The sequence below is a fragment of the Pinus tabuliformis genome, chromosome 6 (genome assembly GCF_031772625.1).
Source record: "Pinus tabuliformis cultivar Carrire ecotype Pingquan chromosome 6, CPIR1, whole genome shotgun sequence".
Taxonomy (NCBI): Eukaryota; Viridiplantae; Streptophyta; class Pinopsida; order Pinales; family Pinaceae; genus Pinus; species Pinus tabuliformis.
In genome coordinates, this window is record NC_142292.1 from 542,602,635 (window position 1) to 542,674,723 (window position 72,089).

At 35.8% G+C, this 72,089-nt stretch overlaps 5 protein-coding genes across 6 annotated transcripts; 1 reads left to right on the plus strand and 4 right to left on the minus strand.

The window, feature by feature from the left end:
• Positions 1-10,830: 10,830 nt before the first annotated feature.
• LOC149259667 (adenosine kinase 1-like) lies at positions 10,831-13,923 on the minus strand. Of its 2 annotated transcripts, XM_089376659.1 has the most exons (6): positions 13,182-13,923; positions 12,731-13,066; positions 12,523-12,645; positions 12,327-12,401; positions 11,244-11,304; positions 10,831-11,143 (listed from the first exon to the last, which is right to left on the minus strand). In XM_089376659.1, exons 2-6 carry the CDS (start codon positions 12,827-12,829, stop codon positions 11,040-11,042), a joined length of 462 nt encoding a protein of 153 aa, XP_089232785.1. In that variant the 5' UTR covers positions 12,830-13,066; positions 13,182-13,923; the 3' UTR covers positions 10,831-11,039. The 2 variants fall into 2 exon arrangements, with proteins under 2 accessions (XP_089232785.1, XP_089232791.1); XM_089376665.1 differs by lacking the exon at positions 12,327-12,401.
• A 337-nt stretch (positions 13,924-14,260) lies between these two features.
• On the minus strand, positions 14,261-15,822 carry LOC149259668 (protein DUF642 L-GALACTONO-1,4-LACTONE-RESPONSIVE GENE 2-like). Its single transcript, XM_089454874.1, has 4 exons — positions 15,776-15,822; positions 15,221-15,606; positions 14,449-14,912; positions 14,261-14,347 (listed from the first exon to the last, which is right to left on the minus strand). The coding sequence occupies exons 1-4, from the start codon at positions 15,820-15,822 to the stop codon at positions 14,261-14,263; spliced, it is 984 nt and encodes a 327-aa protein (XP_089311000.1).
• Positions 15,823-16,139: 317 nt separating this feature from the next.
• LOC149259669 (uncharacterized) lies at positions 16,140-17,003 on the minus strand. Its single transcript, XM_089376675.1, has 2 exons — positions 16,538-17,003; positions 16,140-16,396 (listed from the first exon to the last, which is right to left on the minus strand). The coding sequence occupies exons 1-2, from the start codon at positions 16,662-16,664 to the stop codon at positions 16,149-16,151; spliced, it is 375 nt and encodes a 124-aa protein (XP_089232801.1). The 5' UTR covers positions 16,665-17,003; the 3' UTR covers positions 16,140-16,148.
• A 924-nt stretch (positions 17,004-17,927) lies between these two features.
• LOC149259670 (uncharacterized) lies at positions 17,928-22,373 on the minus strand. Its single transcript, XM_089418905.1, has 5 exons — positions 22,298-22,373; positions 22,128-22,195; positions 21,820-22,043; positions 18,338-18,454; positions 17,928-18,196 (listed from the first exon to the last, which is right to left on the minus strand). Exons 4-5 carry the CDS (start codon positions 18,444-18,446, stop codon positions 17,949-17,951), a joined length of 357 nt encoding a protein of 118 aa, XP_089275031.1. The 5' UTR covers positions 18,447-18,454; positions 21,820-22,043; positions 22,128-22,195; positions 22,298-22,373; the 3' UTR covers positions 17,928-17,948.
• LOC149259671 (type IV inositol polyphosphate 5-phosphatase 7-like) lies at positions 18,735-20,977 on the plus strand. The gene is made up of 4 exons (XM_089418898.1): positions 18,735-18,837; positions 19,020-19,083; positions 19,688-19,795; positions 20,013-20,977. Exons 2-4 carry the CDS (start codon positions 19,040-19,042, stop codon positions 20,791-20,793), a joined length of 933 nt encoding a protein of 310 aa, XP_089275024.1. The 5' UTR covers positions 18,735-18,837; positions 19,020-19,039; the 3' UTR covers positions 20,794-20,977.
• Positions 22,374-72,089: the final 49,716 nt, after the last annotated feature.

Below are 72,089 nucleotides of genomic sequence, written 5' to 3' on the forward strand. Positions count from 1 at the left end.
TGTAATAGTTTATTAGAATAAACTTTGTATCCATGATTATAATAAGCATAAAAATTAATAGGCCTAATTTAATTTGTAGACCAAATAATTTTTTTTTACTGGGATCTCAAGTTAGAATGTGATTTTTGTTGTTGTTTAACACATTTTTAATGCATAAATAGATTCAACACCTTGAAAAATCCTCGAGATACTAAAATTCTACATATTAAATAATTTAAACTCAAATTTTAAAAATATAAAATTCTACAAATTAAACAACTCAAATTTAGTTAAAAAAATCATTTCATTTATAAATTAGACTACACTAAACTAATATATTAATATATATTTCAACGACTTCAATTTTTCTTTTTATAATAATATATAAAACCTAGTATATAAAACATAGTGTATCACACTGTATAACCTAAGAATTTGCAACTAATATATTAATCCATATTTCAACCACGAAAGTTTTTTTGCATAATAATATATAAAACGTAGTATATAACAGTATATAACCTAAGAATTTGCAATTTGTCACAGCATAAAAGTTTGTGATTAAGATCCTCTCCTATACACTGTTGTCTATAGCATAAGAGTTTGCTATTAAAATCCTTTCTTATACACGGTTATCTAACTCCGAAAGTTAGCTCGCACCGGGATTCTCTAACTTGTTTTAGGAGTTTTAATTCTAGTTCAGTCAACTGTTATTTTGGAATGTCTAGGCTTACTATTGTCACATTACGAAGTGAGACTCAAGATTAGGTCGAGAGATTCAACAATGTTAACTCACAGGAACTAGGGGATGGTGAGATGATGTGGTTGAAAGATGAATAATAGTGACTGATAAGCACGGTCAAAAGAGAAAGGTCGGGAGATTGTTAATTTAATCAGGTGATTGATTTCAATTTTTTTATTTAAAAAAATTAATTATTAATAATTATTATGTAAATATTGTATATAATATTGCAGTAATTTTTAATTGTGATTTTAAAAGTTTTTTGGCATATTTTTGGCTGGAATCTAGCCAAAAAATTTGTAGTCAAATATTGATTTGTGTTCTTTAAACTGGTTTTTTTAATTATATATAAGGATCCAACACCCTCAAAAACCCTTGGGGCACTTCAATTGTGAAGAATTTCCCTGTCAAACTTGTGATTTCAATGAATCCCTGCTGGATTCTAGACATATTAGATCAGAAAATAAACAGGAAAACTTTCCAAAACTACTTGTATAATATTTTAATCAATTGAAATATTAATTAAAACACTAATTTATTTATAATTAATTTATTGCATTGGGATACACTCTCCAACCCAATATGGAAGAGATGTTGTTATGTTATGTAAACATTTTTTTTGTTTTTCAAGTTGTCTGTAATCCTCCAGGCTTGACTTATGGCTTGAGGAGCCACGACCTAAGGGCATTAATCCGCTTGGGGATCGCACCCGGTTGGGCCACACCAACTGGATTTTTTAGCATGTCTCCTCCCCCTAGCACAGGGCACAACCACCTTCCATGAGGTTTGATCCTGGGCCGCCTTGCTAACGAGACCCATCCTCAACCGGTTGTGCTAGTGGGACTTTACTATGTAAACATTTTGACCAAGTCAAATTACATTAAAAAACATAAAATTAATCATTTTAATTTTAATCTACCTAGATCCATCTTAACACCAAACATCTCAAGCGCTGAGAGAGACCAAATCTCTTGAGATGCAAACCTTTTTTAGAATGAAAAGAAATTTGATCTCTCTCAACACTTGGTAGATTTGTAGTTAACATGGATCTAGGCTAGGTAATACAATACTTAGTGAATACATAATCAACACATTAATATTTAATTATGACACACACATATACATATATTATTAACACATTGATATAACATTGATAGCATTACTATAACATTTAAATAACACTAATAAGAGTTTAATATAACATTAATGACACATTAATAATATATTAATTTACACATTGATAACATCTTAACTAAGAGTTTAATATAACATTAATGACACATTAATAATATATTAATCTACACATTTATAATGTTTTAACTATATATTAATCTATATGTTAACACATGTTAAATATGGTGACTATTGTTAATATGGTGGATCATAGTCAATAATAGTCAACATGACTACCGTGGTGAGCCACAATTACCATGCGCATCATGTTCTATCTATAGGTGACCTATACTAAACCATAATGAACTATATTGAACCATAGTGGATGGTCATGGTTGACCATGAAGGCCTATAGTGGATGACCAAAGTTAACCGTAGTCAAATCATGGTTAACCATCAACAACCACCATCACAATGGTAACCTTAGTCAAAGCATGGTCAACTATAAGAAAACCATAGTCATAATATCATCAACCATAGTCAAACCATCATCAACTATAGTCAATCATATTCAACTGTGGTTGAACATAGTCAAACTATGGTCACTTATAGTCAAACCATATTCAACCATAGTGAATCATGATCAACCGTAGTTAAACCATAATCAACCAAAGTCATACAATCATTAACCATGGTCATTTATAGTCAAAACATAGTTAGTGATATTTAAACATGGTAGATATGGGCGACTATAGTAAACTATGGTTAACCATAGTCAAACAATCATCAACCATAGTCAAAACACACTCAGCGATGTTTAACAATAGTCTTGCATGGTCAACCATAATCTAACCACAATCAACCATGATCAACTATTGTCACCATGGTTGACCAGGTTAACTATGATTGACCATAGTCAATGATAGTCACCATGGTCAACCATAGTCAAGTATGGTTGACCACTATCAACCATGGCATTCATGTTCAACCATGGGCAACCTAGGTCAACCATGGTCATCTTTGGTCAACCATAGTCGCCATAATCAACCCATGCTCAACATGGCCAACCATGGTTTATATGGTTAAACATAGTCAACCTAGGTCACCATGGTAAAACATGGTCAACAATAGCCATTCATTATCAATATAGATAACCATAATCTATCATAGAAAAATATGGTCACCCATAGTCAAATTAGTCAAACCATGTTCACGAATGGTTTTATTTATAACCATGGTTAAATTAGCCAAACCATGTTCTTCCATGGTGAATTTGGTGAAACCATGTTCACCCATGGTTAAACCATGCTCACCCACAGTGAATGCTTAATAATATTAATATTAATGTAATTTAAAACACATTTACTAAAATTAATAGGGTTTAATGAACTTTTATTAATTAGGGTTAAAATTATTTAATAATGATGATATTAATATTAATAAAGTTTAATATAAAGATTTAGCTTGAGTGGGCCTAAGAGCATGTGTTTCCTCATAAGAGGTCACAGGTTAATGTTGATATTAATCTTAATAAAGTTTAATAATAAGATTTAACTTGAGTGGGCCTCAGAGCATGTGTTTCCTCATAAGAGGTCACAGGTTCAAAACCTTAGGGGGGATAGAGTATGTTTGCTTTCGTAGTCTTAGCACTCAAAGCCCTGCGTGGAGGTGGGTCCCTTGTCCCACAAACAAGGGGGTCTCATACACCAATTTGGTGGAGGTGGTCCCTTGTCCCACAAACAAGAGAGTCTCATACACCAATTTGATCTCTAGGTTGGCTCTGACCTTAAAATTGGATAATAATAATAATAATATCTAGTCACATTAATATTAAATTTTATTAATAAATTTTAACAAAATTTTATTTATAAAATTTAAAATTATTTAATAATATTAATATTAATATTAATAAGAAGTTAAGCAGATAAGAGCAAAAGAGGCAATATATAACTTAGATGAAGAAACAAAATCAAATTTACATAAAATTTAAGATAAGCAACAAACAATCACACAAATACTTTAGCCCTTTGGCAATGATGGAAAATTACCTTAAACAAAAAGAATTCATCATCTAATTGATAATCCAATGATTATAATCCAAAAATTAAAAAAAAAAACCAAAAAAATCTCCCAGAAAAGATAAATTGCCATTAGAAATGAGAATATAAATACAAATCCAAAAGTTTGAATCCATCGTATCATTGCATTTTATCCCATTAAAAGGAAAATAATCCAAACATGGATGCGCAGGCCAACAGAGGAGCAAATTTTGAGCAAAGTAGTTTCATTCAGGACAGAGGTGGTCCATGCATCAATATTCCATGAATTTTGGAATAATAAAAAATGGGGTCTCGGGAACCCAAGTAACACTTTTCAAGAAATTCTGAATAAGTAGAATCCAATGGAGTTGTTTATTTGGAGAGGAATTTTTTGGAAGGTTAAAAGTGGTTAGAATCTTCATAAAAAAATTTCAAAAAATGTTGTAGAAGCAGTGTTTGAATTTTATTTTTGATGGTGAAAATAGATTCAGCACCATCAAAAACATTTAAGACACCTAAAATTTTGAAATTTAACAACTATAATTTGAATTTACAAAAATCCTTGCTGAAATAAATGTCAAATTAAATTAATTAATTTACAGGCTGATCCCATGTTTTTTTAATTAGAGTGGAGGCTTGGATTTTGGGAACGATGATCTATGCCGAATGCTATTCCAGTTGGGAAACCGAGATGTTCATTGTCATGCTTGCTACAAGACAGGTGAAGGTTCGTCCGTTGCGAATTTAATTTGGGAGTTTTGGTTCTGCAAGCTAGTACTCCACTAGCGTCGATCATCGACTGAGGCTAGAAGTTGGGTGACGCCTTTCGTGCAGGGAATTTGTGATATAAAAATGCATAGGTACAGGGATAATCAATGTGAAGCGATGGATGGTGAAGACGGTAGTAAAGACATTCCACATTATAAAGGGAGCCTGTTATTTCTGAAAATTGCTATGGTTACTGCTCGAGTTCCTGTGCATGGTATTATGGTTTCACCTAGTCGAGAAGGTCGTGGAATTGCTGGAAAAGACCAGCTGCTGGTTATTATGGAAGATATTTTGATGATGGTAGCCAAATTTGGAGACCAACTGGACACGGAAGCTCGCTCCCACTTTGCATTAATCAACCATCAATTGGGGAATTAAGCGAAGAAATGGAGCGCCTGCAGTTCATGGTGGAGAATTTAGTGACAAAGGTCAGTAATCTGTGTCTTAAGGAGTCGGCGACCATTGTCGTTCTGAAGGAGGTATATGGTCTCCAGGAACCTTCCTCGAGCGAGAGTGCAATACTTCAAGCCGAAGAGCCTCAGGTCCAGACCGCCCCAACAGCAGATGGAAGCAGATGGAGATGAACAAGGTGACAAAGTCCAAGCTGAAGCGGATGGAGATGAACGGGGTAACAGCAATTTTCTTGAATGTCCTGGGGTCTTTTGGAGAATATATAAACTAAATGTTGTAAGAAACATAGCATGGAATAGGCCAAGTAGAAATACACTATTTTGTGAACAATTTTGGGATATTGTTATAGAAGGACAATCTTTGCTTAAACAATTTTGGGATATTGTTGTAGAAGGACAATCTTTGCTGGTAAGGGTTATGGGTTCTAGCCCGTAGTTCAGTTAAATCAATACAATTTACCAATTTATTAAAATATTAAAATTAAAATTTAAAAAAGATAAAATTAGCAATTGTCCCAAAAGGTACAAAGAGAGGCCGATAGGATTATTTAATTGGAATTTTTGAATTTTTATAGAAGAGTTAATTGGTTTGTGGAAAACCTTGTTTTCTTGGACTGGATCATTACGCATTTACTTTTCTTTAGATGTTTTGTTTATATCTATATTACAAGGAACACATTGAATGTCTTATTTCATTTATGATATCCTTAATAATATCCTTTCCATGCTTTTCTTGATCAATTTGATGAAATATTCCATTATCCTTTGGTCAAGCCTAGAAAAATACCAAAGTACTTTATTCAAATTCATAGCACCAGTATGCCTGATTCTATATATAAACCTAGCCCAAAGGAACAGAGTCGTCCATAGTCTCAAGTAATAGAAGAAACTACAAATTTGTCAAACCTAGAATCTCCCTACAAAACTCTTATTCCTAAACAGAAAACCAGACTTAACCAAAATCTACACAAAAATGTTAACCAAACACATTCAAATGTGTGAGCATGTAAAGTCAACACAACAACTAAGGTGAAAATTTTGCAAAACAGCCAAATCAAAACGTTGATAGTCGTCATACACCCATACGGTAACGAATACAAGTGAATAACAACTCATTCCAGAAATCTTCAATCTAGAGCAACCCAACAAGTAAATTTTTGTTTCCATCATAACCCAATACAGAAATAAGCATAATTTTGTGATTTTTTTCTTTCACGTTTTACTGAAATAAGTTCAAATCAATGTTTGCGATGACCAAGAAAGCTCAAGCCAGACTTGGAGTGCAAGCCAAGGAAGAGGCAAGGGAAGAGGAATGATGTGGCGTGGGACAATGTCAAGGGGTAGCCGGGGAATGGCAGGATCAAAGGCTTTGGGCTTTCATCCAGGTATGGTTTCTGGTGATACTTATGGCTTTGACAGGATTGGAATGGGCCCTGTGGATGGGTTTGCAATGCCAGATATGTTTACTGCTCCAGCGAGTCAAGGCAGAGGATTTCCTCCTTAGGGCCAACCACGTCCCAGATTTGGCCCAGTTTCAGGGATCAATAAGAATTATCAATTCCCTACACCCTTGGAAAGCAAAGTGACATACAGAAGCTCGTTCCATGTATCAAGGACACCTGGTAAACACCAATGGCTACAATCTGCAAACTGCTCAGGATGCTGCTTCTCATCACTAGTAACGGTACTACTGTAAATTGAAGGGTGACCATCTTTGCGAAATTGGGAGTCCTGTGATATCCAGCAGAGTAACAGGAAAAATCATAGTCCCTATAACTTCCTTCACTATGGGCACCTGAGGAATCACTGGAGCCGAGTATCCTTCAAATTGCACTAGTTCAGTCTGATCATAGCTTTTCTGCCCGTTCTTCTGATTCCAATAAATTGGGCTGCACATTTACATCAATTTTATGAGGAAAACCATTTCGTATACCTAAAATAAGAGCCATAGCTACTTGAATAGATTTCATGAATATCTTGGAATTTGATCTTTCATAAGAACAGTTATATTTTTTTAAAGCTTAAACTTCCAATTCCAAAATATTCATGAAAACTGCAATCCACATCAAAATGCCCTGTAATATATACAATGTGTGTTTGTATAACACCTCTTTGCAAATCACTGGCTATTATTTTCTTAGTTAGGAATATCTTGTTGAAATTTGGGGAGTATAAAATTCCACAGTTGATCCTTAGAAACTTACGAAATAGAAACTCAGGAATATTCGCTGAAATTAGAAGATTGGGGTTTGTTTTGAGAGTAAAGCTCAGAGGAATACTGTAATTGTAATTGCTCTGTTTCACACGATGCAACATAAAACAATGGAACGGATCCCCTGAATAATTTGGAGAGGAATATTTGCTCAGAGGAAATAGAACTGTAACTGAAGCAACATAAAACAATGAAACGAATCGAGCGAATAATTTTGATTCAATGAGATTATAACGGTTGAAATAAATTAAGAAGAAACTGTAGAGCCGAGGAAACCAGAAGGAAAATGGAATAATAAAACTGAGATGAATGGACTGGGTTTTGCTTTGAGAGCAGCGCAGAGGAAATATAGTTGTAATGGAGGTTTCTCTAATTCAACTATTTTAATTCAAGAAACATAAAATTAGTATCATTCATGATGAAAGAAACCTACCAGTAGTTGGGCTAAACCTACCAGTGGTTGGGTTAAGGAAAACTACATAGAAAGAACAGAGCAAGGTTAAAGATCGAAAACTACATTGAAATAAGAGAGCCAGAATTAATGGCAACCGAGAACAGAGCCAAACGATCAAAATAATGTCAAATAATTCAAGAAACATATTAAAATTAAACTTAATTTAACCGCACATTCACAAAACCTTAGAAAACAACAACCCACAGTCTAATCATATCTCATTTGTCAAGCAATTCCATCAGTACTAATGTCAAATAATCAAAGAAACATATTAAACTTAAACTTAATTTAACCCCACATTCACAAAATCTTAGAAAACAATAACCCACAGTCTAATCATACTTCAAGAGCAAAAGCATTTGACCATGTAATTTTCGCTATCATATAAGATTAAGCATTTGACATATCATTTAATTTCATGAAAAGAGTAATGGAAAGTGAAGCAGATATGGCTGCAATGGAAAGTACATAAAGCTGCATCAGTTGTAGAATAAGCACCGGAAAAATGCGAGAAAGCAGAGGCAACAATGCCTTATTTGGAATGGAATCCTTGTGCATAAATGCGAAAAGCGAGAAAGCAGAGGTAACAATGCCTTATTTGGAATTGAATCATTGTGCATAAACACAATACAAAGGTTTAAAAAAATGTATGTAATATATATCAACATAAATTTTTGTTACAATGGACAATAAAAATGATTACACTTTCCAACCATGCCATGTGATACGATTTCTACAAGTATTTTAAAATCTAAATTAAGTTAATCGATTTATACAAAATTCGAAAAACTTAAAAATAGCACTCCAACAATTAAATTAACTTTGAAAAAAAAAAAAAAACAGTACTCAAATAATTTCATTAATACATTAAAATTTAGAATTATTTTAGTTGAATACTCACACAACTTTGAAAAATTGAAAACCATCAGTAATCGCCAGTTTAATTGATTTTTCCCCCAAAACCATGATAGCAGTTTAATTAATTCCCCCCCCGCCCCAAAATCATGATAGCGTGTTATGGTAATGGAAAATACCCGAAAGTTTAATTCGCAAACCGTACCACCTATGCACTATCTCCTAAGCTCCCTCCCACAACACGTGTACTACATCACTGCGATATTGCTGGTGAGAAATTTATTTAATGAAAACTAAGACATTACAATTCTTAGCTACAGTGTTGTGTTTGATCCCTAACTCCATCGAAAACATCACACAACTTTGACAATGGACTGTTGTCCAATAGCTAGCTTTAGTTTTCGAAAGAATCGGTGGGTCTTTTAAGAGAACTCACATTGAAGAAAGCATCCATATCAGATATAGGGATGGTTGAATGTGTTTACCCCTGGTTCTTTGTACGTAGTTGAAGCAGAGCAATCGAATTTTCTGGGAAGATATTCCCAAACTTTTGGTGATTATTTTTGTACATTATACCACCAAATATTAATTCTCTCACATATATATTCTCTAAATTAAGAACATAATTCTCTCGCATATACATTCTCTAAATTAAAAACACAATCACTCTAATTGACGTATTAATTTCATCATCTCTCATTCATTTTTCTGCTCAACGTTCATCATATCTCATTCTCAACCTATAAATTCAATATTAAAAGCATTTCACTATGCCTATGTGCTATCATTATCGTTGCCGGCAATCAGTTATGGTCGGTGGAATACATGAACTCAGATAGAGCTGCATAGGCATAGGCAGCTGGAGCTATAGTTGACTTAGTTTTACTGGAGTCCCCTGGAGAAGGCATCAGAGGAAGCAGCAGAGGGGGCAAGGGGCAACCTCCTTTCCATCACATAAATGAATAATTCTTGGATGATACAAATGACAAGACCTCCTTTCTATATATCTCAGTACTGAGAATCAGTATTTCTAAACAACGAACATAAGATTTTTCCACATAAAGTAATTCTGGACTTCAAAAAATGTATACTCTGCAATGACCAATATTCTGAGTAAAATTAGATTGGCCATATTTGGACAGAACAAATCATAGCAACATCTTGCAGAATGTTTAAAATAGACTGTGGACAAATTAAACAAACCTTTTTTCAAAAAGAAGGAAAATTTGTCCAGAAATTACAGAAATGAGACTGATTACCCAAATATTTCTCCAGGCATTCTAGAATTTAGTATCCCACCAAAACCCTTAAATGAACAGTTTCGACCCCATGAATCATGACCCAAAGCACACAGGAAACAGACAGCACCATTAACTTTAATAACACCTTTTGCCATTATCAGGCTACTCATCCTAATGTTTAAAAACATCATAATTCTTCACCAGTTTTATGATATCGTGCCTCTGCCATGCTGCTCTTCCCAGGCAGCATCTGATTGCATGCCAAATTACAACAGTCGATCTCCTTCAAGTTCATGTGAAATCCTGATGCTCAAAAACATCATAATACTTCACCAGTTTTATGATAGCATGCCATGAAATACTTCACCAGTTTTATGATAGCATGCCTCATGGCATGCTGCTCTTCACGAGCAACCTTTGATTTTTTGCCAAATTGTGACAGTCCACCTCCTTCAACTTCATGTGAAATCCTGAAATGCTACCAGAATCCAAACAACCACACAATTGGAACCTGAAACATTCACATTACGAAGACCCACAGCAGCCACAACATACAGACTACAGTCACCTCGAACACAACATCATCAGAATGTGAAGCAGTTAGAGCAGGCACACCACACCATTGATCCTAATGTTCAAATAAAATCTTCATCCTTATAACAATTTAAATTTCTTCGATCATAGGCCAATCCCCTCATTTACCAATTTCTAATCCTTCATCCTTGTAACAATTTAAATTTCTTCGATCATAGGCCAATCCCCTCATTTACCAATTTCTAATCCTCTGCCTCGTTGAGGCTGTCAGTACGATTATAACTATTAAATGGATTGATAATTTGTACATCCAGTGCAATCATCATCTTCTCCCACTACCCTGGTGTGAAAAAATATGATTTCCCTTTTTCCATTAGAAAATTAAAGTTATTAAACTCAACATCAGGAAATAAGTCTCACAAGTAACTGTCAACGGGACCTAATAAATTTTAACAATCCCCAATTGATTTAAATATTTCCATATTAACTGAATTCAAGATTCCCAAAAATATTGTAATGTATAAATGAAAGATGTCTGCTGAAATGCGCTGGAAAAGAGGCCAATTCCGGGATTCATTACCCGCACTTGTTGTAATATTCAAAACTGTTTTTTTGAACATAACAGAAAAAAAAACATAAGCCTACAGAAAGGCTTCGCTTCTCAGGAAATCTGGAACCAGATCGTTGGACGATCATTGTATGATAACATTTGCCGCACAATTTCCACATTCGACACATTCCTTAACAGATTTACCTAGCACCAATTGAGCTAAAAAGCCTCCTACAAATGCATCCCCTGCCAAAACAACAATGAAAGGGAAGAGAATTCAGTATTTTCTTGTCTACACCTATGTTTTGTAAACATTTAAGCATTAGACAAAAGAATATATCCAAACCTGCTCCATTTGGATGAACAATATTTTCCTTCGGAATCAAAATCACTGGAAACAACGTAACCTGAAATGATAACAAATATGATGATCTCAGCATTTTAAAAATAAGAACAAAAAAAAAAAAGAGGACACTAAGATAACGTGAACCATTTGTTTCTTGAAAGAAGAGAAAAGCACTTGATGCAAAATTTGTCTACTCGATAATTCTCATTAAAAGTGCCATGAAACCAAACATTAACAAATTAACAGCTAATACGCTCATTACAGACCAGCGGAGATATGTGGCAATTTAATTTTTAAACACCAGAAAGTCCCTTGGCAAATTACATGTGCATAGCTTCCTCCCTATCACGACTTGTGCCTCTCCTAATAAAAATCAATTATAACAAAATATGATACAAGAAGTGAAACAAGAGATTGGTATAAATTATGGTAAGAAATAAATTCCTTCCAATGATAAGAAAGAGTAGTGAGATATAAGATATACATGAAGCCAAATAGTAAGATATAAATTCCTTACAATGATAAAAAAAGTACACATCATTGGCACAATGGAACAGCAGAGAGAAGAAAGAGCAGAAGACTGTTCTACAAGACCATTTGGCATGGACATTGTTAGTTTGCCAAATAACCAATAACACAATAACCCCTCTGCTTCCACATACTAAAGTGATTACAATACACTTTACCTTCCCTTTCTGAGCTGCATGTTCAGCCACAAGTTGAATCGACTCAGGCGAGACTGCAAGGAAAAAGCCAGCAATATAAAAGAACTTGGCCTTCTCAACTGTACAACAAACAATAATTTCCTTTTAAACTTAGAGCTAAGTAAAGCCTAAGCATTGAGAAAATAACTTAAAAGAGAGCAAAAACTTCAGTACATTACCTAAAGCCCATTTTGCGGGTGATTTCAAGTGTTCTGATTTGTAGATTGAACTCATATTATCCTTAATCATAAGGGAAGGAAATCTAGAACCATAGACCAGAATGTATTTGGTTGAATATAGAAGGAATGTCCAAGAGTCCAAGACCACTGAAACTTTTAGCCTCTTCCAGTACAATAATGAGAAATTGAGAAATAATTACCAGGTGCAGATCCAGTAGTGGTTGCAAAAGCTGGAAAGGTATATATTTTCGATCTTTTGTCTTTTGTTTATATTCCTGAGACCAGTACCATAGACCACTGAAACTTTTAGCCTCTTCCAGTACAATATTCAAGAAAAATCTTCTCTTAATCTCAATGTCAGCTATAAACAAAAGACAAAAGATAAAAAATAATTACCTTTCCAGCTTTTGCAACGACTACTTGATCTGCACCTTGTGTAATAACAGCTATCCTCTTGTGAGTTTCAGTTGCCTTTGGCAGTGCTGACATCTTTAGGGCTATTTCTTCAACATTGTCAGTCTAGAAAATGCAAAAGATTTAGTAAACATCTACTCCATTCAAGTTCAGAAGCATATTGGTCAGAAATTAAGATCACATAATTTACCTCCCACCCTTGCGCCTTTGCAAAAGCTCTTGCTTCAGTCTCATCTCCAAAAACATAATCCATATACCTGAGGTAAAATTGCCAGATATCATGAAACATTTCAAACAGTATAATAAATATAAGTTATAACAGAGGGAATTCGGATATCATAGAAGAAAGAAGCCAAATCAACTTGGTATGAAAATAGAAATGTTTTAAGTTCTATCTGCGTAATCATCTGCTATCTAGATATCAGACTAAAACAATGCAAGGAAGTAGGTCTTACGGAAAAACTTTCTTCCATGCCTCAGTAAAACATTCACAGATATAAGGAGATGCAAGATTCATCATAAATATCTGCACGACATGAAATACAAGACCATTTGGCATGGACATTGTTAGTTTGCCAAATAACCAATAACACAATAACCCCTCTGCTTCCAGATACTAAAGTGATTACAATACACTTTACCTTCCCTTTCTGAGCTGCATGTTCAGCCACAAGTTGAATCGACTCAGGCGAGACTGCAAGGAAAAAGCCAGCAATATAAAAGAACTTGGCCTTCTCAACTGTACAACAAACAATAATTTCCTTTTAAACTTAGAGCTAAGTAAAGCCTAAGCATTGAGAAAATAACTTAAAAGAGAGCAAAAACTTCAGTACATTACCTAAAGCCCAGTTTTCGGGTGATTTCAGGTAGTTTATTTACTTTCTAATGTATTCTGGAGCTGTGCAAAACTAACCCTTCTTTATGCAGAAGGCATTGCTCAGTGTTTTAGTTAAAAATCTATTTCCAAATGTAAAAGATTTGTAATTGAGTGTAGAAAAAAGGCATTGAGCCATTGGATCTGAAGACAGTTACAGCTGGTTAGAGTGGAAAACTAAAAGTTTTTGGAAATACAATAAAATTGCCGCACAACACGACAGTGAGGCCAAGGTTGTGGGTATTGTGTGTTTTGGTGGGGACCAGGGATAACCCATAAAAGAATTTTTCAACTGCAAGAGATCAGATTACTATCAATGTGATTTTTGTGTTTAACCTAAGAGAATATGCAGCTAAGAACATTTTAATATTTTTAAATGGCAAGTTTGACAAGGATTTGACTGGAATGCATCGTTCAATGTATAGCCTTGATGAAGGCATGTCGATGTTCAGAGGTCATTAGATCAGGCCTTGGGAGGTTTAGAAGATGTGGATCATGCTGAACTGCATTTCACATTAAGAGGAGGGCATTATAGAACAAAAAATCACAAATACCGGTGAAATTTAGTTCAATTAAATTTCGATAGAATGGTGAGGAAATAAGAACAAGGAATGGATTATACAGATGTTACAACTTAAAGCGTGTTTTATAAAAATAAACTGCCTTTCACTGCTCAAAGCATGTTGGGTCAGATACCTTAAAGTATGACACCAGTTCAATAAGGTCAAAGTTGACAAAATACATATGCCTGTGCCAAACCACCCTGAATCACCTACACTTACGCTGACCTTATCTTAATTTTCTAGACAGGTCATAAATAGGCATAGAAATTCCAAATTTTGTCTTTTATTCAGGAATCTTAACAAATAACGACACGAAAAAATCAAGATATTGAAATATTGACCAATAATATCGATAATTCAAATTTTCCTTCTGCATTCACCATTAAACACAAATTCTCCCTATTTTCCATAAGAAAGGGAAGAAGACCAAAATATTCGAAATTCAACAGAAAAAAACCACCAATAACTTACATCATCACTTCTCGTGGTATAAAATTCGCTGAAGAACAGAACACGGGTCCTGGGAGAGATTGCCGTGAATGCGAGCGTTGCATCCTTGAAGGTTCCTGCTCCCTTCGATTCGAAGGGAACTTTGACCGTCTCCTTTCCAGCAAAGGCCTCCACAGTCATAATCCCCTTACAGGTGTTCTTGGCATCTCCGACCGCGAAGCTCAGACGGTAGAGTTTGCCCGGAATCGTTCTGACGATCTGAGACATGGCGCTTTCCTTACCACCGACGAGTTCTACGGCTCTCCTGCCCTGCGGGACAGCATAATGCTCGGCATCAATGTATTTGACGGCTTTAAGAGAATCCATGATCCATCCCGGCAGAGGAGAGACGACATCATTAACATTGGGAGGGAGGAGCACGCCAGAGTTCGAACTTGGGAACATGTAAGGTCCCTCTTCGAAATCTCCATTCTTAATCAGATTCCCTGCACAAAATCAAAATAAAATTAAAAAAAAAAAAAAAACGAGAAAACACTAAATCAAGAAACCAGCAAATCAAGAAATCAAGAAGCCGAGCGTGTGTGAACTTCGGGGGAACCATCTCCAAAATAAAAACCAAGAAAGCACTAAATCAAGAAACCAGCAAAGCAAGAAATCAAGAAGCCAGGCTAGATTACATCCTGTGAACTTAGGGGGAAGTTGGAACCATCTCCAAAATAAAAATCAAGAAACCAAGAAAGCACTAAATCAAGAAACCAGCAATGCAAGAAATCAAGAAGCCAAGCTAGATTACATCCTGTGAACTTCGGGGGAACCATCTCCTTGATGGCCACTGCGTCCAGGACAGGTCCACAAGCCGGATCTTCTTCGACGCTAGGGTTGTGAAGAATGACATCGACTAAATCAGAAGGAGCCCTGAATGCCCAAGCATAGGCATCCCAGCTGTTGATACTGTAAACTGTCTGGATGGATATGTTTCCTGAGAATGGAGGAACGGAAACATTCAACCTCTCAGACTGTCCGCAGGTTCGCGCAACACTAAATGTAAGGGAGTAATATGAGCCCCGCGCAACGAACCTCAGAGAAAGCAGGAAGTTCTCGGCGCGAATAAACAGAAACCCGCCAAATAAACGGAAACCCGGAAGTTCTCGGCACAGAGAATGGATGCCAGGTGTCAACCTGAGATTGAAAGGGACGACGAAAGTCTCTTTCAAAGGGAAGGCCTATCGGATAGGATTATTAATTTGGAATTGTAAAATTTAGTAGCAAATATTGCAGAGGGAAATTCCATGATATTACAGAATGAAATCCCATCCTATTACAAGTAAAACTGAGAAATTTCATATACCACAATACAAGTAAAACTGAAACCAATCTTGTAGAGTGAAATCCCATCATTTTACAAAATGAAATCTCATTATATAGGATTTATTAGGGTCATTACAGAGAAAATTAACATAAGCTGATTCAGAAGGTATGACATGGACTCTGTAGAGTGAATCCCCTAATCTTGTAGAGTGAATCCAGAGACATTACAAAGAACGCTATCACAGTCGAGAGCTGCTTCACAAGGCAGGACATGGATTCTGCTTATTCACCACAGAGACTCTTGTTGTTGAAGATGAGAAGCAGCACAAAAGTAAGTCATTCCACAACTACTACAAACTTACAACAATATTAACATCCTGCAAATATTCTCATCTATGAGGAGCTTTGGGGGCCTATAGATTACAAGAGAATAGCAGAAATTCTTCACTAAACATGTTAGTAGCGTACTGATCATCTTGGCGGTTGGAGACAGAACTGGTGTTGAAGCTCTCTTTCCTCACAAACCCAGCAGGGGCTTTCTTGTCATAATTCTGAGTACAAAATTTGATTGTCATTTTCTGCATCTTTCTATTTATATACATTGTTTGAAATTTCTCCTGCACCAGAGGTTCCAATCTCCAAAGCTGTCCAAAAACAGTAGCTGCCACAAGAGATCCCCATGTTAGGAGTTAGTATCTTGAAATTAAGTGAAAATTTATGTCTTAAGATTAAGTAAAAAATTGTGTCTTAAGACTTACATAAAATCCTGTGTGATTCCAGAACAGAATTAAAAATGTTATACCTGAGAGGTTTGTAATAGCATTAGATATTGCCAGGGCTGTACATACTCCTTTACCACCACCTGACATGTCTTCACCCAGCAACAACTTTGAAAATCTTTCTTTCATCATTTCAACTTCTGCAAACATAAAGCAGTAGACACATTAAGGCAAACAAGTTTACTTGCCTGAAATTAGACATACCATCAGGCCAAACAATATCCAGTTACTCATTTGTAACCAAAAATTCAGTGCCTCTGGTTGGTATAGAAAATGGTCAAAATAAAGGGACAGCAGTTCATGGTTAAGCGGTCAAAGCAACCAGACAGCTAAAATTCCACACAAGGCATATCAATACTATCCAAATACACCTCAAAGTGACAAACTTGAAAACCTATTGTCCATCCCAAGGGACTTGATGAGCAAAGGTGAAGAGTTAATATTTACCAACCAAATAAAAATATAAAATGAGCCAATCTTTGATGAAAAACTGACCACACAGCATACGGAGTGAAGACATAATTAAAACTTAGAGCAAATCTCTGAGACACATCATAGGGGAAAAGTATACAGCAGAACCAGAGGCACAGACAAACTGCATAAGATTAGTTTCATTGAAATATATGCATATAGAGCATATGCAAAATACCCTGCAAATAGTTCCAGTGCAAGATAGCCATATGAAATGGTGACAAAATGGATTGAGAGGGATTTCAGGGCAGAGGATGCATATAGATCTCGGATAAATTGCATTACAAACAGTTATAGAAAAAATTATTTGCATTTAAAATGTTTCCATTGCAAGATTTGCAGCAAGTTATTCACTGACTGAACGGAAATCAGTTGGAGAACAAGTTATGCAGAATAAACTTAGAACGGAAAACAGTTGCAGAAGAAGGTATGCAGAAAAATTAGGCAAAACTCATATCTAAGGGGGGTATGCGCACGGGCTCGCAAAATGGATGAGAGAGAGCTTCATCCTATTACAAGTAAAACTGAGAAATTTCATATACCACAATACAAGTAAAACTGAAACCAATCTTGTAGAGTGAAATCCCATCATATTACAAAATGAAATCTCATTATATAGGATTTATTAGGGTCATTACAGAGAAAATTAACATAAGTGGAGAGCTGATTCAGAAGGTATGACATGGACTCTGTAGAGTGAATCCCCTAATCTTGTAGAGTGAATCCCATCATATTATAGAATGAAATAGAAGTCTAAAGGATTTATCAGAGACAGTACAAAGAACGCTATCACAGTCGAGAGCTGCTTCACAAGGCAGGACATGGATTCTGCTTATTCACCACAGAAACTCTTGTTGTTGAAGATGAGAAGCAGCACAAAAGTAAGTCATTCCACAACTACTACAAACTTACAACAATATTAACATCCTGCAAATATTCTCATCTATGAGGAGCTTTGGGGGCCTATAGATTACAAGAGAATAGCAGAAATTCTTCACTAAACATGTTAGTAGCGTACTGATCATCTTGGCGGTTGGAGACAGAACTGGTGTTGAAGCTCTCTTTCCTCACAAACCCAACAGGGGCTTTCTTGTCATAATTCTGAGTACAAAATTTGACTGTCATTTTCTGCATCTTTCTATTTATATACATTGTTTCAAATTTCTCCTGCACCAGAGGTTCCAATCTCCAAAGATGTCCAAAAACAGTAGCTGCCACAAGAGATCCCCATGTTAGGAGTTAGTATCTTGAAATTAAGTGAAAATTTATGTCTTAAGATTAAGTAAAAAATTGTGTCTTAAGACTTGCATAAAATCCTGTGTGATTCCAGAACAGAATTAAAAATGTTATACCTGAGAGGTTTGTAATAGCATTAGATATTGCCAGGGCTGTACATACTCCTTTACCACCACCTGACATGTCTTCACCCAGCAACAACTTTGAAAATCTTTCTTTCATCATTTCAACTTCTGCAAACATAAAGCAGTAGACACATTAAGGCAAACAAGTTTACTTGCCTGAAATTAGACATACCATCAGGCCAAACAATATCCAGTTACTCATTTGTAACCAAAAATTCAGTGCCTCTGGTTGGTATAGAAAATGGTCAAAATAAAGGGACAACAGTTCATGGTTAAGCGGTCAAAGCAACCAGACAGCTAAAATTCCACACAAGGCATATCAATACTATCCAAATACACCTCAAAGTGACAAACTTGAAAACCTATTGTGCATTTAGCTTAATTTTCACTGAGACTAAATATAAAATCTGCAGATAACTGCGAATCCTTCTCTGGGAGACGAAAGAGCTGCCCAGATAACGAATCCTCGTTTTCACGAAAAAGCTTTACTGGTACTGAACAAAATCCTTCAACAAGATAATATGCCCAATTTTATTTTACAGGTGTTTCAGAATACTTGAAAAATGCACGAGTTTTCTCCCAGCCTTTGATTTGATTTACTAGGGATGTGTTACTTTGCTTTTGGTCTCGGTGTTTACAATCATGACAGAAATCTTGTTGAATTGAAATGCAGCTAATTCCAAGCCTGTAACAATGGAATCAGAGTTGTCCCAGATCGCAGATGCTCGTGACTTTAGGTATGGTATTTTGGTTGAATTTAATTGAATTTAACTTTAGCTGAAATTTGATAATGGTGGAACATACGGATTGAGTTTACTATCCATTTGAAACATAATCTGTTCCCCTGCTTGTGCGAAGTTATTCTGGGATAGTTTATAATGAGTTGAACATAATTTAGAACTTATTCTTCATTTGCTCCCAAACATAATACCATGAGCATGTATTCGAGTAATAAAAAAATAGACGCAGTTTTCTTCAGGGCAAAATCTTTCTCTCCCCTATCTTTCTGCTATGTGCTTTTATCAAATAACCATAATACAGATAACCAATGCTGACAGAAATAAGGTTATAAAAAATCGTGTTTTTAAATGATCTGCAATGTAACATTCTCCAATAGTAATTTGTTACCATTTGTCCAGAATTTCGACTATAAGAAAGCCCGTCTCATCTAGATATTCAAATACGAGAACCCACTTCTGTGATGGGTTGCTTCTCTTGGAATTATTGAAGACAGAATAATGTTGTTTGAAAATGTATTGGAATTTTGATTTCAACAATCGTTGTTCATATCAGTAAGCAGCTTTTTTAATGAACTAAGTAGGCAACTGAATGTTTGCGAAGCAGGGTATTTGTGGGAACATGGAATGTGGGAGGTAAAGCACCCTGCAATGGCCTGAATTTGGATGAATGGTTGCATACTTCACCTCCAGCAGACGTCTACATTTTGGGGTATTAACAAACTCCCCTCATTACATCCAATCCAGCAAGATGAACAAAGCCCTGAAAATGTTTTATACATTTGCATTTTGTGTTTCTACGAACAAGAGGATATCAGTTAAAACTCTTTTAGTTTCAGAATGAAATTGTGTGTTGATAGTTTTTATTGAGATTTCCACAGTTGTGTCAAAAGTCTAACAGTATACTGTCTCTATGTGGATTTTCCCAGGTTTCAAGAAATTGTGCCTTTAAATGCAGGAAACATTTTAGTGGCAGAGAACAATGGTCCTGCTGCCAAATGGCTGACCCTTATTCACCAAACACTGAACAATTCAGGCACAAGCAAGAATAGAAATCAATGCAGGTGTTTATCACATTGCAGGGAAAAGTCTGCTGAAATTCCAGAAGCCGTTTATTGTTTGGACTCAGATTGTGAATGTTCCAAAGAGCGTAAAAGTTCATCTTTTTCGAGCAGAAAGTCTTTTCTGGACTTGAACATCTTTTCTAAGCCACACTCTGAAGTTACAAATGACCAAAAAAAACTAGAACAGAAATGTAGCTTTGCTGACTATCTCTTCCCAGGAAGATCATTTCATAGAGTAGATTCTAGTTCCTCTTTTATGTCAGTTTCATCAGAGGACGAGTATGCTTTGAGTGAAGGAGGGTCTCCCTCTAATGTTTTTCACTCTCCAATGTTAAGTAGTCCATTATCAGATAACTCCGACTCAGGTCGGATGAATAACAAGTTTAATTCAAGCAAGGAGAAGTACTATTTGGCAGCTAGCAAGCAGATGGTTGGCATTTTTCTCTGTATTTGGGTACGTAGCGATTTGAAACAACATGTACGAAATTTGAAAGTTTCTTGCGTTGGACGCGGGTTGATGGGTTACCTTGGCAACAAGGTGAGAAAAAATATTCCCTCCACTGTGAGTGGCTGGAAGAGCTCAGAGGGGGATTCTGTGGTGAGACCTTCCAGGCAGGTTAAAAACTACATGCATGCTTACAAGTAAAGCAGGGAAACAGATAAGTAACAATTCTGTGTTTATTAAGTATCAGTAGGAGAAACATTCGCTCCTTTATTTTATGAAATGAATAGGTTGACATGCTAATGAATGAATAGTATTACTCTGTCAATAATAAATTTTAAGCATACTGTCATCCTTTACAATCTCAATACAATCAGTTAGTTACAAATATCATTGCATCAAAGAAAAGAAAATAAGGTAATGGAATTTATTTCCATCTACTGAAATGAAATGCACGAGTTATTCCAAGTCTTAAGCAAAAGAACAATTTCTGTAGAAACACAGTTAATTCAAATTATCTTCTAACTACCATCTATTGCAATGAAGATTTAATAGCCTACTGAAATATTTCTACCTATAACTGTATTCGGTCAATCCATGAACATTAATAGGCATTTCTTCAACCATCATTAATCAAAAAGAAAACATACGAGAATGTCAAGTTGTGGATTTCGCATTCAACAGACAATATTTAACAGTATCCACTTCAGAGTATTTGCAAATTTCTAATCGGAATTGTACAATACGCTAAAAATAACCCATTACAGTAAAGATCGACAACCTTGATTTATCACAATGGAAACAGAGATAAGAACCAATCCTTTTTAAACAAAATTACCCAACAGTACATGTGTTAAATGAATGCTTAGGTCGCCAACCCCATATTGGGAAAACCCTAACGGCAAGCCGTTCAGAAAAGAGAAGAAACAGAGTAATCATATTTGAAATGCACAAATTACTGCGAAGTTATTCAAACCCTCAGATAAAGCTACACGCATAAATCCCATAATGTCAAAATATCAGTATAAGTATCCGGCTCTACATTGGGCGCATCCGTCCCCCATATTTCCGTTCTACAATAACCCTAAGATCTATATATCCACTGAACAGCCGTAACATTTCGGCCGGCGAGCCACCTTAACACATTGATGTAAAGAAAAATCTAACAATCCTCTATCTAAAACGAAGATTCACACCAAGAACTCGCCAGACAACCGAAGAGGAACCAACCTGTAATCGAAGGCGGTAACCATTGTGAGAACGCAGTTTCGCTCCAAGGAACGTCCTCTGAGTATGTATATGCATAAACCCCGCAACAAAGCGTACCTACAAACAGTTTAACGTATTAAAGTAAGCCTGAGAGTAATCGAAAGGGTATTAAGAGAGAAATGTAAATGCTGAAGAGCGAGCTTATCTGAAGTTGGAGTTGTCGAGCAGCAAGCGGCAAGTTGCACCTGAAATTGACATTTTATTATATCAAGTTCTCAAAAAAATCAAAAGGAACCCTGTATGAAACTGCGTGGGCCTGCTTACGTTACCTCTGGTTTGTAGAACGAGCCCTCGACGCATTTCTCCAGATTCAAGAACCCGCTATTAACAGTTCCACCTGTGCAGGAGCCGAATAGAGGGTTTCAGAGAATAAACATAAGTGCGAAATGAAGGAAGAGATAACAGTTAGGCGAGATGGAGGTCGAAGGCATGTCTATACCTGTAGGCCTATTGAAGGCATTTCCGCCATTCCACCATCCGGTCACCTTATGTTGCAGAGCCGTAGCTCACCCACCGCGGAACAACCAAATGAACCTTACTTCGCCGAGAATTGCATTAACTTACCCGTCTACAATCCAAATCGTTGAGACCGTGGATCTTCTCGGATCCAACGGTTGAGTGGTTGCCAGATGCAAGGGTTCGATATCATTTCGAACAGCCGGTCATGAATACCTCCGCCCCTTCTTTGCCAGGTGTCAGCGTCAGAAGGAGTAGGACGACGAAAGGTCCCTTTCAAAGGAAGGCCTATCGGCCTAATAAAAGGTTAAAAAGTTGAATAATAAAGTTTATTAATGATATTTTTTTGTTTGTTTGTTTGTCAAGTTGTTTGTGTTCCTCCAGGCTTGACGTGTAGTGGATTTTAGCATGTCTCTTCCCCTTAGCATGAGCACAACAACCTTTGTGAGGTTTCATCTTGGGTCACTTTGCTAACGAGGTCCATCCTCAACCAGTTGTGCTAGTGAGAATTGACTATATATATATATATATATATATATATATAGATTGTCAAGTTGTTTGTGATCCTACACGCTTGACCTATGGCTTGACGAGACGTGACCCAGGGGCATTTAAGCCGTCAAAGTCACCCGGGGATCGCACCTAGCTTAAGCCACACCAACCCTTAGCTGACTGGATCTTTAAGCATGTCTCCTGCCCCTAGCATAGGGCACAACCACCCCCAATGAGGTTTGATCTTGGGTTGTTTTGCTGACGAGGCCCATCCTCAACAAGTTGCGCTAGTGAGACTTGACCACAATTTTTTAATGATATTAATATTAAAGTTTCTTAATAATTTTTAATAAGATTTTATATTTAATTAGATTTCACAATAACATTTATATCTAATTAAAATTTTAATAAAATTAATTTTCTAATATTTAAGTTTAAATAGAATTTATATCTAATTAAAATTTTAATAAAATTAATTTTCTAATATTTAAGTTTAAATAGAATTAATATTCATAGTAATAAGGTTTATTAATGATATTAATATTAAGGTTTATGAATTGGCTTTAATATTTCTATTTAATAAGATTTAAGGTTTTAGTAAAATTTAAGTTTTTTTTAATATCTAATTGGCATTAAAATTTGATGAACAAAAATTGCCATAGCTTGTGTGAGTAAAAAATTCATGTTGCATTATGACAAATAAAACTCATCATTGCAATATGCCAAAACAAATCAACGTCGCAATATGATAAACAAAATTTTAGGTCGCAATGTGACAAAGAAAAAACCAACATCACTATATGAAAAATTGAAATCAACATCAAAATGCCACAAATAAAAAAAAATAATGTCACACTATGACAAACAATGTTACAATGTGATGACATAGTCAAACATAGTCAACCTATATAGTCAATGTTTAAATAATCAACCATGGTCAAGCTCAGTCAACCATATGTTTACCATAGTCAACGATAGTAAACCTTGTTCACCCATAATCATCTTTAGTCAACCTTAGTTGACCATATTCAACTATAGTCAACCATGGTTGACCAAAGTCAACCATAGTCAACCTTACTCAATGATAATCAAGGTTTAAAATTGTTTAATAATAATAATATTAATGTTAATAAGGTTGCCTAATAATAATATTAAGGTTAACTATATTATTAATAATATCAATATTACTATTAAGGTAAACTATAGTAATATTAATATTATTAATATTAATATAGTTTATTAATAATATTAATATTAAGGCTTATGAAAAAGGTTTAATATTTATATTTAATAAGGTTTAAGAACTATAAAAATATCGTAATATGATGTAACATGTTGTCTTTTGAGATAACTCTAGGTCAATTAGTTATGCCAAAGCATCTATAATGTTTTGTTGTTTTGAATGGTTGGATGACCAGTGAACAATTTATAAACAGGTGCTTCAAACTTAGATAGATTTCCAAGTAAAATAAAAGGTTGTTCTTTAACTACACATAGTTAATTTGATTTTAATGGAGTGGAAAAGTAGAGCATGGAGAAGTATAATTCATTTAATATTCAAACTAAATACTTAACCAATTATAAGAAGAAATTAAGAAACAATGTTTACTTAATCAACAAAATATAATTAAATTGTTACAGAAATCTGATGTAATTTATATTTAAAGAGGAACTTACAATAACAAATAGTTCTGTAAATTATTCTCTTATTTATAATCACAACTTCATAGAGGATTCAAAATGAGATTGAAACTCAGTCAAATTTTAAATCAGATCATTGTAAAAGACTTAATTTATATGACGAAAACATAGTGAATGGATAACATGAAATAGAACTCACTGAGAAACATACCATATGAGATAAATCCAGAATCCTTTCTTATTCCAAGAAATGCTCTAGCTTAGTACACATCTTCTTGATAGCTTGTTCAAGGGTTCAACCCATAATAACTCAAAGAAGAAGTTATTTATACAAAAAATTGAAAAATATCTACGTTCTATTGGAACAGTATACCAAAATAGGACAAAATTACAAAAATAGGACAATATTGTAGGAACCGAGAAACTGTTGAAGAGGTTGCTCTATATTTTGGGAATCTTCTGATGATATGGACTAAAAAAGCTAATGAGCTATCATAATGTTAAGATAAAAAATTACTCAATTGTTTCACACAATTGATCCCATATTTGTTCACTTGGGATTTCCAAATTCACCATCCTTCTAAATGTTTCATCCACTTCTGTATACCTTTTGAAATTTGGCTTGGTGAGGAATAAATGTATAATTTCATGCTTGATGGTCAAATCAAACTCCAAGGCTTCCAGAAAGGCCTTCCCTATTATCTATCCTTTGATACCTGCAAACTTGGCTCTGTCCACGGCAATAGTATACAATTTTTTGCAATAATATTCTAATTTGATCAACTTATCATTTAGATCTACCAATCCTGGTAGTCCCTTTTTATTTAACACATTAAACTTTGAATGAAACCTTTGGACAACAATATCCAGGGTTTGACATTTTGTTTCTAACTGGTTAATCAAATTCCTCTTTTGTAAGACCTTCTTAATCTCTAAGATGGTAGTTGTTCTGTCATAAATATTTATTCCTTCCAGCTCTTCTCTGCTTTTTGAATTTAACACCTTGATCATATCTATGGCTTTTGCTGGCTTGGTCTTCAAAGCTATTTTATGTTCTTCTATCACTGCTCTACATCTGGTGATGAGTTCTTGTTGCTAAAAATAATTTGTATGGATGGAAATACATCTGTCATAGATTGGCTGATGTGTGTCAAAATATTTTCCTTGGCATGGGCCAAAGTATCTGCCACTAGGGACTCACTTTCTAACTTCTCGATCTTAAGTTCTAATTTGTGGGACTTTTGCATCTCCTGCACATACAAAGTATCATTTTTGACTTTCTGCAATTCTAAACTTTGGAAATTTTGCGGTAACTTCTCTTTTTCCTGTTTCTGTATGGCCAATTCTTATGATAATCTGGCTGGATCAGATGGTGATGATGTAGACTCAATGGTTGTTGATGATGAACTTGTCTATGTACCTACAACTGCTATTGAGACTGCTTTGATTGGAACCATAGCAATTTGTGCTGCTTCATTCTCCTTCAGTAACTCTTCAATCTGCTCTTCCATTTTCTTTAGCTGTATATTTTTCTCAATGATAAGCTTGAGCAAGTCCTCATCTTTTTGTTCATTTTCTGCTATGTCCTTTGTTAGAGGATCTTCTGTAGAAGGCAGATTCAACTGTTTTTTGAGTGCAACAATGTCTGCATCTTTCTTTTTGAGGAGTAACTCTGTAGCTTTTACATATTTCAGATCATATCCTACTTTAATTACAAAGTCCTCCAATGCCTTTATCCTATTATATTTGGCTAAGGAAGAAATCTTTTCTAAGTTGAGCTGAGACTGAACATTGGATAGGGCAATCCTAAACTTGGAAGGAGACATAGCTGTAGTTGTCATGGTAGAAAACAACATTTCACCGGTCTGTTTATGTATATCCATCTGGTCAATTAAATGGATTTGACTGGTATCAAATGAAAACATAGTCTTTTTATAATCTGATGGAGACTTAGGAAATGGAATTTTGGCTTGCAAGAAAGCCATTTGCACTCTGCCTTTCTCATTGTCAAAAGCAGAAAGAAGTCTATGTTGCCAAGTTGATGTTTGTTTCCAGAATTGGTTGTATATATTAGACTTCAAAGTCTCATTTTTCTATTTAATCTCAAGGAACCTTGAGAAGATGTTATGATCATTTGAGGAACTAGTTCCTGTGGAATGAATGATTTCTAGAGGCTCCCTAGAAGCTGAAGTTGTAGGAGGAGTTTTTGAAACACTAACTCCTACTGATGTAGAAACTTCTGAATCTCTGAGATCAATTATTACTGGTTGAGTTTCTTTTGTTGATGTGACCAAGCCAACCTTTGGCTTCTTCTGTTAAAAAATGAATCATTTCGTAATCTCCTCAGTAGATGAAGTTTCCTCTCTCACCCTTTTCTGTTGGTTGTTCTGAGTAACTGGAGTTTGTTCAGTGGGGGTGGATACAACCTGTTCATCTACCTCTTGAAGTGTCCCATCAACCCACTGCTCTTGATTCATGAACTTTTCTATTTCTGGTCTTAGAGTATGATTATAAGGAGTCATTTTTAATTCAACTCTCAAGGCAGAAATAATACCAAAAGGGTCATAAGACCATGTAACGCTAGGCTGGAAATTCATCTTCTTTAACAATGTATCTGCCTCAACACCCACTGATCTGGTGTTGTAAATGAATGAGCCAATCTTTGCCTTGATCTTGAATTGAGATTTCCTTTTGCTTGACACAAAGTGCAGGTCATCCATGTTGATCATCTACCTAATATATTCTAGAGAAAAGATTCTCATGGGAACATACTTGGGTGGCTTATATGGTGTAAGCTCACAACCATATACCCTTATCTCTGTATAGTTTTGGTATAAATACCAGTCACCAGTTTTAGTTTTCTCACTTAAGTGTAAAATCCTCTTAATTTCATCTCCAATCCTTGGCTTTGTCTGATTGTTGAGGAGCTGTGCCACTAGATGTATGAATGTATCTATAAAATCTGAAAATGAACAACTGATAGAAGTTGTCTTGACTATTGCGGTCCAATGAATCATTGATTGTTTCACTCCCTGTTCATCATGTTTGCTGAGCTTGATAGGCAAAATATCTCCTTGCTGAAAAAGAAACATGTGAACAATTATAGAGTTGTAGCTGAACACTCCCTGTACAGTAAAATTCATGAATTGTTCATGTATATTATCAACCAGTAATTGGTTGTAATTATACATGAATGCTGGTTGCTGATCTTTGTTGAAGATGGAAAGGAATCCAAGGATGGTTTCATCAAATGACTGGTCATCTGGATATCCTTACAAGTATGAAAGCAAAGAAATACAATGTTTGGAGGCTTCAGGAAACATGGAAGATGAGTAGGGTGGATTTCTTTTCGATAATTCTACAGCCTCAGGTAAAACGATTTCAAAGATTTGGGCTCTCTATGGAAAATTTAACTTATGGTACAGATCCATAAGTGCTGTTGGTGAAAAATGGTCGAGAGAGTCTAATTGAGGGATTAGGAGCATTTGATTTATGGTTTCAGCATAGATGGTGATCAGAATGTCTCCATTCTGAGCCATCACTACTCTTTTTACAGGGTCATATTTGGCTTACCACCAGGTAATTAGGTTAGGGAAATCATGTGTTTTTGGGAAACTAAAGAAAGGCAACAATGATTCCCAAAATTTGATTGGGTCTTGCTGGTCAAGGTATTTTTTTTTGAGCCATAGGTGTAGTTCATGGAAATTGAACTCACACTTAGCTTCTTCAATCTTGAAAAGTAAATCAACAAGAGGAACATGGCCAGGATCGAGCTGGGTGGTAGTAGCAGTGCTTTCTTCGGTACTTTGATTTTTAGCTTTCCCTTTTGGGGTCATGCTGAAAAACATAAGAAAGAATGATTCTAGTGACAGATTGATCGAATAGGAAGAGGTTCCGCAAAAAACTGTTTCACCTACAAATAATACTAAAGAGTCAGAGGAAAGTGACAAAGAGGTTGGTTTAGGAGTATTTATAACATGTAGGGATGGGCTAACAGTTTTATTTATGATCGTAGTGACTTTAATGTATAGGAGTGGAGCTACAATGGACGAATAGAAACAGGTATGACAGCAGGGAAACGTGCATGTGAGGTGGCGGCTTTGGACTGGTCAAGGGATAACGGTCAAAGTGTGGGATGGAGGACTGTTGGCAGAAGAAAACCATGAGTGGATTGCAGAGGGGGTAGCGAAGGGTTTATGGTTTTGAGCGCCGGGGGGGGTACGGAGCTATAAGACGATGACACATAGGGTTGGGGCATTCGCTATTAAAACCACTTTCTAGAACCCCCCACTGCGTTAATGAGAAATGGTCAAGGGGGGTGTGAAGTCTCTCCCCCGTAGTTGATCTGGGTAGGAAGTAGATCGACCGTCCAATGATGCGCACTCTTTATTGAAATCTGATAAGACTTTTTTGTTGTCTAGCAACTTTGGCTTAAACAAATATGTGCGCCATATACATAAAGTTCAATATCAAAGGTTTACAACAAAGATTAATCCCTAATAAGGAAATTAATCATTAATTAATAAAAATTTAACATTTCTAATGTGGCGCATTTAGACGAGTAGCCTTTGCATTTATTCATTTTATTTGAAATTGAAGCCTTTATTTTCTTGTTGCTTCCCTAATATTTTTTGTTTTCTTTTGACTTCATTATTTAGGGAATCTAACTCCTAACATTTTATTTGATATGGATGCATATCAAATATACAATTGTCCTAACATTTTTTTATTTTCTTTCTTTTTCATCCATATCCTAACTTAGCATTTTGAATTTATTTTTGACAAATATACTAAAATTTCAAAACCAAATAATGTTACAACGTTGGCTCTAGCTGGGGACTGCTTCCCCTATGGGATGTAGAGAACAAAAAGATCCAAGTGCCTTCTCCTTAGGTTATGGAGTCTTTACTAAAACAATTACACACTTACAATTTTTTTCAAAATAAAATGAACTCTTTGGATATTCACAGATGATGCGTGAATGGATGAAAATCTAATACTGGATATAATGTTTAAGATATTTCCCATTGACTGGAATTGAGGAATAATGTCCTTCCAAATTCTGTAAAATGAATGTATTATTTCCTTTGAATTCTGCGATGCTAAATGGACCAAACTAGAGGTTGTCAAATTTTGCATGCTTGCCTTTATCCTCCCTCCTTGTATCCCATCTAAGCACCAGGTCTCCTTTCTTGAAATTTCTTTCTCTGACCTTTCTGTCAAACAACTCTTTCATCTTGTTTTGATATTTCCTTAGCTTGTACTGAATTTCATCCTTATTCTCATTTAACTTAATGATTTGATTAATCCTTCTTGAGAAATCATCTTTTTCTTCATAAGATTCTTGAAGGAATCTCATAACTGGTAAATCTAAATGAGTGGGAAAAACTGCTTCCTTACCATAGACTAATTGGAAAGGAGACTTGCCTGTGGACCTCTTAGGAGAAATTATATTTTCCAAAATTGCATGGATCAGGTGACTGTCCAAACTCTTTTTATGGTCTCCAAGAGTCTTCTTAATGAGCTTAACTAAGCTCTTGTTGGAGGACTCTACTAGCCCATTAACTTGTGGATAGTATGGTGTAGAATGATGTAATAGAATTGAATACTTTTGGCAGGACTCAATCATTTTAATACTGCTAAAAGCTACTGCATTTTCTTTAACAATCTGTTGAGGACATCCAAATCTTGATAAAATATTTTCCTCAAGGGATTTAATTACAACAATATCCGTTGCATTTTTAACAGGTATAGCCTCTACCCATTTGGTAAAATAGTCTGTAGCAGTTAAAATCCATCTATGTTGATTACTTGATTGTGAATGAATCTCCCCTATGAAGTCGAATCCCCATTGTAGTAAAGGTGCTTGACCAATATTGGAACAAGAGGGAGTGCTGACAATATGTGTGCAACTTCTAACTCTTGCTCCAAATTCTTTAAACAATGTGGGGCAGTAGAAACCTGCCTTTAAAATTTTGTAAGCTGTTGCTCTCCAGGCATAGTGTCCACCATGAAACCCTGCATGGGACTGATCTATAATTCCCTCTGTTTCATTTTCAGTAAAACAAAGAAGAAGGATATTGAAAGGATCCTTCCATTATAGATTATCACTGATAATACAATATTTAACTTCTTTAAGCTTCAAGGCTTTACACTGCTTCAAGTCAAGTTCAAATGGACATTGAAAATCTCTAAAAAACTGCACAATATCAGAATACGAGTCAGAGAGTAGATATTTCTGATCTATATGAAAGAAAATGGTATGATTTGAAGAAGGAGGTTCTTGTGGATTCTCACCTTCTGCATTTAAGGAAGGTTCTTATGGATTCTCCCTTTCTGCAATTTGAGAAGGTTCTTGTGGATTCTTCTTAGATGAAAGTTCAGAAATGAAATTTATTCCCAATACTTTGCAATTGGATTCAGCGAGAAATTTGGCTAAACCTTGACCTTTCACTAGATTTGTGGTCTTGATCTCAAGATCAAATTCAAGAATTTTGGAAATTCATCTACCTCTTCTTTCATCAGTATCAGGTTGGGTCAAAACAATTTTGACAACATGATTAGGGACATAGGCTGTAATGTGTGAATGCAAAACATAGGTTATGAATGATTTGAGGGTTTGTATTAAAGCATAAGATTGTTTTTCAATAATATCATATTTAAGCTCGGCATCCCTCATAACTTTACTAAAGAAGGCTATGGGCTGGTCATCACCATTTATATTCTTCTGTAAAAGTACAACTACTAAGGTTGTCTCTGATGCAAAAGAAAATATGCTAAAAGGGGAGGAGTAATCAGGATTGGCTAATGTAGGGGCTTCAAATATAGCCTTTTTGATCTGATCAAAAGCATATTTGGTAGAAACTATCCATTTCACTTCATTTTTATTCTTTAACATTTCAGTTATGTCTTTTACTATCTCTGCATAATTAAGGATAAACCTTCTGAGAAAAATAATTTTCCAAGGAAGGTTTGTATCTCCTTTTTGTTTCTAGACAAAGATAGAGTTTGAATAGCTGAAACTCTCTTTGGATCAATGAAAAATCCTTCCTTTGAGATAATATGCCCCAGTAATTCCCCTTTCTTTACAACAAATAAAGACTTCTTTGGATTTATGTATATGCCATATTTTCTGCACCTGTCAAAAACCTTGCTCAAGCGTTTTAAATGATTTTCATCAGAATCAGAGAAAACAGTTAAATCATCTAGATAAATGACAATAAATTTAGATGTTTTACCAACAAATGCTAGATCCATGGCTCTCTGAAAAGTGGCTCCAACGTTTTTCAGTCCAAATGGCATCCTGACATACATGAATGTACCCCAAGGAGTAGTAAAAGTAGTTTTGTCTTGGTCAGATTGACTCACCATAACCTGGTTGTAACCAGAAAATCCATCTAGCATAGAAATCCTATTTGCACTTGAAACTTTCTAAAGTAGATTATCCATTTTGGGCAATGGGTAGTTATCCTTTAAAGATGATTTGTTCGGATTTCAGAAATATACACATAACCTAATTTCACCATTTTTCTTTCTGACATGAACTAGGTTAGCCACCCAGTCAAAATACCACAAAGGTACTATGATATGAGCATCAAGCAACTTTTTAAGTTCTTTCTCAATGGTTGGAAGAAGTATGGGATTGATTCCTCTTAATTTTTGTTGGAAGGGTTTTGCTTTTGGTTTTAAAGGATTTTTGTGCTCAATCAAGGATGTATCATACGTTTTTAACTCATTATAAAACCAGGAAAAAACATCTTTATCATTTTTAAGAAGATTCAAATATTTATTTTTAACATCCAAAGGCAAAGGTGATGATATTTTAACATTTTAAACTTATTCTAAAGTCCTAATATTGCATTCTTCAATTTCTTCTTCAGGTGAATTAGAGAAGGGGTTTTTGGAGACATCATTATTATCAAATAACTTTTCCAATGGAACTAATCCTTTGGGAATAAAATTTTTAGATAATTGAATGACATCATGATCAAGAATTTTAGGACTAAATGAAGTTTCTGAGTTGTGTTGATTTGATTCTTGGACATCTTTTTGATCTTCTTCAATTTACATATTTCAAAATTCATCAATGACTTGAAGAAAAGATTCTAGCTATTCATCATCCTCAAAAATCTGCGAGTGTTTAAGGTTATCAGGAATTGATGGTCTGTACTTGACTTGAATCTGATATTCCAACAATACTGGGTCAGGGATTTTGAAAGAGCTTGCTGAAACGACAAGTGAATTAGCATGCATATTCTCATCCCTGGGTATAACAATTATGTTAAATCCTTTAAAGAAATGTTCAATTGTATCCCGAACTTCATTTCTATAAGACCTAAGTCTTGGGTGCTTTGTTTGACACATGTTTCTAACTTGCTTGACTATTAGCTCAGAATCAGAAAATACACTCAAGTTTTTAACCTTTAGACTCTTAGCTAGTTCAAGACCAAGAAGAAAAGGCCCATACTTAGCCACATTATTGGTCACTTCGAATTCAAGTTTACATGACTGAGAAATATTTTATTTATTTGGTGAGATTAAAACAATCCATGCTCCTGCTCCTTCCTTTGAGCAAGATCCATCAAAATAAAGTTTCCAGATATCTGATTTTACAATTTTAGGTTTGGAAACTATATTTTTGATGACAAGTTGAGAGTTTGATGAATTTTGCAATGATAACTGAAAGCAACCAAAATCCTAATCTACTGCATAGATGGGGTCATTTTTTTCTTGATCAGACCTGCAAACAGCATGGAGGAATCTAACTTCCCTATATAACCTTAAATGTTCACCTCCATAAACAAAAAGACATGTCCATTTGAAGTGATCCTCCAAGTTTAGCACAACATGATCTAGATAGGAGCATGCCAAACTTAGTAGGAATATCAGTGACAACTATGTATAAGACTATACTCTTAACAAGTATTTGGCTTAAGGTGACAACTAGGTCTTTGATTAGTCCTAGGCATGGTACTTTCTTTGAATTAAAGGTGTAGAGGTCATGATAGGAACGAATAACTTCTAACTACAACTGGTTCATAATTACCTTTGGAATAAGGTTATGAGAAGCTCCAGAGTCCAACATGTAGTTATACAAGTGAAAATCATGGACCTTTAAAGTTACATAAAAGGGTGGAACAATCTCATCAATCATTGATCTGAAAAGAGATCTAAGACAATTATTAAGGTATTACAGACTCATGTGCATGGATATGCCCATGTTACTTTGTGCAATGGATCGATAAGATTGCGAAATACATAGACAATGAAGTAGTTAAAGAACATAATAGGCAACACACATAAACACACAGTTTAATAAGGAGTTCACCCCACACTCCTGGGCTACATCTCCTGGTCTAGCCTTCAGTGGTGACCTCTCTATTATGTCGTCAAAACAGAGTTTTACAAAAGTACGAGCTCAATTTGAGTCTCAATACACAACAGTTACAACAACAAGAGTTTTGCTTGAACCACTCAAGCCTCTCTAAGTACATAGACTCCCTCTATTATTGACTGTCTCTGTCTCTTCTTTGTCTCAGCATTGCCTCCCTCTGTTTTCTGTCTTTTGTGGCTTTAAAGCCAATCTGTGCTGTCTGTTCGTTTCTCCTTCTCGAGCTCTCTAGCTTCCCGACCTCTGTCCGCTCAGATCCCCCTTTGAGCGTTAGCAATCATTTCTAAACTCGGAAAATTTTATGGGCAAAATTAAGGGGTTCTATATTTTTATTGGGAAAATATTTTGTATCACAGTACATTGTTACAAATCGCCTCAAATTTATTTTATAAAAAATTAGGTATGGAGGTGAGCCCACCTTATTTTAAGGGAGAGAGTAAAAAAAGTAAATTTATTCATTGAAATTAGGAGTTACAACCTTCCATTCACCCTAATTTTCAAGAATAGGTATTTATGATAGTTATTTCACCCTCCACATTTGGTGTAAAAAAGGTTTTTTTCTTTCATTTTCCTGTATTTCATGGTATTGGGGTTAATTTCGAGAAAATGACCTTATTTTTTGGAACAAATGGTCACAAAAGAATAATTCATTTTATTTAAAAATTCAAGTCTCTTATTTTCATGTTTATTTAAAGATTGAATAATGTTCTTGCCATATTCCAAGTTTGCATATGTTTAGTCATAATAATATAAAGAATAATGGAAAACATTTTTTTATATTTACTCCATAAGTCACCTTATATTTACGTGTAAATAAATAAAAATAAAAATAAAGTAGAGTATGGTAAATAAATAAAACATCTTTTTATTCTTACTCCAAAGGTATGGTAAATAAATATAAATATAAATAAACTAGAGGTATGGTAAATAAATAAAACCTCTTTTTATATTTAGTCCATAACTCTCTTTCTATTTAAGAAGGCTCAAAAAAAGAGGTTTTATTTAAGTGAATCCTATGGGCCAAATACCATATTTATAAAAGAGGTATGGTAAATTAATAAAAATATAAATAAACGAGAGGTATGGTAAATAAATATTTTTTTTTTTTTTTTTATATTACTCGAGAAGTCACATTATATTTAAGAACACTCAAAAAATGTGTTATATTTAGGTGAAGCCTATGGGCCAATACCATGGGCTAAATTATTATTAATCCCATGCAAAAAAAACATTATTAACCCATTATTAACCCTAATATTATTATTAGTAAAAAAATATGACACATGGCATTGACCCATGGTATTCACGTGGAATGTAGGCTATTTAAAGGGGGAATTAAACCAGCATATATCCATCTTTACTCTGGATCTACTAAGCCTCGGGAGGGATCAAATATCGTGATATTCAAACTAGCAGGCTATTTAAAGGGGGGAATTAAACCAGCATATATCCATCTTTACTCTGGATCTACTAAGCCTCGGGAGGGATCAAATATCGTGATATTCAAACTAGCATAGAGTGAAAAAATATTTGATCCTCACGCTTGATAGATCAAGGGTAAAAATGTATCTTGTAATTGAATGTCACTTAAACATTTTAATTTGGCTAAAAAAAAATAAATCAATTATTAATTTTATTAATTTTTATAAATTACTAATAATAGTTTTTAAGCTCTAGGTTTATGATAACCCATGGCATTGACCCATGGTAATATCATGGTATTCATGTGAGCATAGACTATTTAAAGGGGAAATTCTATCAGCTTAGATCCATCTCAATTCCGGGTTTACCAAGTGTTGAGAGGGATAAATAGATTTCATCCCTCCAAGAGTGGTAGAAGTGGAGTTAAGATGGATATAGGTTGGTTTTTATGATAATGAAGATATTAAATAGACTTAGGAAATTATATTATAAAAAAAATCTTAAGGTGAATGGTTAAAGCTACATTTAGACACTTCACAAAATTTAGTAAAAAATACCAATGTCTCCATTAATATTGGTTTTTCTGATTTAACAAAAAAAAATTCAAAACAGTGAAATCTTATCACTCTTTCCGCATCACCCTCGCAGAAGAGAGATAGTCAGTGCGCAAATTTCCCGCCATTTTTCAAACGTTCTCAATATGATATCTTCATGGAAAAGTTAAGGTATTGATGTTGGATTAGTTGTTTTAAAAATATGCTGGTTTTTACAACCTTTCATCTTCTCTGTTATTCTTAATTTGTCGTAATGATCTGTAGGGGTTGGGCCAGTGCTTGAAAAATATGCTGGTTTGTACAACCTTTCATCTTTTATGTTTTTCTTAATTTGTCGTAATGATCTGTAGGGGTCGGGCCAGTGCATCATATGGGGTTGGGCTAGTGCACCATATTGTCCTAAAAGGCGGAGATTGTGCACCAAAAAGGAAATTAATATACATGTTACAACGTTGTTAAAAAATGCAAGACGTATGAAGGTAGTGAATTATGCTAATAAGCAATTTAGATTGGGAGAGATGTAATTAAATTTTATTATTTAATTGAAGATTTCCAATTAAAATAATAATAAGTCTATATGTATATATTAATATATTGATTGGAAGGCTTCTGAAAATGGTCACTTCTTTCCATTAGATCCCCTTCAGGCCTTTGGGATACCTACTACTTTCATATATTATATAGTTGGGGCTTGCTACTTGTTGGTGTGTTGGGGTAAACAAAATGTGTTTTTTTAATCTTGCAATTGGAGTCTATGGAATAAGAAAGAAATTTGATATCTTGACACAAGTGGTACAATATATATATATATATATATATATATCTCGTAGTTGGACTCTATGGAATAAGAAAGAAATTTGATACCTTGACAAAAGTGTTAGCTTGACAAAAATGGTAGAGAAAAGATTAATCTCTCCTACCTTGACATAACTCGTGGTTAAGATCAACACCTACAAGAACTTTGTTGTGGAATATTATCAAAACTAATTGAAGGATATGAAAGAGTGTACAGTGAGAACCTTGACAAACATGGCCACTGAAACTTGCAACATTGTTTATAGGAAGAGAAAAGTATGTTGCTTTTTTCCAAACATGTATGTTAGTATATTGAAATTTAATGAATACGTTTTCCTATTATCATATATGGTCTCATACTTTAACAAAACATTCGCCAAGAATTCACTTTTTATTATTCAGTGAAAGATTTTCCAAGATCTTACAAGATTTTATAGTTCAGTGACAGATTCGCCATGAATTTACAAGATAATATAATCCGGTGAGAAATTCGACAAAAAAATTATATATACATATTATATTATTGATAAAATCGCCTCCCATTTTTCCTATGTATCATGGGGATTCACCCATTTATTATACATATAAATTTAGGGTGGTTCTTAAAATTTTCCTTGTTGCTAAACGCTTTCAGGGATGGTGGCCACCTGTTCTGCAACGGAACAGGTCATCGGGCCTTTGAAATCCCAAAATTGGTCGTTTTCTATTTGCAAAACTGTGAAAATCTGCCAAAACACTATTCATCAGATTTGAAATATTATGAATCTGCCTTATAGCTCCTATCGGGTCTGCTTGTATATTGACATCGCATCTCCACCGTTGATCTGGGAGATCCAGATCCAATGGCTATGGTTCATTTCGAGCGGCCCTTTCGTACAGGGGTTAACTGCCCGATGAGGGTGGTTTTCTTTCTCCTTAGTCTAGACACATGGTAGCCAATGTACAGGCTTGGACGGAGCCCAGCCCAAACCACTTACCATCTTTGGTTCTCCCGAAATCCCGTCTGTTTTGTGATTTCCCTTCATATTAAAAAATACATAAAAATGTGAAAATACCGCTTATATCAGACTTGAAATAACATACAATAGCATTAAGAAACCCTTTCGGGTTAGGTTTCATCACACCGACACATTTTCTTTTGTTTTTCGTTTATTTACGAAAATGTGATTTACAAAGGGAAACCTTGTTTTCCAGATCTCAAAATATATTGATTATCGTTTATAATTTGATCGGGTCTGGCTATTGCGAGTTATATATATCAACCCTGATCCGTTGTAATACTCCGATGCGATGCGATCGATCTCAATCGCACATCGCACATACCCCTAGGCTGTTTGCAAGCGCTTCATTGTATTTGCCGATTGCGATATCGTGATGCAACTTGGGCCATCGATCAAGCGCTTGATCGATGGTCCTCGTTGACCTCACTAATTGTTGTCATGTACTCCTTGTGGTCTTTGCCAATAGCCTCCCTTTGCCATCGCCGATTGCGATTCGCTGATCAGATCTGGATCATTGATCGGCCAGATCCAACGGCTCTGATTCAAAGTTGCTATGACCGCCGAGAAAGCTGTTTTTCCATGTTTTCTCTATGTCTTTGCCTCTCGATAGTGTTATTTGAATTTTTCCAAAATTCTTCTTTTGCCACAGTTTTGAATACTTGAAGACTTAGAGGGTTTTATAGGATCCATTTGGATCAATCATATCAAAACTAAGGCCAAAAATTATTGATGGTTTTTCATCTTGTAAACTAATAATATCTCCCTCAGCATCTACACTAGAGGACTGTATCCATTTAGACACTTGATTTTTGTAACCAGCGTTCTTGGAAAGTTCAGCTAAAGGGATAGGAATCTTGCCTCTTTCCAATTATTTCTCAATATTAAAAGTTGTCAAAATGGTTTTATAAGATGAAAAGGTTTCAGTAGATGATTCTGCAGTTTGAGGTGTTGGAGTTTGTGTTTGGATAGATTTTATTGTAGGCTCAATTATAGTTGTAGATTTTGGAGGTCTACCTAGGCTTGATCTAGGTCTTAGATCGTATCTCTTATTTAACTATGTAACAAAAAATTCATAAAATGCTTGATATTTGGCAAGTTGAGCATCTCCTTGCTCTTGTTCAAAAGATTGAGGGGAAGGTGCAGGCACTATTGCCTTTTGTACTACTGAAGAATCAATATTATTGATATCTTCAGTAATTAAAAGGCCTACATCCTGAGGCTATTGATCATCATCAACAAAGGTGGTTGAATGTTTTGATCAGAACCTGGTCTCTCAAGGATCTACATTTGAGGAGCTCTTCGAAATTGAGTTTGAGCTTGAGGCCTAACATCAGTTCGCTGTGTAATTCTAGGTTGTGATTCAATTTTAGAAATATTATTGGAAAGTTTTCTAAGTAAAGATGTAATTTCATCAATTTTCTGATCTTCAAGTTTAGATTTGGAAGAAGATGAGTCATCAATCCTAGATTTTAATTTTCTTTCTTATTTCTCTGCTTTAGCTTTAAGTTTGCTAGAAGTAGACCTATTAGCTTCAACCTCTATAGAATTTGTCTGCATATCTTCTAATGTATTAGATACTCTTTCTCTTAGCATGACTCCAAAATCATCTTCAAATGCTTTGGAAAATCTAACTTTTGCAACTGCTACTGGTGGCTTACAATCAACAGGAATTTTATGATAGAGTTTATTAAATCTCTTGATAAATCCGGCCACTGGTTCACCAAGGTTTCTCTTCAATTCTTCAAATTAGTAAGAAAGTATACATGATCCTTATTTACCCCCCATTGATTCTTAAATATAGTTATGAGCTCATTCCATGTTCTAATAGAGTCAGGTCTAGATTGTCTAAACCAGAGCTTAAAATTTCCTTCTAAGGATTGCACAAATAATCTCATATAAACATTTTCATGTTCTATGTTCATATTATCAGCAAAATCTAGGAAAGCAACTACATGATCTTCTGTTGAAGGACTAGTTTCACCAATGAATCTTGGTAAATTCTTTAGATATCCATTAGGAAAATTTTCCAAGTTTTGAGGAAGGACTAAAGCCGCATATCTTGCTTGTACAATGGGTTGAAAAGCCATAGTGGAAGGTGGAGTCTCAGGTGATTAAGTAGATGATGAAGAAGAAGAGGAAGAGGATGAAGATGAAGGTGAAGGAGAATCAATAGGGGTATTAGTGTGTGGAGGAGAGAAATAAGGAGACCTCTTTGATGATTTCAAAGGGGTTTTAATAACCAATTTCTAAACTCCTGATGGAAAGTATTCCTTATTTTCAAACAAAGGATTTGAATAGACAGAGAATGTTTCTTCGAGATTAGTGGAAGTTGATGGAACAGAATAAGGAGTTGGAGAGATGAAATCTGTAGGCTTGAATTCATGTAAATGTAAACCTAATTCTTCCTCAGATGAAGGTGATTTTATAGGAATGGATGGCACTTGATATGAATCAAGTGATTAGATTAAAAAGGCTGATGGAAGATCTACTCCTTTTGAATGGAGTTCATAAACCCTAGGAGGTAGTTCAGTCCAATCAAGATTAGATGGAACAAATGAAAAAGGATCTATAGATGATATATCTTTAGGGTATAATGCCGAAGAAGACGAAGAGGTTTGACATCTTCGCCTTCAAGAGGCTCCCCTAATAAGTCTTTCTGGATCTGGTAGAGGGTTAACAATCTCAGAATCAGAGTGTGATCTAGTATGCTTAAAAGGAGCCAGCTTGAAACAATGGAATCACCAGGTGAAAGTTTTTGACCTATATCTAATCCTTTATTCACCTTAAAGGAAAAGAGAAAAATCGTTGCCCCGAGGAAAACAAATCTTTCAATCCTTCATCCCCAGCAACGACGCTAATCTGATGTTGTCCTTTGAGATAACTTTAGGTCAATTAGTTATGCCAAAGAATCTATAATGTTTTGTTGTTTTGAATGGTTGGATGACCAGTGAACAATTTATAAACAGGTGCTTCAAACTTAGATAGATTTCCAAGTAAAATAAAAGGTTGTTCTTTAACTACACATAGTTAATTTGATTTTAATGGGGTGGAAAAGTAGAGCATGGAGAAGTATAATTCATTTAATATTCAAACTGAATACTTAACCAATTATAAGAAGAAATTAAGAAACAATGTTTACTTAATCAAAAAAATATAATTAAACTATTATAGAAATATGATGTAATTTATATTTAAAAAGGAACTTACAATAACAAACAATTTTGTAAATTATTCTCTTATTTATAATCACAACTTCACAGAGGATTGAAAATGAGACTAAAACTCAGTGAAATTTTAAATTAGATAACTGTAAAACACTTAATTTATATGAAGAAAACATAGTGAATGGATAATATGAAATGGAACTCACTGAGAAACAAACCATATGAGATAAATCCAAAATCTATTATTCCAAAGATACTCCAGCTTAGTACAAATCTGCTTGATAGCTTGTTTAAGGGTTCAACCCATAATAAGTCAAAGGAGTTATTTATACAAAAAATTGAAAAAGATCTACGTTCTGTTGGAAAAATATACCAAAATAGGACAAAATTACAAAAATAGGACAATATTGTAGGAACCGAGAAACAACTGAAGAGGTGGCTCTATCTTTTTGGAATCTTCTGATGATCTGGCCTGAAAAACCTGATGAACTGTCATACTGTTAATATAAGAAATTACTCAATTGTGTCACACAATTGATCCCATATTTGTTCACTTGGGATTTCAAAATTCACCATCTTTCTAAATGTTTCATCTACTTCTGTATACCTCTCGAAATTTGGCTTGGTGAGGAATAAATGTCTAATTTCATGCTTATGGTCAAATCAAACTCCAAGGCTTCCAGAAAGGCCTTCCCTATTATCTATCCTTTGATTCTTGTAAACTCGGCTCTGTCCACTACAATAGTATACATTTTTTTGCAATAATATTATAATTTGACCAACTTATCATTTAGATATACCAATCCTGGTAGTCCCTTTTGATTTAACACATTAAAATTTGAATGAAACCTTTGGACAACAATATCCAGGGTTTGACATTTTGTTTCTAACTAGTTAATAAAATTCCTCTTTTGTAAGACCTTCTTAATCTATAAGATGGTAGTTGTTTTGTCAGAAATATTTATTCCTTACAGCTCTTCTCTTCTTTTTGAATTTAACACCTTGATCACATCCGTGGCTTCTACTGGCTTGGTCTTCAAAGTTTCTTTCTGTTCTTCTATCACTGCTCTGCATCTGGTGATGAGTTCTTGTTGCTCAAAAATAATTTGTATGGATGGCCATACATCTGTCATAGATTAGCTAATGTGTGTCCAAATAGTTTCCTTGGCATGGGCCAAAGTATCTGCCATTAGGGACTCACTTTCTAATTTCTGGATCTTAAGTTCTAATTTGTGGGACTTATGCGTCCCTTGTACATACAAAGTATCATTTTTGACTTTATGCAATTCTAAAATTTGGAACTTTTGCAGTAACTTCTCATTTTCCTGTTTTTGTATGGCCAATTCTTGTGATAATATGGCTGGATTAGTTGCTGATGATGTAGATACAATGGCTGTTGATGATGAAATATGATCTATACCTACAACTGCTATGGGGACTGTTGTGATTGGAACCATAAAAAGTTGTGTTGCTTCTTGCTCCTTCAGTAACTCTTCAATATGCTCTTCCATTTTCTTTAGCTGTATATTTTTCTCAATGATAAGCTTGAGCATGTCCTCCTTTTGCTATTCATTTTTTCTATGTCCTTTGTTAGAGGATATTCTGTAGAAGGCAGCTTCAACTGTTTTTTGAGTGCAACAATGTCTACATCTTTCTTTTTGAGGAGTAACTATGCAACTTTTACATCTTTGGGATCATATCCTACTTTAATTACAAAGTCCTCCAATGTCTTTATCCTATTATCTTTGGCTAAGGAAGAAATATTTTCTAACTTGAGTTGAGGCTGAACATTGGATAAGGCATTCCTAAGCTTGGAAAGAGACATAGCTGTAGTTGACATGGTAGAAAACAACATTTCACTAGTCTGTCTGTGCATATCCATCTAGTTAATTGGATGGATTTTACTGGTATCAAATGGAAACACATTTTTTTTATAATCTGATGGAGACTTAGGAAATGGAATTTGGGCTTGCAAGAAAGCCATTTACCTTCTATCTTTTTCATTGTCAAAAGCAGAAAGAAGCCTATGTTGGGAATTTGATGTTTGTTTCTAGAATTGGTTGTATACATTAGACTTCAAAGTCTCATTTTTCTGTTTAATCTCAAGGAACCTTGAGAAGATGTTCTAATCATCTGAGTAACTGGTTCCTGTGGATTGTATGACTTATAGAGGCTCCCTAGAAGGTGAAATTATAGGAGGAGTTGTTGAAACACTAGTTGTAGGAGGAGTTGTAGAAACACTAACTCCTGCTGATGTAGAAACTTCTGAATCTTTGAGATCAATTATTACTGGTTGAGTTTCTTCTGTTGATGTGACCAAGCCAACCTTTGGATTTTTCTTTTGAAAAATGAATCCTTTCATAATCTCCTCAGTAGATGAAGCCTCCTCTCTCACTCTTTTTTGTTGCTTGCTCTAAGCAGCTGGATTTTGTTCAGTGGGGGTTGATACAACCTGTTCATCTGCCCCTTGAAGTGTCCCATCAACCCACTGCTCTCGATTCATGAAATTTTATATTTCTAGTCTTGGAGTATGATTATAAGGAGTCATTTTTAATTCAACTCCCAAGTCAGAAATAATACCAAAAGGGTCATAAGACCATGTAAATCTAGGATGGAAATTCATCTTATTTAACAATGTATCTACCTCAAAACCGATTAATCTGGTGTTGCAAATGAATGATCCAATCTTTGCCTTGTTCTTGAATTGAGATTTCCTTTTTCCTGATACAAAGTGTAGGTCATCCATGTTGATCATCTGCCTAATATATTCTAGAGAAAAGATTCTCATAAGAACATACTTGGGTAGCTTATATAGAGCAAGCTCACAACCATATACCCTTATCTCTATATAGTTCTGGTATAAATACTAGTCACCAGTTTTAGACTGCTCACTTAAGTGTAAAATCCTCTTAATTTCATCTCCAATCCTTGGCTCTGTTTGACTGTTGAGGAGTTGTGCCACTGGATGTATGAATGTATCTATAAAATCTGAAAATGAAGAGCTAATAGAAGCTTTCCTGACTATTTCGGTCTAATGAATCACTGATTGATTCACTCCCTGTTCATCTTGTTTGCTGAGCTTGATAGACAAAAGATCTTCCTGCTGAAAAAGAAACATGTGAACAATCACAGAGCTGTAGCTGAACACTCCCTGTATAGTAAAATTCATGAATTGCTCATGTATATTATCAGTGAGGAATTGACTATAATTATACATGAATGTTGGTTGTTAATCTTTGTTGAAGATGGAAAGGAATCCAAGGATGGTTTCATCAACATACTAGCCATCTGGATATCCTAACAAGTATGAAAGTAGAGAAATACAATGTCTGGAGGCTTCAGGAAACTTGGAAGATGAGTAGGGTGGATTTCTTTTTGGTAATTATGCATCCTTAGGTAAAAAGATTTCAAAGATTTGGGCTCTTTGTGGAAAGGTTAACTTATGGTATAGATCCATGAGTGTTTTTGGTGAAAAATGGATTAGAGAGTCTAATTGAGGGATTAGGAGCATCTGATTTATGGTTTCAATAGAGATGGTGATTAGAATGTCTCCATTTTGAGCCACAAATGCTCTTTTTACAAAGTCAGATTTGGCTTGGCACGAGGTAATTAGGTAAGGGAAATCATGTGTTTTTGGGAATCTGAAGAAAGACAATAGTGATTCCCAAAATTTGATTGGGTCTTGCTGGTCAAGGTATTTTTGTTTGAGCCATAGGTGTAGTTCATGGAAATCTAACTCACACTTGGCTTTTGCAATCTTGAAAAGTGATTCAACAAGAGGAACATGGTCAAGATCGAGCTGGGTGGTAGTAGCAGTGCTTTCTTCCGTACTCTGTTTTTTAGCTTTCCCCTTTGGGGCCATGCTGACAGATAGAATAAAGAATGATTCTGGTGACAGATTGATCGAATAGGAAGAGGTTCCACAGAAATCTATTTCACCTGCAAATAATAGTAAAGAGTAAGAGGAAAGTGACAAAAAGGCGGGTTTAAGTGTATTTATAACATACAGGGATAGGCTAACGATTTTATTTATGACCGTAGTGACTTCAATGTATAGGAGCAGAGCTGCAACAGAAGAATGGAAACGGGTATGACAACAGGGAAATGTGCATGTGATTTGGCGGCCTTGGATTGGTCAAGGGATAATGTTCAAAGCGCGGGATGGAGGACCATTGGTGGAAGAAAACCATGAGCGGATTGCGGAGCGGGTAGCGAATGACTTATGGTTTTGAGTGGGCAGGGGGTGCAGAGCTATAAGATGGTGAGACATAGGGTTGGGGCATCTGCCATTAAAACCTCTTTGCGGACTTCCCTCTCTCCCCCACCGCGTTAACGAAAAATGGTCGATGGGGGTGCAAAGTCCCTCCTCCGCCATTGATCTGGGTGGGAAGTAGATCGATCGTCCAATTATGTGCGCCATATACATAAAATTCAATGTCAAAGGTTTACAACAAAGATTAATCCCTATTAAGGAAATTAATCATTAATTAATAAAAATTTAACATTTCTAATGTGGTGCATTTAAACGAGTAGCCTTTGCATGTATTATTTTTATTTGAAATTGAAGCCTTTATTTTCTTTTTGCTTCCCTAACATTTTTTGTTTTCTTTTGCCTTCATTCTTTAGAGCAACTAACTCCTAACATTTTATTTGATATGGATGCATATAAAATATACCACTGTCCTAACATTTTTTATTTTTCTTTCTTTTTCATCCATATCCTAACTTAGAATTTTGAATTTATTTTTGACAAATATACTAACTTATCAAAACCAAATAATGTTACAACATAACATAATCAACATATAATCAACCATGGTTAACCATTATCAACCTTAGTCAACCATGAACAAGCATGGTCATCTTTGATTGACCATAGTTAATGTAGTCAACCATGGTCAACCATTGTCGACCATAATCAATGTGTTCAACCATAGTTGGGTATGATCAACATGGTTTACTATGGTTGAACATAGTCAATTATGGTAGCCTATATGCAACTATGCTTAACATGGTCAACCGTCATCAACCGAAGTTGACTCTATTTCCCATGGCTCACTATAGTTAACTATGGTCAACCATGGTCAACCATGGTCAACCATCAAATTTAGTTAGCCGTTGTCAACCATAGTCAATGATGATCAACCACGATCATCTCTGGTTAATCATAGTCAACATTTGAAAACCATGGTTACTCCATGCTCAACATGACAAACCATGGTAAAAAATGCTCAACCAAAGTCACTGTCATCGAAAATGGTCAACCATGTCCATCAATTGTTAACATGGATGACCGCAATCTATGATAGAAAACTATGATCAAATTGGTCAAACCATGTTCACCCATGGTCAACATTGTCAATCAAGGTTAACATACCCAACCATAGTTAACCATGGGTAACCATGGTCAGCCATAATCAAACATGAACAACCACGATCATTCATTTTCAATCATAGTCTATCATAGCCAACTATTTAATTAGTTGTGGACAACCATGGTCATTCATAGTCAACTCTATATTGACCATGGTCAAAATGGTCAAACATGGTGAATCATGGTCAAACTCTTGACAACCATGGCCAAAGTTGGTTGACCATTGTCAAAATTGGAAAACCATGGTTAACTCGTGCTCAACATGGCAAACCATGGTCAACCATACTCGGAATGGTCAAACATGCTCAACCAAGGTCACTATGCTAAAAAATGGTTAACCATGGCCATCCACTGTCAACATGGATGACCATAATATATGATGTAAAACTAGGTTAATCATGGTTAAAATGGTCAAATCATCTCCACCCATGGTCAAAATTGTCAACCATGGTTAACATATCCAACCATAGTCAACCATGGGAAACCATGGTCAACCATAGTTAATCATAGTCTATCATAACCAACTATAATTAGTTGTGGACAACAATGGTCAGCCATAATCAACTCTATATTGACTAGGGTCAAAAATGTCAAACATAGTGAACCATGTTCAACTCCTATGGACATGGTCAACCATGGAAAATCATTGTCAACTATGGTCTCCATGGTCAATCATGGGCAATTATTGTCAACTATGGTCCACATGGTCAATCATACTGAATGTTGTCACCTTAGCCCACCTTAATCTATCCTAATAATCCTTGCTCATCCATGGTAAACATGGTGAACTATTGTTTACCACGGTTAATAATGATCAACCATCCAACCATGGCAAACCATTAATAACCAATGTTAACCATGGTTAATGATGGTCAACATGGGAAACCATGGTCAACTTGGTCTTCCATGGTCATGTTTAGTCCACCACATTCTATCCTCTTAATCCATAGTCAACCATGGTAATCGTGGTCAACCATGACCATAATCAACCAAAGCCAACCATTGTGATTATGGTCAACCATTGCCAACTATGGTCAATCATGGTCAATGTTCACCAACCATTTTTAACCATAGTCAACTGATGTCAACCATAGACAACCATGGTTAATAGATCCACCCCGAGCATGCCAGCTGTCCACCTTTTATATGCTAATTGGCATAATAAAATGATGTCAACCCATATATATTGTGTTAGTAGTTATTGACTTTTCAACTTTATATCAACCAACTGTAACACCCTCATCCCACATCTACCTGAGTAACCGGCCAACCGGGGTAAACATGTGACAAGAAGTTACTATGATATGATTCAACCTCCTAAGTCACCTTAAGGAAGTGTAACTGACGGAAGCACACCATACAAACCTTCCACATCAGCAACAAGACTATCAGGAACCATCCCAACCTCTCAAGTAGCCAGTCACAGGGTCCCACTAAGTTTTTAGACCAATTAACCCTTGGACGCTCCCATGATATGGGCATGCATTTCTTCTAGAGGGCTCTGGACGCTCCCACAACATGGCATGCCAACATCTAGGGACTTTTTTGACTAGTACTGTGCCAACATCCTCGAGATTTGAGCCACTTTTTCAGGCCCAGAGCCCAGGTCACTACCCAAAATTCAATGATACCTTCAGAACAAAAAGATAACAATGGAATGATGATACACATACAATTACTTAAATAATACCTTGACTGGACCCCTACTAGCCATGAAAAACATTTCATCAAACATATCACAAATATGTAATCCATAAGTGTAAACAACAGATCTAAGCATGGGGTCTCATATTCATTTGAGAATTGCTAAGAAGAATTGATGCCTCAAGACATTAGCTGCAGTTTCATTCATTAGGCCATAGATACATTTTTCATTCATTTACAAGTGAAAACATGATGAGAGGCATACATTGTCATTGCCATAATACATGTTCATAACCAACATAATAACAACAAAGATGCCAACGAAACAACAACCATATTGTTGTTGGGAAAAGTATCCAATACGGAATGACCCTATCCCACTCTAAGGGTGATAGTACCTCAGCAACAACCGAATGCAAAGCTATTCATGATTACTTCTTTATGAGATGTAAGAGAGGGGAGAAAGAGATCCACTAACCGTTATCTTCCGCTAATGTTTGATCCAATCTTCTCTCCTTGCTGCTTGCTCCCAGCTCCTTGCTCTTTCACTGGCCCAACTACACAAAGATCCTGCAAAAGCACAAGAAAAGGAAACTACAAGAAGCATACATCCATAACTGATTCAAGGATTAGAATAAATCAAATATACAAGCATCAATACGCCACAAAGACACATGCATATAGAAGAACCTCAAATGCTTTATTAATGGAAGAAGTAAAGTTCTGAGAGTGTTACAACCATAATAGGCCCAATCCAGCAACACTTCCCAGCAGAAAGAAATCTCCTCTTCACCTCCTTCAAAGCAATCACCCAATAGTTCTATACTCAAACCAACAACACTTCCTTACATTCACAAGATTCCAGCCTCTCTAGACCTCATGAGAGAGCTCTATATATAGGAGATTTGGAGAAAGGATGAGTCAGCTTGAGGCTGGCATGAAGTTGACTAGTGTCCTCTCCCACTTCAGTTCTTGAGTCCACTTGGAGTTTCTTGCTTCCACTTGGAGATCTAGATCCTCTTACTCATCACAAGGCGAATGCCCTGATCCAAGTGTCATTTTGGAAGCTTCCTGGGCATTTGACACCTTGCAGAATGACTGTGCCACTTGGCCAATGTCGCCCAGCGCAGGTAGCCTTCATTAGATTTGACATTCAGCGCAGGTACAGAGTGGAGCAGTTGACATTCAGCGCAGATGCTCAGTGGAGCAGTTGACATGATCCAGAATTAGCTTGTTTTTGAGTGTTTTCAGGTGGAGAACTGATTTTTAGTGCTGTGGTTTGCTGACCTTGTTCCTCTAGGGGTAGGAACAACATGTTTAGGGACTTTGGATCCCTTAGATTATTGACATTTCATGCTTCATGCTGTAAGGCACAAAAATGTCTATAACACATATAATCTACATATAAATCAATACAATACTCATAAAATAACAAGGGGAAATAACCTCATATTAATGATGTAAAAACCAACTAGTTGTGAGACTTCCACAAACCACCCAACCATAGACATGGTTGAGCCAAAAATCTCTTCAACTAGTCACCCCCGTGCCATATTCCAAGCATGAATGTGGGATCTCATAAAACACATCAATCAAAAACCATCCAGGGCTTCCAGAGGCCAACCACTTCAACCCATCAACAGTGATTCCACTTCACAGTCAGATATCAACCATCATTAGATTGGTCTCTACCCAAGTCTTCCAGGGCTCCAGAGCGTTTGTTCCAACTAAGGCTTTCAGGACTAGTAACTCAACCCATAGCTTGCTCTGGGCTTCAACAGTGTTTGTCCAACTAGGGCTTCCAAGATTAGTAGCTCAACCCACCAAGGGCTTCCATAGTGTTTGTTCAACCAAGGCTTCTAGGACTAGTAACTCAACCCAAGTTGTTACAGGGCTTGCAAAGCATTTGTCCAACTAGGGCTTCCAGGAACTAGTAACTCAACCAAAGCTAAAGGAAACATGAGAACCAACAAGAAAATAAAGAAATAAACCCACAACAACATGGCTATCTAGGAAATGGCAAGGCTAGGAAAACCCACTGTCTATTCAGGCAATCCTCCATGGCAATGATAGATCATAACTAATAAACCACATGCATGTGCCATGAATGCCAAAACTAATGAGGGAAACATACATACAACTCAATACTTGCAAGAAAAACCCACTATAGTTGTTGATCCTGATGTCCTCTTGCGCTTTCCTGCTCTTCCTTTGTATTCATTCTCTAAGAAAATTATAAGTGTCCAAGAGTATGAGAGAGAGAGCTCCCAAATTGAATTGAAAAAATTCTGTGTATTGATCCTCTGAAGCCTTTTTAGTAATGAGGCCTTTATTTTCCATTATTTTCCTTCATTTTCCTCCTCACATGCAACCTGTGGCCTTTCACCTTCCTCTTCTCCTAATTTCCATTATTTTCATAAGTAAATGTGCGAAAATGTCATTTTGTCTTTCCAAAGTCTGCCATTGAATAAGCGTCCCATCAACCTTGGTTATTATTTTGCCTTTATTAACTTTTATTACATGAAATTTTCACCAAGATTATTACACTTACTACCAAACCAACTCAATAATAACTACACCTCACAAAACTTTCAAAAATCTTAAAAAAGACAACAACATTAATATCACGTGCAGTAGTGCAAATGTCTCTTCTTTCATAATCTTTCTTGAACAATTTTCATTCTCATATATTTACAATAAGGGATTCAATTAGGCATTGAATTTGACATTCTCTAGAAAGCAATTGAAAATTCTACACCAATGATTAAAAAAAATTGATTTGACGTGCAAAATCCTTTTTAAATTTTATTCCATAAATGTGAATGGTTTTTTTTTCTTTTTTTCTTCTTATTAGAGAAAAGTTTTTTCACTTTGAATAAATAAATATAAGAATGGTTTTTCCTTCTCATGAATACCTTTCTTCACTTTTAAGAGATAAATATAGGAGAACCTGTGCCAAAGCACGTTGTTGATCTCAGTTTCACTAATAAATACTTTTTCATGTGGTCTTTATTTAATTTTGCATAACCTTCACTAATTTGCAATGAACCTAAAATGATAGGTACAAAAACCAAGTTATTGTCACCAAATTTCCAGTGGTGTTTATCTTGTTCAAAAGTGAAACCTCCATGTTGAGAGTAAGTTCATAAGATAACTGTTGGGTTGGAGGGGATAGGGCTCCCATTCTTCTGGTAACTGCCCACTCCACAATACTTGGACATGCCTAAGAACTCCTTCCTGAGGGGTTTAATACTTGAACGTATGGCTAGGAGCCATAGATGCATATCCTTTTGCACTAGTCAGTGGGTGGGTAAAAGCTCCATTTTGGAGACCAAATTAATTCAGCCGGAGACCGTTTTCTCCTCGACTATCACTTCAAGAAAATGATTGCTTCAGCTAAAGAAAATGGTTGCTTGAATTGCATGGGATATCCTGTTAGAGAAGCTATAGAGAATTCTCTAATGAAAACTACAAAATAAAAATATAATAACATTGGACAAAATATTTTCCTTTAGAAATTTTGTTGTTATTAATTATAGATTTATTATATTTTGTTTAAGGATAAATTATAATGGATTTTTCATGTTTTCAAATAGATTATGTTATATTAAAATACCAAGGTCAAAATCATGGGTTTCAAAACTTAAGCCTTAAACTATTAATGGCAAATTCATTGTATGATCTAGTAAAGTTTAAGTCTCAATAAATTTATTAAAATTGGTTATGCTGACATTTAACTATATCAAACATTAATTATTATTTTTTAATTTTAAATAATTTAATTTGTAACATTATTGCTATACTAAGCTCTAAAGTACCTCTAGACATTAAAATATTGTTTAATAATTAATAATTAATAATTTATTATATTTGTTTTTTCTTTATATCTAATTAAAAATTATTTTTAAGTTTAATTGATTTAGAACTAGTTGAAAATTAAAAATTTGTAAATGTCAAGAAATAAATAAACTCATAATTTATAAAAAGAAAAAACAAATTTAATGATTTAAAATCCAAAATATTAATAAAAAGCAAAAATAAGCTCACAATAATCCAACATCCAAAACATTTGGTAAAAATAAAAATCATCCAAAATCCAAAAACTTTTGAGGGAGATATTCTAAGTATATGTTATGAAACCAGCTCAAGAAAAGATAGAAAAAGATAGATCAATGCCTTAGAATTCAGCCTCTTCGAGGGGGCAACCTCCTTTACATTACATAAATGAACAATTCTTTGATGATTCAAATGACAAAACCTCCTTTCTATATATAGGAGTCTAAGGAGTCACAATATAACCCAGCCGAACTAACAATAATAATATAAAGCCACAAAAATAACAATAGAGGGATTCTATGGGGCACATTAATAACAATATGGGGATAATAGGGGCACAACAATGTTAATAAGGGATGCAACTACAATATTAATGGGGTAATCACTAGTATTGTAGGGACCCAACATGCCCCTCTCCTTCAAAAAAGTGTTGTCCTCAATGCTTGAGTACTTATGGACGCTTCTGTATAAAATTCTCATCCTCCCATGTGGAATCTTCAGCGGATAAGTTCTTCCACTTGATAAGATACTCCGAAATTGATCGATTGTGTAGCTGTCGAGTTCTTGTTTCTGTGACTGCTTCTGGTTCCAATATAATTTTTCCTTCCTCGTCAAGTTCTGGCAATATTGTTTGAACTGGGAGCTTGTCGCCTATAACCTTCTTTAAACATGAAACATGGAAAACTGGGTGCAATAGAGAAGCTGCAGGAAGCTCCAATTTGTATGCCATAGTACCAATCTTTTGCAACACCTTGTACGGACCATAATACTTCGGTGATAATTTATTATCCTTCTTAGCTTGCTTGAGGGACATTTTCTTATATGGTTGTAGTCGTAGGAATACCCAATCACCTACAACAAAACTTCTTTCGCTGCGATGTTGATCTGCCTGTTGTTTCATTCTATTCTGTGCCAACACAAGGTTATCCTTTAAGAGTTGGAGGACTTGTTGTTGATGTTTGATGTGATGTTCCACTGCTTGAACCTTAGAATTTTCTCTTAAATATGATTTGATGGATGGTGGCTGATATCCATAAAGTGCCATAAATGGGGTCATTTTTGTTGTTGTATGGAAGGAAGTCTTATACCACCATTCAACCAAAGGCAACCGTTTGACCCATTGTGTCTGTTTATCAGATACAAAACAATGAAGATATCCTTCCAAACATTTGTTTACTATCTCAGTTTGCCCATCAGATTGAGGATGATAAGATGAGCTATGAGCTAACTGAGTACCAAGACAAGAAAATAATTTTGTCCAAAAATTTTCAGTAAAAATGGGATTTCTGTCACTTACAATAATCTTTGGGTTTCCATTTAGCTTTTTAATTGTTTGCATAAATGCAGTAGATACTGTACTGGCTTTAAATGGATGTGATAATGCACAAAAGTGTGCATACTTGGTAAGTCTACCAACTACCACCATGATGACACTCTTTTCCTCAGACTTGGGTAAACCTGTGATAAAATCCATTGAAACCTCCTCCCAATGTTGGCTTGGAATGGATAAAGGTTGTAATAGACCCGGGGTCTTAATTGTTTCAACTTTATTTTGTTGGCAAACCAAACATTCTGCCACAAACTTTTGAATATCCGATTTAAGGCCATCCCAAAAAAATTCCTTCTTAACCCTGTTGTAAGTTTTTAAAAATCCTGAGTGCCCTCCTAAGGGAGAAGTGTGCAATTCCATAATAATATTTTGTTTTAGTTGGGAATTCTTACAGAGGTATAAGCGATCTTTGTACCATAAAGAATCATTTTGCTAGCTAAATGTATCAGACGTACTGGAATCTTGTTGTAACTTTCAAATAAGTGCCCACACTTCTTCGTCATTCTTCCATTCCTCCCTTGCTTCGTTTATCCAATTTGGTTGGATAATAGAAATGGCGTACAACAATGCTTCCACATCCTCATCCTTTCTTGAGAGTGCATCTGCCACCACATTTTGCTCCCCTTTTTTGTATATGATTTCAAAGTCATAACCCAACATCTTTGTGACCCACTTTTGTTGCTCTTCAGAGGATAATCTTTGTTCTAAAAAGTATTTAAGGCTATCATGATCTGTTTTTACCTTGAAGTGTCTTCCCATTAGGTAGGGTCGCCATTTCTTAAGTGCATGGAGTATTGCCAACATTTCCTTCTCATAAATAGCTTTGTTTAAAAACTTTCGCTTGATTGGACGACTTTCAAAAGCAATGGGTCTTTCATCTTGCATTAAAACAACACCAAGTCCATTTCCTGAAGCATCACATTCTACAATAAAGGTTTTTGTGAAGTCTGGTGTAGCTAAGACCGGTGCTTGGCACATTGCCTCTTTAAGATGTTTGAAGGCCTTTTTTGCTTCTGGAGTCCATTAAAATGCATCTTTCTTCAATAATGTTGTTAGAGGTGCTGCTATTCTCCTATAATTCTTAACAAACTTCCGATAATACCCTGTCAACCCGAGAAATCCTCGCAGATGCTTTATGGATGTGGGGATTTTCCATTCCTTAATGGTTTTAATTTTGCTAGGGTCTACCTTAACTCCTTCATGAGATACAATATGACCCATATATTCCACCTCTTGTACTCCAAATAAACATTTGGATCTTTTTGCATATAATTGTTTCTCCTCTAATAGTTGTAGCACCCTGTCAACATGTTCAACATGATACTTCCAAGACTTGTTGTAGATTCGTATATCATCAAAAAATACTAACAAAAATTTTCTAAGGAATGGTTTGAAAATGGAATTCATCAAACCTTGAAATGTTGAAGGTGCATTGGTAAAGCCAAAAGGCATGACCAAAAATTCATAATGACCCTCATGAGTTTTAAATGCTGTTTTCGGAATGTCTTCAGTCTTCGTTCTGATTTGATGATATCCTGAACAAAGATCCAACTTGGTGAAGTAAATTGATCCATGCAATTCATCCAGTAATTCATCAATGACAAGAATCAGAAACTTATCTTTAATAGTGAGCTTGTTGAGCTCCCTATAATCCGGACACATGCGCCATGATCCATCCTTCTTGTGCACTAATACTATTGGAGCAGAGAAATAACTTTGACTCGGTTGAATTATACTAGCCTCTAGCATTTCTGTAACCATACGTTCAATTCCACTCTTTTGGGCATAGGGATATCTGTACGGCCTGATGTTTGGAGGAACACTTCCTGGAATTAGATGAATAGCATGATCATGATCATGAATAGGTGGGAGACCTTTGGGAATCTCAAATAGCTTGGAATGGCTGTTCAAGACTTTTTGGAGATGTGGAGAAATATATGATTCCAATGTGGAAACACCTAGTGAACATAATTGTGCAATTACACCCCTTTGTTCCTTTCTTATAAGCTTTGTCATACCGTTAGAGCTGATTATCTTTCTTGGTTTCCCTGCAATACCCCTTAATTCAAATTCCTTTCCTTCCACATAAAATTTCATGAAAAGTTCTTGAAAATTAAAAGCTATTGTACCCAAGGATTGTAGCCATTGGTCTCCTAGTACAACATGAACACCTCCCATTGGAATGGAAAGCATTGGGCTAGTCAATACATATTCTCCCATCAATAGCTTGATATTATGGTACTTTCCAGAGCAATTTATTGTTCCTCCATTTGCAACCATCACTTGACACTCTGGTGCTAGATATAAGAAGCAATTCAATTCTTTTGCTACCTTACAATCAATAAAATTATGGGTACTTCCTGAATCAATCAACACTATTACCTTTTTCTTCTTGATTTGTCCTTCTATCTTGATGGTTTGAGGAGTGGTAATTCCAGCCAATGCATTAAAAGATATGGTCGTATTCATTTCTTCTTTATCTAGGCTTTGTTCCTGGAGTATATCCTCTTCTTTTGACCTTTCTTGCTCCTTTTCTTCTTCCTCTTCGCAATCTATGTAGAATACTTTCTTCTCAGCACACTTATGACCTTTAATGTATTTGCTATCACAACTGTAACAAAGCCCTTTTGCTCTTTTTCCTTCCAATTGTTGTGGTGTCAACCTTATAGGTTGTGGAAGACTAGGAGCAACAACACTTCCATCTTTATAGTTGTGAGTGGTATGCTTCCTAGTTGCCATAATTTTGCTTTCCATTTTTCTTGCTAACCTGAATGCCTTCTCTAATGAATCAGGTTCCCAAAGGCGAACATCATGTTGGATATTATCCTTTAAATTCCCTATGAACACATCAATCCTATGATCCTCTGGAATATTTTTTACCCTTATTTTCAATTTTTGGAACTCCTCAATGTGCTCCATTATTGGACCCTTTTGTTTGAGACTTATCAATTGGCTAAAAAAAGTGTTGCTTTTTGTATCCTCATAATGTGCTGTCAATTCTTCCGTAAAAATTGCCCAAGTGATAATTTGTTTACGAGAGCAAAGCCATTGATACCATACAAACTGATTTGGTTCCAAATATAAAGTTGCAATACGTACCTTTTGTGTGTTTTTCACATTATGAGATTGAAAAATTGCTCCATCTGTAATATCCATGTTGCGGAATCCTTGCCATTAAACTTCCTCATATCGATTTTTGGAATATGGTGGGTCTTTGATCCCACATTGGAGTCTGTGAAATCATGATTAACATTTCTTTTGTTCGCATCATGAGTTTCCTTCACAACCTTTTCACCATTAGTAAGTATTTCTTATAGAAAATTTGTCAAATCTGTCTTCAAATCTGCCATGTCTGTCTTCAAATCTGCCATGTATCTCTTCAAATCCGTGTTCAAATCTATCTTCAAATCGTCCATCTTTGCTTCCATGCCATTTATCTTAGATTCCATGCCATTTATCTTAGCTTCTGTTAGCTTTTGCGAACGTGACATTTGTTGCACTTGTTCTTGTAATTTTGATATATCATGTAGCATTTCTTCCTCTTCTTCATGAGTCATGCTAGGCCTTTCAGGTTGCTTACTAGGTGTTTGCATTTTCTTTCCTCGGGGCATCCGTTACCGATAATAATGCTCTACTATTCCCTTTGAATTCCTTCAAAATAAATTTTCAAACCAATCTTAAGCAAAAATTTAAAAGAATCTACACACATTTTTTCACTTCATAGGAGCTCTATATTGCCTCTGATGTATCTCTGTACTTTCAGATCATCTAGTTCTGAAATTGCAACCTACAGTAGCCCTCTGTGTCCTCTTTCCAATGCCACCAATTTGATCCAAATTAGATTCTCCAAGGAAGAGTTATGCAAAATCTCCCACAGTGACCTGATTATAGACTAGTTCAGTAGAGCAAACGTGTACGACGTGCCACGAGTCACTGTTTCGAACTTTGGCTCTGAAAAATATATACAAGCAACTATAGTCCGTCCTCTTTCTGTACCTTCTTACAAAATTTCAATCAGATGCTCATAGAGAAAGTTATGACGATTTTCCCCAGGTCACCTGTTTGGAATGAACTTCAGGTTTCTACAAGAAGACCAACTTCCTCAGATCATATCTCCGCAAATATAGCACGAACAACTATGAAATTCAGACCCGAGATTCAACGTAATTTCTTCTCAAATGGATTTTTTTTTTAGCTTCTGAAATATCGTAGAAAAAACGTTACAGTGAAAATGCCACGATGACCTGTTTGGAGCAGCGAAACCCTAGAATCCAAAGCTCTGATACCAAATGTTATGAAACCAGCTTAAGAAAAGATAATAAAGATATATCAACGCCTTAGAATTCAGCCTCTTCGAGGGGGAAACCTCCTTTACATTACATAAATGAACAATTCTTGGATGATTCAAATGACAAAACCTCCTTTCTATATATAGGAGTCTAAGGAGTCACAATATAACCGAGCCGACCTAACAATAATAATATAAAGCCACAAAAATAACAATAAAGGGATTCTATGGGGCACAGTAATAACAATATGGGGATAATAGGGGCACAACAATATTAGTAAGGGATTCAACTACAATATTAATGGGATAATCACTAGTATTGTAGGGACCAAACAATATATTTGTAGGAATGTTTATATACTTGCAACGATAATATGCCCAAGGTTGGGTGATTCAACTACACCGAATATATATATATATATATATATATATATATATATATATATATATATATATATATATATATATATATATATATATATATATATTGTCTGTTGAGATTTCTGAACACTCTGAAATTGTTTCACTCCGAAATTGTTTCACACGTAGTTTATTGGGCAAATTCCTCGGAAGCTTGGAAGCCAGACTCAATTTAAGATTTTGGATTTATCAGCAACCACTTAAGTGGGCCATTGCCAAGCCAGGGCTGTAATGAGGGAAGTTTTAAGATTTAGTTGTGATCTTCAATGGGCTCAAGAACCATATTAGAGGTATATGGGAACTTTAGAAGTCTTCTTGCTTTTGGATTGGCTAACAATTGGTGATACTGTATTTAAATTTATAGTATGAATTGATTTAGGTTATATAGCGCTCTTTAGATGATAAGTTCTGTTAGGAGGAATGTAGTGGTTTCTTTATATCAAATTGAGTGGTTAGAGTTTAGTTGAATCTAGGGTTTTGAAAGAACCCTAATTGATTAGGTGTTTGCATTTCAGTTCAGCCATGACTTAAGATTGATTTTCAGCTGTGCAAATGACGGGGTGTTTGCTCTTTTCTGGTAGTTTCAGGTATTTATTGGGACTCTGGTTCTCATTTGATAGAATGAGATTTTGGATGTATTGCATATCTTCATTTACCAGTTAAGCTGGGGTTGCTTGTTGCCACAGCTGTGGTGTGATGCACAAGTTCGCATATGTGTTTGTTTGTTTGTTTTGTTTTTTTTTGTTTTGTTTTGTTTTGTTTTGTTTTGTTTTTTTTTTTGTTTTGTTTTGTTTTTTTTTTGTTTTTTTTTTTGTTTTTTTTGTTTTGTTTTGTTTTTTTTTTTTTGTTTTTTGTTTTGTTTTGTTTTGTTTTGTTTTTTGTTTTGTTTTATTTTGTTTTGTTTTTTTGTTTTGTTTTGTTTTTTTTTTTTCTTCGGTTTGAGATAATATTGTACACTATTGATGCTCTGCTACCTTTAAATTGGGTGTGCAGGGACTTAAAGTCTCACAACTTGGTGGAAAAACAAAGGGGCATGGTAAAAATAGCAGATCAAGAGCTCGGTTTCCTGTCAAAAAGTTTATTCACAAGGTGAGTGTTTTCATTGTTTTTTTCCAAATTTGCTTTAGTTTTTCCTCTTTCTTATAAGTTATATGTTCATTCAAATTTTTGAATTTTACTAATTAAATTTCCATGGATTTTCATTTGTAAAATTATCTAACTAAGAAGTATAACCAGGTAGCTTAACTTGAAAGAAGCTTGGCAAGATATATTATGAGACTTTTGATTTCAATAATTTTCATTCATATAATTATCTTACTAAGAAGTATTACCAGGCAGGTTAATAGAAATTACTAGTTGGAAATTGATAGAAAGGACGAGTTGATAATTGATAATAAGGATCATTAGGATAATTATTACGGTCTGTTTTTCAAATATAGGTTAATTCAATATCATTTATTTGTTGAGTATGGGTCAATTTATAATTATTATTTAAGAAATATTATCACTTAAAATAATTTATAGGGTCAGATTTGAAATTATTTGTTGATAATTTGTATATGGTCAAATTTTGATTTTAAGATGTTTTTGGTGTTTGAGGTGTTACTTGTTAATGTGGTTATATTTTAGTAATTTGCATAAGGTTAGATTTCTATTCTAGTAAAACATTTTGGGATTTGTGTTATTACTTTATTTTCTTATATTTGAGTAATATAAGTTTTTAGTTTATTAAAAGTAGTTTTAGGTCTTACTCGAGACTCAAAAGATTATTTCAATCTAGATAATATATGTAAGAAAGCCAATATCCTTTGTGCTTATTTTTGAAGTTATTTCTACTAAAGTCATGTGTTTTTTAGTGACATTTGTTTTGTTATATTTGACTAAAATGCGTTTTTAGTTAATTAAAAGTAGTTTTAGGTCTTACTCTAGAATCAAAAAATGGTTTTAATCTAGATAATATTTGCAAAAAAGCCAATATCCCTTGTAATTATTTTTGAAGTTATTTCTACTAAAATCATGTGCTTTTAGTAATATTCAACCTTATTTTCATATATTATTTGTGATTATTGTTGAATCTACTTACACTAAAATCATATATATTTTTAATAACATTTAATCTTTAATCTTATATATAATACCAAATATTATTCCTAATTACTGTTCAACTTTAACTATAATTTAATCCTTTATTAAAAAACTATCACAAAATCATTAAGTAAAAATAAAATTCACAAAAAAAATACATATCCAACGTAGCAAGTTTCTTTTTTCCATCTGCAACACATAAAAATGATATTCATTTTTAAATAATAAAAAAATAAATTAAATAAGCCACTTTACTTTTCAACTTATATTAGGAGTTGTCTATAATGCGACTTTTTGGAGATTCCGGTGACGGAATCCGGCGGAAGAAATTGAGGTTAAATCTTGATTTGTTGCAGTTAAAATGATTTTTTAACTGCATATTTGGATTCAGCACCCTCGAAAACCCCTGTGACGCTTTCATTGTGCAGAAACTAGCTATCAAACTTGCGATTCCAATAAATTCCTGTCGGATTTGGACCGGAAAAACCCGTCGGAAAAACTTTCAAAAAGTCGCGTTATAGACAACTGCCTTATATTACCTACCTCTGTGTATCTATCTAACCGTTACTCTGTGCAATTTGAGTTTTATTGACGCAACTCCCCAGGGCTCTCTTACCATGCTCTCTTCATTCCTTCGCACAATTTCTGATATTTGGTATGATATCTCATTCCTTCATTATTGCAGCGGGTTAGAGATACATGTTTGTTTGTAAGTTTTTTTTTTAACTAATTTAATATTTAATTATTGAGTTAATTTATTTATTAAGCATTTTTTTCATTCATTTGACCTAAGCCTGACTTGTGGAGAGTCTTTGTGTTTGTATTTATGGATAATGGGACTTTTGCAAACTCAACCAAATACTTTACAATAATTCTGGTTAGGAAGAATGCTCGTGCACCAATCAGTTGATTAGAACAATTAGTTTTATAAAACTTAGTATATTTGGCCCAAACGTAGCTATTGTCACCTTGTCACTATGGATATGGAAATTTCACAGCAAAAGAGGTTATAATTTCCTTCTATGTATTGTTTCTTGTTCTTTGGCGTTGCATTCAACGAAAATGTTTCTCTAGAGTTGGAGTTTGTTTTTCGAGGGTATTTTGGTTACAAATAACATCATAATGGAGACCAAAACTTCACTGTAAGCCTTCTATTTTTTCTGAATGGAAAGCTTACTCTAATATATTCCTTTTGCATTCGCTGGCTTGGTGAATATTTAAGAAATCTAAACCTACTTATTGTTCTTGAATTCAATTGAAGAGTGTTATGAGGCCCTAGTAAGCTCTCTTATCCATAGGATCTAATATTTAAGAAATCTAAACCTACTTCTTGTTCTTGGATTCAATTGAAGAGTGTTATGAGGCCCTGATAAGCTCTCTTATCCATAGCACCTCTTGCAAGGCATGTAAATTTAAATACACGCACATAGACTTTTTGCTAGAAAAATGCAGTTTTCCCCCAAGAAAGTAGTTTTATCCTCTATCTTTTGGAACTTCTTTTTATTGACTTAATTCTTTTGAACTTTTAGATCAAGAAATAATTTGGAGTGAGTTGATTAATGACCAAAAATAGTATTTTAATTGATTGTGTCAAGGTATTACAAAATTATTACAATTTTTTTGGTGTTGACATATAGCTATTTGACTATATCTGTTAGTCATAACATAGTACCTGATGAAATCAAGGGTAGAGAGATTCATCATTCATTTCTCATAGCACTTTTTTAGATACAGTTAGCATAGTATCTGATGCAATTAAGGGTATAGAGATTCATCATTCATTTCTCATAACACTTTTTTAGATACAATTAATTTTGTTCCAGTGTACTTGTGTTGTTATACTCAGTGCACACATACACACACCCAGACCTGTTAACAATATTAAATTAAATTTAACACAACTAATTAACTGAAAAACCATTGATGTGCCTAATTAGAAACAAATTTAGTACAATGAAACTTATAAAATCAACAATTATATCATGCATAGTAAACACAAAATTTCAGTCCCAAAATAATTTTTGTATTAGTTCTTCAACAAGAATCTAGGGCTCTCATACAGGGGATAATGGTCCTCAAGGAAATTACATGTACAACAATTACCTTGGATTTGATCCAAAAGATCAAGCCCTATATCTGTGCTCGATTTGGCTGATCTAGATCTCCCTTGTTGCTTCGTGCTCTTTCCTTGGACTTGGCACAATTGAGTATCTCACTCACAACAAACCTGCAAGATTAGTGATGCAAATCTTTTACTTGCTTGAGAGAATATCTCTCTCAATGTCTCGTGCCCCTGCATGACTTTGTGCTCTTGCTCAGGCCCTCTCAGCCCTGTCATCCTTGTCAGCCCTCCACAAGCCCTGCCATCCTTCTTAGCTCTCTTACCAAGCACCATAGGCTCTCTTGGCCTTCCATAGGTTGCCACCTTCCATAAGCTTCTCATCCTTCAAAGGTCTGAGGCCTACTTGACTTTTTCCTCCACAAGATGTTCTCTTGCTAACCACCAAAGGCATCTTGGCCCTCCATAGGTCGCCACCTTCCACAGGCCCTCTTGGCCTTCAAAGGTCTAGGGCCAATTCAACCTTCTCCTCCATAAGATTCTCTCTTACCGACCTCCTCGGCCCTCTTAAACCTCCACAAGTCTGAGGCCTATTCAGCCTTCACTTCATAAGATTCTCTCTTTCCAACCACCTTTCATAGGCCCTCTCTGCTTCAACTCATCCCTTCACAGGTTCTCTCAGCTCTCTTGCCAAGTCACAAGCTGAAAAGAATGAATCACTCACCCTTGTACTTATACTTCAAAAGGTGTAATACCATGGGTCATAATACCATGGGTTTATAGGTGCAAATCCACATTACTAAGCCCACTTTCCCTACACATGAGAATACTCTTGATGCTACCCAAAACATCAACACTCCCTCTTGGTGAGGGATGCATTCTCACAAAACCAACTGGGATTGGCTTTACCTTTGAATATAGAACACATTTCGAACCTTGATACACTACCACAACTACTTCATATGACAGATAAGCAATTCATGTTGTATGATAGTGACCCTTTTTCGAAGACACGTGCTCCTAGAAGCCTCCTGCTCTTGAGCATCTTGCATGACCATCTTGTAGCATGACTTCCTGAACCTAAAGGTTGTCTTCCTTTGAGTTACTGATTCCCTCTGAGTTTGTTGACTTTCTCTGGAAATTTACTCTCTCCTATTGGAAATGGTACCAAGAAGGTGTTTCCTAGGCATTTCTCCTTTTGGCCTAGGGAGACACATAAATCACCTTTTGTCTAAGTGACACTATGAGTTTATTAATATCAAAGGGGCTAAAGTAGTTTTTATGTGGAGAAGTACTATGTACTTTAAGTTATTAAAGTCACATGTGTTTTAACAGTGACTTTATATGTAAAGTACTAAAGTACACTTTATATTATTAAAGTGACTTATGTTTTAAAAGTTAGTTTATGAGAGAAAGTGACCAAGGTACTAAAACATCAAAAAGTACTAGGGAGGCTCATTAATGAAAAGGGGGACCACATCAGGAGGGGTCACATAGGGGAATAATCTCCACCCTTGATCTAAATGGTTTGATATTAAATATCGACCATTAGATCTTAGGGATAGGATTTCCATTTTATGGAGAAGACAAAAGGGAGGAAAAAGGAGTAAGAGGCTCATTATTTTCATGAGAACAATGGGAAGAGGAGCAGGAGAGAAAGGAGGAAGAAGCTTCAAGAACTTACAACGGAAATGCACCTACATCAACAACCCAAAATTTGTGGAGGCTCAAAATTTGTGGAGGTTGAAATTTGTGGAAGCTTGAGATTTGTGGAGCCAAAGAATTGTGGAGGTCAAAAATTTTGGAGGCCCAAAATATGCGGAGGTTGAGAATTATGGAGTTTTAAATTTGTGGATCCCGAGAATTGAGGAGGCCAAAATTTGTGGAGTACGAGAATTATGGAGGTTGAAATCTATGGATGCCAAAATTTGTGGAGGCTCGAGATTTGTGAGGCCCAAAATTGTGAAGGTTCTAGTAGTTTGCTAGTTTATTGACACAAATTTTCAAGAAACAATGGACAATTCAGAGGCTAAAAATTAAGAGAAATTCCAGTTGTATAGTGACTCAAAATTTTGTTAACAGAGTACAATGGAGGCTCATTATCTATAGCAGACAAAATTTTTTGATTCCCTGTGTGCGAGAGATTCCAAGAGAACATATTCCTAGTTGGAAGGAGGATGACTGTGTGAAATTATCAGTCTATAATTTCACTGCAAAAAGATGATCTTTGATCAACTTCTTCAAAAGGGCACATATAAGTAATCTCTTATTATTATTTTGTTGTAATTTTTTTTGTAAACAAGAGAAATAAAACACCTTAGAAGACTGATTTTCCCCAACAGTGGGGATTTTCTAGGGTCAAGTTCACCAATAAGTCTTATGTCTAATATGTGAGCTTGCTATTTCTCTCTAGTATCAGTTGTGCAAAATTATTAGTAGAAGCACTCTTTAGTAGTATCGTACGTGTCAAACATGAATTGTATGCCAAATCTACGACCTCAGGAAGTTGATGTACCAATTTACCCCAACGGGGCCCATAGACATTTGGTGCATCATCTACTAGGATTAGGTTTTTGGATGTTTAGAGTTTTCCATTATTTCTTAAGAATAAAGTGTCCTTCGAACCTCATTGTAACATAGTTTAGAAGGCATGTACCTACCAAATATCTTTTGTAACACCTTCCTCCCACATTTACCCAAGTTAACCACTCCGCTGAGGTAAACATGTGATGAGAGGTGACTATGATTTGATTCAACTCCCCATGTATAGTTAAGGAAGTGGAATTGACAAAGCACAACCAACCTAACCTTCTACACATGCTACAAAACCTCTAGGATCTAACCAACCTTCACAAGTGACCAACCCCTGAGGAAACCCAACATATTACTGACCTAGAGCCTCAATCGCTCCCATGACATGGGAATGCATGTGATTGGGGCCCTCTAGTCGCTCTCACAACAAGGACATGCAATCAACTAGGGTCTTTCTCAGCTAGTTCAGAGTCAGTGACCCAAAATTCTGTGCCACTTTTTCAGGGCCAGGTCTTAGGCCACTACCCAAAACTTCATGAAACTTCCAGAAATAAAAAGTAACATTGAAACAATGATACAAATGAAAATACTTGAACAAAGACTTGAATGGACCCCTACTATCCATGACATACATTTCGTCAAACATGTCACAAATATGCATTCTATAGGTCATAACAACAAATCTGAGCATAGGGGTCTCATACTTATATGAAAATCACTAAGAAGCATTGATGCCTTATCACATTAGTTGCATTATGATCTATTATGTCATATATTCACTATTCATTCATTTTTCAACCAAAACATGATGAGAACCATACACCATCACTGTCATAAAACATACTCATAACCAACATATAAACAATAAAAATAATAAGGATAGAACAACCATAAATACCACATATGAACCAATACATTTATGCATAAAATCTGAGGAGAATAAGCTCTTATTAATGAATTCATAAGCCAACCAGGTTTGGGACTTCCACGAACCACCCGACCATATATTGACTGAACTAAATCTTTCTTTCAGCCAATCACCCCCGTGCCATATTCCAAGCTTGAATGTGAAACTCATAACCAAAAAAAAAACCAGATAAGCATGGATGCTATCGGATTTATCCACCCACACCCGAGGAATTTTATTGTCTCATAGTCTCTACGATTTAACGCAATCCATAATCTGATTCAAGGATCACTAAGCCATAATCGAGACACCACCCTCTAGGATTTACCGTATGTCCTACCATTCACCGACCAAGGATTCCTAGTCCTGATCAAGGGTACCCACCTCGAGGATTTACTGTATATCCCGCCATTCACCAGTCAAGGATTCCTAGGCCCACCGAGGCAACACAAAATCTGAATTTATCACAACCCATAGTCTAGTTCAGGGGGTTACTAGGCCAAGGATTTACCACAATCCACACTTTGGTTCAAGGATCACTATCCCATGTGTTATTTATTTCAGATATCCACCTCACTCAATTTTAAATCCATTTGGAAATCTAGCTCAACGAAAACATGAGAACCCCATCACACCATGGCTATCCAGAAATGGAAAGCCTAGGCTGAAAAACATTGTCACTCATGGAAAAACCCATGCCAATGACAGCAAGAGAACCAAGAACACATAGGCATAACCATGCATGCTAAAACTAGTAGGGAAATCATACATGCAACTCTATACCTGCAAAGAATCTCGTTGTAGCCGCTTGATTCTACTCTTCCTTGCTTAATATTTGCTTCCCTTTGCCTTCTTTTCTTTTCTGTATCTAATGTTGAAGTGTTCAAAGAAAACTCTAAGTGTCCAAGAGTGTGAGAGAAAGAGAATAGAGAGAGAGCTCCAAAACTGAACTAACAAAAGTTTGAAAAAAATCTTTCCAATTGATCCTCATAATATTTTTTATTAACGAGACCTCTATTTCCTTCAATTTTCCATTATTTTCTTTGATTTTCCTTCTCACATGCAACCTATGACCTTTCACCTTCCTTTTCTCCTAATTTCCTTTATTTCATAAATAAAATGCCAATTAATGTGCCTTGCCTTTTCAAAGCCTTTTACATTGCCTTTGACATTTTCCTTTCACCATAATAACTGAAATGAACACCCACTATGATGTTTTTCCCACCATTAAGCTTGGAATTCGTGTCCCATGACCATGGTCTTACATATTCTTACATGGATTTTTAACCAGGGTTGTTATAGAACCCTCCCCCTTGGGGGAACACCGTCCTTGGTGTTCAATGAAACCTACAACAAAAAATACTACTGTAAGCAAAACATACTATCCATGGAGCTTTATAACACAACTCATGGAAATATTTACAATGACCACTACTGAAACATGACAAACATACTGTATACTAGAGCTTTATAACACTACTCATTACGGTATTTACAATAACCACCATATATAGTCATGCACATTTACTTCAACCAACAAATAATCATACTGTCTATGGAGCTTTATAAATCCAGCTCGATACAATATTTACAATAATATAAACATATACACATGTGCACATTTCTCAACCAAAAAATAAAAGGATATGATGCCTGCATCCGCAACACGGGAATCTAGAGGCTCACACCTCCACCCTCAAAGTAATACTAGAATCCACCTCCTTCCTAGGAAGTCCAAAATCCACTGCCAAAGTCAAAGTTTCATCCAATGTCCATCGCTACAATCCTGCATCGCTTGTCCTCTCAGTGAACAATTACTGTATCATTTTTCCAAGGTGCACTCCCAATATGCATCTTATTCCATCTGGCAATGCTAATTCAAAAAAAAAAAATCTATCCCCGACCTTCCCTTCTCCACTACACAGTCCCTTGGGAAATCTGTTCACCCCCTTCTGTGCAGTCACAATGGGCATCCCTTTTTCTACTACACATTCCCTTGGGCTGCCCCTCCCTTAGAAAGGTATCCTTACATTGGAAGGTCCAAAAACCAAGGCATATCTTTGCCTCAAAACCACCATACTGGTCATAAAATTATCATGGAAATCAATGGACAATATTGGGTACCAGTGTCCCACAATTTCCTTGATATTGAAGTACTTTACCATCATACTGCTACCTGTTCTAATTCCTTTCATTGATGCTGCTAATTCTTGCAGTCAGTTTCAACCACCCAACCGGGTATTTCATGCTTTCTTGTACCAAGCACATAACCACCATTAGATTTAAAATAATTTGAAATATATTCACATCATACCTCATAAGTGGATTGTCCACTAGGTACACTTGCAATCTTGTTTACTTCCTATTACAATAAGTCAAACTAGTTGTCTGATCAAATCATCACGTATAAACATATCACATCTGATTAGCTCAAAACGCAACCATCATAAATCACATGTAACCATCATAAACCAGAATCATAGCACATGTAATCATCATAGACCATAATCATAAATCACATGCATAATTAAAACTAAAATAAAATATTGATACTCATCCTTCATTGGTCCTTACTTCTGCCTTTATTATTTATGTACACACACTGGATCAGTTTCCACACCCAACAAGCACCCAGTGCCTTTGCTTCTTGTTGGAGAGGTAAATCCCCTCTGCGGATAGAGGCGATCCCACTAGCCCAAAATGGGTCTAGCAACAATCAAACAATATTGTCATGCAGGTTCCTAATTGCAAATTAAAAATGGATTATGAGAACCTACTTGGATTCCAACGCTAGTGTTGTAGGAGAGTTGACGCTCCCGTTCCTTTGCTCCGGCCGGTCACGATCCTCACGATCTCCGTGAATGGACACTTGCACATGCAAAGAACGATACGAATACAAGCATAAAATCAAATAGATGCAATTATATATCGGTCAGAAAAGATATAATTCAATCATCATTATAATGAACAGCAAGAATGGAACCATAATGATAGTCATCTATTATTAATAATCAACAAAGGAGTATACAACCGAAGTTCTGACGTCAAATCCTCCTTTGGCTGGGTGATCAGCTACACATGTCTTGCAAAGATTGTCGGGATCAGGAACATGCCTCTCTCTCTCTTTGACTATGAATTCAAAGAAGACTCAACAACAATCTCTCAGACTTCTGACAGTATCATTCTCCCTATACTCAAAAACTAGCTTGTCAAATGCACCAGAACAAGCTTTTATAGATGGAGGAGGAGGAAGAGATACAATGAATCCAGACATTCATGGGATAAGCATCATCCTCGAAAAGCTATTGTGGATGATGATTCTCAACATCCATGAGATTGACATTATCCCTGAAAATCCACATGAGTCGAAAGGAAATAACTCTCGGGCGTGCGTTTGTGAACAAACTTTTCCAAACTTGGTTGGCGCGGGTAAGACTCTGAGACAGACCAATGAGTGCGCTCTCTTTGGAGAATTTCCTTCATTGGCGCGGGTGATACACTATGGATCCGCACTAATGGAAAATGGGGACTTTTTAAGGATATTCTGCAGGAGATGTCTTCAAGGCATATGAAGTCCATACTTAGGGGAACATAATGCAAGTGTTTTCAAGTTATGTCACTGCTCACAAGTCCCGGAATGAGTCCTCCAAATTGTGGGAAAGGGGTAACAGGGACGGTGACCAATGGTGACAAATTATTGTGTAACAGATGCCCCCTAAAGCATGAGGCCCGAGAGAGAGAGGGGTGAAATGCTTTACAAGAACACATGCAGCTGCCGCCGGAGAATCTGCATAGAGAGATACAACTGATAGCTCAAGTACATGATATATGTGGTATGGGCGCAGCCATCCATAACAGAGTACATAATAATCTAGATCCATGGTATGGGCGCAACCATCCGATTAGGATCATTGAATAGACTCAGGTATGGTCGCAGCCATCCAGTGAATGAGTCATGTAACAAGAATCCACAAAATCACAGCCTGGATTTCAACAGACAAAATCTAGGGTCTTGCGCTCCATCTCGACCCGAACAAAAGTACAAGTTCAAGCATGCGAATACATGAGCTGAAGTGGAACATGCATGAACATTGCCTGATTACCAGTCAATAATGAAAACTGTTAACAGACACGAGAGGTACCACCAATAATGACAATGGCCCTCAAGGTACTATAGGTACAATCTACGACGTGTGAATCAGTGAGCTGGCGTCGAACACCGTAGAATCATTCGATCGGAGGCCAATGATGAAAACCTCACGTCGAACACGAAGAACCTGCCATTGAGGCATGCAGGCTCCAAGGCACCGGAAGGGAGTCTCTAGATCAGCTTCCTGGATAATGAGCTGAAGTCGACAGGAAGTGACCTTGATCGAAGGTGGGCCATAGTGTTTCCCACATCATCGACACGAGACAAAGAAAGAATGTTGTGGTGGATCAAAATTGTGTGAGCTATCAGAAGGAGGTTGTTATTTTGCAGAGGTCAACTTCTCTTGAACATATCGGCGGCACGACAGTGGAATTGGCAGTATTTGACATCAATGGATCAAAGGTCATGGTGATGAGGCAATGAGCAGATGAGAGGTCAAACAGGATTACCCAAATCCACAGAGGCAAGTGAAAAATGAGATGAGATGTTCCCACCCGGACACGAAAGCAAACAAGTGCCATGTTCAAGAGCGACATACTGCCGACACGACAATAATTATGGTTCCATTTTCCCCCACCATTTCTGGCGAGTACCCCAATTATTTTTATTTACAAGCTTGATGGGGATAGCATATGCTTGTAACGTCATCTTGACAGACTCCAATGTCATCAAGTTTTAACGAGTCTGACAAAGGAAAAACTCGGCATCTTTTCATGTTTAGAGAGTTTGAAAAGACTGCGGAAAAGAAAACTCCAAGGGTGTCCTTTTTCGTAAAGTTGTGTCTCTCGAGCCCGAAAAAGTATAAAGCAATGCTCGAAAGAACCACCCGATCATTACGATCGAGGAGTACTTTTCATAAGTAGTGATTTCGACCTGAAAAAGTAAAAAAGCGATCGAAACCACATCGTTTCGAAACCGTTAACGAACCTGAAACGACAAAGGTCCGACGATCTTTTCGTTTTTACACAGTCGGAAAAGAGTTTAAAGACGACCGCCTCTTATTTACGTTTAATGAGTCAAGAGGAATAACTCGGCGATCTTTTCATGTTTAGCGAGTCAGAAAAGAGCTAAAAGATGACTCCACAGTGACTTTTTCGTGTATTTACCGAGTCCGAAAAAGTATAAAATACAACTCGTTTCACCATCGAAGTTGCGTAAAAGACCTGTCGCTGCACAAGAAGCAATCGTAAAATCCATTTTCGACCACAAATATATTAAAATATTCAAAAAATAACTTTTTAAACCTAAAAATGAGTCAAAAAGTCTATAAATATGGTGAAAATGTAAAAAATAGAATTACTTTTTACTTTTTACCTCTTGAATAGTAGTAGTGGTCTGTTTGGGGGGCAAACTTCAGGCAGTGATTACAGCCAATCCGTGCAACCATTCGAGATTTTGTCGGTTCCAGGTAAGAGGCGCTTCCCTTAGCTTCATTTCCATTCCTTTTTTATGCATTTTGTCCCCTGATTGAGCCTCTGCAAGGAGGAATTTAAAAATTAGGGCCGCGCCAATCCGGCACGGGTCCGCGCCAATGGGGTGATTTACCCAAAGGTGCCGCGCCATTGGCGCAACTGTTTTAGAAACAGTCGCGCCAACCACACGACCTAATTTTTACCTTGAATTTCATCATTGTTTTTGGAATTTGTCCAGTTTGTAATCTTACCAGTGTTCTAATAATGATTTATTCATCCTTGTGGGTGCAGGAAACAAGCGAAAATGTGGTGGAATGGAAAGAACGGGAACATGATGCCGTGGATGCCTTGGCCATCGAGGATGAAGGATGTATGAACGCTTTGAGGGACTGTGGTCTCAAGAAGTTCTTACTCACATCTTATCTGCGAGCTCAGCCTGAGTTATTGCAGTTCATAGTGGATGCTTGGGATGTTGATGACCAAGTATTTCGCTTACAAGACCAAACCTTAGAGCTGGACGTGTCTGATGTGTATTTCATTACTGGGATGTCACGGAGAGGGGCGAGCCCTATTTTGACCGGAAGCAGACCTTCCGGTGAGAAGATAGGTGAAGTGAAGGCTCGAGTGTGTCCAGAGGCATAATTTGGGAGAAACAGTGCCAAGGTGGATATCGCCACCATCCAGGATTTGGTTCTTAAGGTGATATTGTTCACCATCACGCGTGCAGCTGGGGTACAGGCGCCCCATGAGGCGAGCAAGAATCATCTGTTACTAGCGACAGAATGCCTCAGCCCCACCATCTTTGACTGGGCTACAACAGTGACTACCAACATCAAAAGGCAGCTTACAAAGTGTAAGCATGGAGAAGTGAAACAGTTCGGGTATGGATCAATTGTGGTGTCGTTCTTCTTGGAACGATTACCCCTCTTCCAGATTCAGGGAGCTGTAGTGGCTGATCCATTTCCATGAGAGCCTAGGATGACTCGCTGGGCAGCATTGATGCCCAGAGGAGGAGGGGGCCAACAGATGTCTTGGCGGCCCGAGTTCTTTATATGGCT

Excerpts from the sequence above, each read along its gene's own strand:
- LOC149259667 (XM_089376659.1), bottom strand. The coding sequence starts at position 12,829 with ATGTTTCATGATATCTGGCAATTTTACCTCAGGTATATGGATTATGTT. Across the intron at positions 12,646-12,730 it reads CAAAGGCGCAAGGGTGGGAG|ACTGACAATGTTGAAGAAAT; the intron begins GTAAATTATGTG and ends TGCATTTTCTAG. Across the intron at positions 11,305-12,326 it reads CACTACTGGATCTGCACCTG|GTTACGTTGTTTCCAGTGAT; the intron begins GTAATTATTTCT and ends TTATCATTTCAG.
- LOC149259668 (XM_089454874.1), bottom strand. The coding sequence starts at position 15,822 with ATGGGATTTCACTCTACAAGATTGGTTTCAGTTTTACTTGTATTGTG. Across the intron at positions 15,607-15,775 it reads TCAGTTTTACTTGTATTGTG|GTTGACACCTGGCATCCATT; the intron begins GTATATGAAATT and ends TTTCAATCTCAG. Across the intron at positions 14,913-15,220 it reads TCCCCCGAAGTTCACAGGAT|GGAATCTGATTAAGAATGGA; the intron begins GTAATCTAGCTT and ends GATTTTGTGCAG.
- LOC149259669 (XM_089376675.1), bottom strand. The coding sequence starts at position 16,664 with ATGTTTGCAGAAGTTGAAATGATGAAAGAAAGATTTTCAAAGTTGTTG. Across the intron at positions 16,397-16,537 it reads TGCTATTACAAACCTCTCAG|CTACTGTTTTTGGACAGCTT; the intron begins GTATAACATTTT and ends CTCTTGTGGCAG.
- LOC149259670 (XM_089418905.1), bottom strand. The coding sequence starts at position 18,446 with ATGATGAAAGAAAGATTTTCAAAGTTGTTGCTGGGTGAAGACATGTCA. Across the intron at positions 18,197-18,337 it reads TGCTATTACAAACCTCTCAG|CTACTGTTTTTGGACATCTT; the intron begins GTATAACATTTT and ends CTCTTGTGGCAG.
- LOC149259671 (XM_089418898.1), top strand. The coding sequence starts at position 19,040 with ATGGAATCAGAGTTGTCCCAGATCGCAGATGCTCGTGACTTTAG. Across the intron at positions 19,084-19,687 it reads GCAGATGCTCGTGACTTTAG|CAGGGTATTTGTGGGAACAT; the intron begins GTATGGTATTTT and ends ATGTTTGCGAAG. Across the intron at positions 19,796-20,012 it reads GCAGACGTCTACATTTTGGG|GTTTCAAGAAATTGTGCCTT; the intron begins GTATTAACAAAC and ends GGATTTTCCCAG.